General features: G+C 35.5%; 5 protein-coding genes and 1 non-coding gene across 16 annotated transcripts; 5 read left to right on the top strand and 1 right to left on the bottom strand.

The window, feature by feature from the left end:
* The first annotated feature begins 8,340 nt into the window (after window positions 1-8,340).
* Window positions 8,341-15,988, top strand: LOC113714543 (PH, RCC1 and FYVE domains-containing protein 1-like). The gene is made up of 9 exons (XM_027238436.2): window positions 8,341-8,968; window positions 10,177-10,263; window positions 10,629-10,718; window positions 10,875-10,961; window positions 11,054-11,173; window positions 12,152-14,251; window positions 14,379-14,525; window positions 14,656-15,197; window positions 15,603-15,988. The coding sequence occupies exons 1-9, from the start codon at window positions 8,921-8,923 to the stop codon at window positions 15,760-15,762; spliced, it is 3,381 nt and encodes a 1,126-aa protein (XP_027094237.1). The 5' UTR covers window positions 8,341-8,920; the 3' UTR covers window positions 15,763-15,988.
* Window positions 15,989-27,089: 11,101 nt separating this feature from the next.
* Window positions 27,090-30,346, top strand: LOC113713539 (exonuclease DPD1, chloroplastic/mitochondrial). Its single transcript, XM_027237295.2, has 5 exons — window positions 27,090-27,199; window positions 27,314-27,392; window positions 27,964-28,607; window positions 29,717-29,922; window positions 30,032-30,346. The coding sequence occupies exons 3-5, from the start codon at window positions 28,030-28,032 to the stop codon at window positions 30,253-30,255; spliced, it is 1,008 nt and encodes a 335-aa protein (XP_027093096.1). The 5' UTR covers window positions 27,090-27,199; window positions 27,314-27,392; window positions 27,964-28,029; the 3' UTR covers window positions 30,256-30,346.
* A 1,614-nt stretch (window positions 30,347-31,960) lies between these two features.
* On the bottom strand, window positions 31,961-32,034 carry TRNAT-AGU (transfer RNA threonine (anticodon AGU)). Its single transcript has one exon. It is a non-coding gene; the product is annotated as a tRNA-Thr (tRNA).
* Window positions 32,035-41,320: 9,286 nt separating this feature from the next.
* Window positions 41,321-42,931, top strand: LOC113713699 (U-box domain-containing protein 28-like). Its single transcript, XM_027237483.2, has one exon. The coding sequence runs from the start codon at window positions 41,367-41,369 to the stop codon at window positions 42,675-42,677; it is 1,311 nt and encodes a 436-aa protein (XP_027093284.2). The 5' UTR covers window positions 41,321-41,366; the 3' UTR covers window positions 42,678-42,931.
* A 3,915-nt stretch (window positions 42,932-46,846) lies between these two features.
* LOC113714792 (protein MITOFERRINLIKE 1, chloroplastic-like) lies at window positions 46,847-51,115 on the top strand. Of its 11 annotated transcripts, none has more exons than XR_011822275.1 (3): window positions 46,854-48,266; window positions 48,850-48,963; window positions 50,549-51,115. XR_011822275.1 is itself a non-coding variant. In XM_072068363.1 (2 exons), exon 1 carries the CDS (start codon window positions 46,968-46,970, stop codon window positions 48,231-48,233), a length of 1,266 nt encoding a protein of 421 aa, XP_071924464.1. In that variant the 5' UTR covers window positions 46,847-46,967; the 3' UTR covers window positions 48,234-48,266; window positions 49,168-49,456. The 11 variants fall into 11 exon arrangements, 7 of the variants coding, with proteins under 7 accessions (XP_071924464.1, XP_027094668.1, XP_027094666.1 ...); XR_011822276.1 differs by having other exon boundaries at window positions 50,497-51,115; XR_011822278.1 differs by lacking the exon at window positions 50,549-51,115 and adding an exon at window positions 49,743-50,466.
* A 1,129-nt stretch (window positions 51,116-52,244) lies between these two features.
* LOC113714221 (L-type lectin-domain containing receptor kinase S.6-like) lies at window positions 52,245-54,438 on the top strand. Its single transcript, XM_027238012.2, has one exon. It carries the CDS (start codon window positions 52,245-52,247, stop codon window positions 54,363-54,365), a length of 2,121 nt encoding a protein of 706 aa, XP_027093813.1. The 3' UTR covers window positions 54,366-54,438.
* The last annotated feature ends 245 nt before the right edge of the window (window positions 54,439-54,683 follow it).

The raw sequence follows: 54,683 nt of genomic DNA, 5'->3' as shown, positions 1-54,683 counted from the left end.
AAAAACTAGTCTTTCAAATATTATAAAAATTTTTTAAAAAGTACTTTAAAAGGTACTCTAAAAAAGTAGTCTAAATTTTTTTTAATATTTAAAAAAATCCCAAAAAAATATATTTTAAAAACTCTACTACTCTTAAATATTCCAAAATATTTTCTAAAAACTCTGCTACAATAAAATTTTTCAAAAACCCCCCCAAAATCTTGGACTAGGAGTTTTTCAGCTTGACATTTATTTGAATATATTATGCTGCTTAACTAACTAGGATAATTTAAAAGGTGTCATTGCAAACTTTGCTCGTTCACAAACTTGGGACCAGTAAGATCTTAATCTTATGTTAAGAAAGGTTTGACAATTTGAAGTTTTGAGCAAGATTATAGTACATTAACAAAAATATAATTTCATAACTTGTGCACTATAACTCCCTCTTGGTATCAGTGCTCTTGGGTCATCTTGGGACCTATAAATTGTTTCTTTTGCGTATATGTTTAGTGTTCCTCTTGATTGAGATTCATGAGCTGTGTTGATTTCCATTAACTTCAATTCCTACACATTCTTTTCAAAATTCTGTGAAAAGATTAATCGTGTGCTTGGTTAGTTGCTTTTAGCAAGTGCATAATTAGTAGACTTTACCAGCTTCTCAGGAGGGTAAAATGACAAAAAGCTTCCCTGAATTATGTGCAGATGGCCTTAAAAGCACTAGCAAAGTAGCAATCCAATGAGACCATATGCTGAAAATCCGCCAAGGAAGCAAAAAGTTAAAACACATTCGAACACCATGTTGGCATGCAGGTATTGTGTCTGAAAGGGCTCGTGCATGGCGTTGTCTGATAAAGTTTTACAGCTGTAGAAATTAAGCGAAGATTAACTATTTTTTGGTTAAATTAATGGAAAAGGGATTGGCAGCTTCTTTTTTTTTTTTTTTTTTTTTTGGCTGTTTGGCCCGTGGGTGTTGATTTGTTTGATTTTCACAAGTTCTAATTATTTGATATAAAAAAAAAAAAAAAAGTTGTGAATGTCTGCCCTTTTGGTTTAAAATGGATGTGAATGAATTGATCCTTTCTCCACTTAAAATAGGGCAACATGTGAAACCATGTCTCCAGATTGGTCCTAAAACGTTAATTTCAACTGTAAATTGGAAGAAACCAAAGCCATGTAAAAATGCATTAAACAGCTTTTTTATTTTACTTTTCATATTTGCAAGATTTGGATAACTCAAACTAGTCCACCTCTTGAGTTTCAATTAATAAAGAAACAAGTTTTGCAGCCAAATACCAGATTGTGTAGTCGAAGTATATTACCAATATCATATTATAGTTGATCAATAACAAAAGAAATTAATGAAACAAGAAGAAGAAAAACTTGATTTGTATAAACTAATTGAAGAAGAGAAAATACTAGATAGATTTAAGCCCTTGCATGTGTTCCAAGGATACACAAGAAACACTCTGTCATCAATTTTGAACAAAACAGATTGCATTAAGTATTTTTAACACCACCTTAATTATGACTATCAACTTAATTAGAGAGACAAAGTATTCATTTAAGCCCTTATGGTCCCTGCAGGTTCTATAAGTGACTAAAAGTACTAGGGAACAATGTGATTAATCTCAAATGAAATATTTAATTGAACTTTTAAAGCATATAGATAAGAAGATAAATGCGCATTTAGCAGTAATTAATAGTTAGATGAATCTGAAAAGGACGGTTTCATGTAGAAGTGTCATTCAGATTGGTTCAAGCTTTGATTAGCAAGTACGTACTCCCATTAAAATAAACTTGTCCTTAGATGAAATTTATAGCAATGACTATACAAAACAGGAAGTTTGTTCCTTGAATAGGTATTTCGAAAAACAATATCATCTGCCTTTATAAAATGAAAAAAGGAAAAAAAAAAAAAAAGAAGAATAGGAGAAGGAACAAACTTAGTTGTAGCTAAGGGTACAATTCACATGCAAAAATTCTCTACTTTTTTTTTTGTCACAATTTCACTCTCTTTCAATTGAAGTATATCGTATGAAAATTGTATTTTGATTTAGAAGGTCAGCATATTAACTTTCGATATAATAATATAACCTTAGCCAATGGTGTGGAATACCATCTTCGGAAGTAAATTTAGAATGATTTTATTTTACGCCATCACATGATAGGAAACCGTGCTAATTTTTATCATTTTATTATTTAAAATGTTTTTTGGAAATATGTTATTTGAAAATATCTATTTATGCTTTTAATGAACACATTTCTAATCTTTTTTTTTGTTCTTTTTTATTATCTTTTTTACTTCACACGTATTACATCAGAAAATATAACACAACAAGTAACAAAAAGAATTTTTCGATCCAAACAAAGGCCTCCCATGATGTGGAAATCACTTAGGCTTCATTTTGATAGAGGGATTTGACGAAAAATTTAAAGTTCACCTAGATCGCTCTAGTTGTTTGGATTATTTAAGAAGTCTTTGAATTTATAATTCATCAATTATCAAAATATATTTTAAATACTATAATAATTTGTGATTTATAAATCCAAATACCCTCGAAATAAGCTAAATAATTAAAGTGATTTGAGAGGATTTCAAATCCTCCGTCAAATCCCTCAAACCAAATGAAGCCTTTTTATAGAACAAAAAAAAAACCTGCTTAAATTAGTGAGACATTTTGATTGAGAAATAAATAAAAAATCGAGATAGTACTACTAGTATTCAAAAGGAGAAGTCAAAGTCTAATTTAAGGAGAGGAAGAGTGTCCAGCAATTGGGCGGCCAGGATAGTCCAGCATTTGATTTGATCGAGTTTGGTCATCTTCTTTCATTTCAGGCAACAAGATTGGCCCCACTTCAAGTAATTTCGTGGGACCTGCTGCACCATCAAGCAGACAACGTTTGCTCACCTACCAAATCCCAGATGTCTCGTGTCTCAATAAAATTCTCTCATTTCTAGAAGAAAAACAGTGGTGTAATTTGTATTTCTCAATACCACCCAAATTAATTATTACCCAAAATTCTCAACCTTAAAATCTGTAACCCTTTTTTTTTTCCTAAATTTCTGAGAAATCTACATTAGAATCCGGAACTCAAATCTAACGTATCTGACTCTGATCTTGTGTTTAGGGATTTTGTAGGTCAGCTGACTCATATGCCATCAAAGTCCTCAAGTAGTCTTCAGTGGAAAATGGGAATTCTAAATCGTAGATTTCTATCATGTAATTTTCACGTTTTTTGTGAATATATTTTTTAATTATTTTTTTAATCTTATATACATAAAATTACTACAATACATTTTTTTTTATAAAACTCTAAAAAAAGAATAGCAATCTAAACAGAATAATTCTAATCACTTTAAAAGCATTTCCTTCATCAAGCTAAGCTATAAGTATTCTTATACTAAACTCAAAACTAATAAAGAAATTGGCTACAAAATCGGGCGAATTGCCAGCAGCATAGTTATTAAAACCAACCCGGACATCAACCCAGCAAGAGGATCGGGTTAACGGTCAGTGGTTCAACCGGTAGATCACTGGTTGAACCGTTGGATCATAATATATAATAAAAATATATATAATATAATTAAATAAACATGTAAATTATAATATAAGTACAGAAAAAAAGCATTTTTTGGGTCATTTGAAATCTTTCTACCATCTAGATCTTCGTATCCTAATAGATCTTTTTTTCCTTTAGCTCCTATTTTCAGTTATCGAATTCAACCTGCCTAGGCTACTAAGAGGTTCAATTTACTTTTTTGAATAAGCTAATAAACACAGATTCACAGTGCAACTATAATTCGTGCTTCTATTATAAGTTTCCACTCAAATACATTCCAGTCTGAAAATCTTCAAACGAGATCTCTCCATTGGACGTTTTCTAAGATTCATAACTAAATTTAACTGTGAAAATCTAAGTTGATTGAACCATAACTTTAGAAGTCAAGCAAACACAAAGGATGGCTCTATATTTCTACCTCCCTTAGCTATCATGAGCTTGAGCTCCAGAACCTGACCAACAAAACAAGCAACTCAACAAATTCTAGAGTGCATCTCCTCTTAAAAAGCTAAAAGTGCCAAGATTCAATTAGTGCATGCATGAGTATTACACAAGGTGCCATCATATGTACAAAAGTTCCAATATTTGATGCACTTGCAATAGCTTGTCAACTTTTACAAGTTACTGGGAAATCAAAGTTTGATGTTTATGGTTTATTTAATATTTTTATATATTTTTTCCATAGATAAACAATTAGTTTCTTCAACATCAGCTCTAAAGTTGGAATTCAAGAGACTGACCTTTAACGAGTAGCGTTATATATACATATATATATATATATATATTATATATATATATATATATAACTAGATGCACATAACTCCTAACTTGGAGAGAAACACATTAGCACTTGGTGCTGTGGTGTGTGTAGATTCGTGAGCAGAAAGCTGGACTGCTGGAGCCGGGATATTACTTACCTTCAAGGCTTCACTGGCTTACAAAGCTTCAAGCCTTCAATGGCAGTTTCGGTGGCAGCGGCAGCTTCTTGGAAGAATTCTGGTTGCGGCTGCGGCAATTTCGAACTTCGAACTTCCAAGGTGCCGTGGTGTGTGCCCAGCTACAACGCTTCACTGGCTTATTGGCAAGGCGACAAGAAAGCTTCAAGCATTCAATGGCAGCTTCGGTGGTAGCGGCTTCCTGAAAGAATTCTGGCAGCGGCTGCGGCAATTTCGAATTTCCAATTGCTTGCCTCAGACTCTAAGAACAACTAGCAAAGCAAAGGAAAGAAAAATTGAAAGTCGAATCCCTGAAAAATTGAAAGCCAAAAATTTGAAAAATTGCTTGCCGAATCCCTGCTTGCCTCAAGAAGTTCTCAATTCGTTCTCACTTCTCAGAGGAACAAAGAAGAAAAGAATTCCTAAATGCCTAAATCCCCAAATGGCCGAATCCCTCTTCAATTTTTCTGATTTTCTCTTCTAATTGGCTAAAAATGTAGCTAAAAGACGATAATGCCATGTAGTATGAATGGTCAAAATAAAAGAATTGGGTAAAACGGTAACTTCAAAAAAATTACCAAAACCCACCGGGTTTATCAATAATCGCCGGTTCTAATGGTTCCTTGGTTAAACCGTCCGAGTCAAGCGGGTTTTTTGCAACTCCGATCTAACTAGTAACCCGGCCTGATTTTATGGCCGGGCCACCGGTTTGATCGGTCTGACCGCCGGACCGAACTGGATTTAATAACTATGGACAGCAGAAGTTCTTTTGTTTTATTTTCTTTTTTTTTTATATAAGATTTAGAATCTTTCCCAAAAAATGAAAAACAAAAACTAGAAGGGCATTAAGTTATAAAGAAGTTTTGGGATGTGAATAACTTTTAATAAGGACACCAAAAGTGATAGATGTGCTCATACGACAGAAGATATGCCTCAATTACCATAAAAATTGGAAGGAAAAAAAAAACCAACAATGCCATTTTGAAGAGATAAATATATCTTGCTTGTGAACAACCACATCATGATAAATGTTACTATAATCATCAAGTCAAACTCATTCACATCAAACATTTAATATTCAAATTAGAAATCAGGGCCTAGCCTTTCACTTTTAAGGCAAAGCTTTTCCAGCCAAATGTAGTGGTAAATCCTAAAGTACTGCTCATTGAATTGATCGAGTGACATGCTATCGGCAGCTTGTGCTGTATGTCTTGATTTAATAGCTAATACACCGTACCAAAAAAAGAAAATAAAAATGAAAAGCACAACTTGTTAATGAAGCGACACAACTTGTCAACAATACGGAGGCAGGGTGGTTGTGCCGTAAATGAAGGAATGAGTGTAAGCGGAAGATTTTGAATTTAAATCACTTATACTTAAACAAAAAACATGTCAATAATATTGACTAACACTTTAAATACTTGATATGGAGTATAACGATAGGTTTGGTGTAAAATTTTTTGTGACTTCTTGAATGTTCGCTTTTATCCTGATAATATATTCAATTTTATCTTTCTAATATAATTATATAATCACTCATAAGCCCCTATTGCATATATGATAGGTAACCACTCATAAGCAATATAACCACTAAATTAATGTAAAAACAAAAAAAACCTATGCAAGAAACTATTGAAGATCAAAGTTTTCTCATGAAAATTCTACACTAAATTCTTTTATATAAATATTGATTTATTCCAAAATCACACACACATCGAGTTTGTCCTCGGCACTAATTTATATACTCAAGCGTTAGCTCCATATTAGAGAGAGTTTGAAATTTCTTCATTAAAACAAAAACAAAGTATAAAGAGAGTTTGAAATTTTCTTTGTTACAAGAAATCACACTTTTTTATGGGACTCACACATAAAATTTCTTGTGATTACTCAAAAACAGTAGTGTGTCCTCGCCACTAGTTTATATAACACAAGCTTTAGCTCTATAATAGAGAGTTTGAAATTTCTTTATTCAAAAAGAAAAAAGAAAAAAGGGACTTTGAAACTTTCCTTATTACAAGATTTCACACTTTGTATTGGAACTCACACATAAAATTTCTCGTGATTACTCAGATGTGTTATCACAAATTGTCATATGTAACTAATTTATGTTTTACATGATGTGATAATCACCAAAAATTCAACTACCCTCACTTAACAATAAGATAGGCAAACACAAGTTGATTTAGAATTGATCACTTTTTTTCACAAAAAAATCATGTGTTTTGAGTCGAACCTACCTAAACATTTTTTTTATTCGAAACAAAAAGGGAAAAAGAGACAAAAATTATTTGTGAGACAATTTTGCCTACCATTGCCTTTTGAGGTAGAACCAAAATGTGCCTCCCATGAGGCATCATGTATGTCACATAGGATAACAGGAACATGTCATATCTACAGTCCACGTACTCCGAAAAGTACCAGATCCTAACCACATCATCATCCCCAAAGCGATGACGGACTTGACGTCACTTTACGGAATTGGCTGGCATAGGCCTACGACTACGAGGCAATATTCCCAAAAGAGCAAGGCTAGTTTCGACATTTCACATGGAGCTGATTTTAACGACTTTGACTGGATTTATGATTTACTACCATGTCGTATCCAGTCCAAAGCCAAGTATGTCGGGTGATTACTTCTAGAAAATTACGTAAAAAAAGATGCAAGGTCTAGTGTTTAGTTAGGGGTTGATTTGTATTTTCCCAATTTTCAACTTTTGGCCCCTAACTTTACCTCATATTGTCATATGATCCTTGCAAAAATCATTATTGTATAAATTAAGTAGGGGTTAAACACAAACTCAACCATAAGTTGATGCCATAAATTAAGTAGAGATGATTTAATGAATTGTAGATTTCATACCGAATCACAAAAAACTTGTACTAGTTCATTTTGCTTTGGAAAAAGTTATACCAACTTCCAACTAACTTTAAGTTATTATTTTGTATAATATGAAATGTCTTAACTTTTTTTTTTTTTCATATTGAACGATGAAATACATATTTTGGTATCATCGAAATATTTTTCTTGCTGGATTATTAGAGGTAAATACAAAGTGACAAACTTAATGTTCATAAAACCATCTTAGTCTTATTATAGCTTTATTTCATTAAACAACGAAATACAATAATGCTAGTTGGAAACTTCCACCCTACACATCTACTTGCATACTCTATCTAACTTTACAAACAAAATTCAAATATGACAAACAAAATTTGTTTGGACAGAGAATTATTAGCCAAAATTTATTTGCTTACATCATCATTACAATTTCCAACACACATTTTTATCTTCCCAATTACCTTTTTATCTCACATACATCACATCACAAAAAGTGCTACAGTAAAAATATTTCAAATAATTTACAATCCAAACAGAGCCGATCAAATACTTCACAAAATACTCCTTTACATCACATATGAAGTAGCTTATATCCTTAGTAGTAAAGCCAACAATTTTGCTTTACTCATACTCGTACGCAAAACTAAAATGAGAAATTACGTGGAGATAAACACAAAAATTCAGTTACTTAGAAAGAGACTCAATAGACCATCACCATAAATCAATCTCTTGGACAGTTTGCTCTGTAATTTTCTGCTGGAAAAATCCAATTCCATTTCCCAAATAAACTCAAACAGGATTAGTATAAATGTAAAGTTCAAGGACCATAGATTGTAAAATCACCAAAAAATACTACTATTATTTAATCTAATAATAATAATAAAAAAAAGAAGGCAAACATTGGAAAATGTCTTGTGATCACATAATAGCTGTGGACTAGTACTAGTCCTTGCAACTTTGTTGCCTTTTCTGCTCATTCATCTTTGACCCAACTTTGTTCATAGTACCCATAATCCTTCCCCCCAAAAAAAAAAAAAAAAAAAAAGACACCGTCTTTTTTTTTTTTTTTTATACTACCCTCTCTGTTCAATCGCCATTCTCTCTCTTTTTTATCTCCCCAATTTTTGTTTTTATTCAAAAAATTCCCATTTCTCTGTTTTCCATTCGTCCGCCGTGGTCGGAGGTATTCATAGCCTCCCCTCCGAGAGAAAAGGCTCCAGTGTTTTCTCACTGTTTGTTTCAGTCCACGCGCCACCTCGAAAAGAACGGAAAGAAAAAATAGAAGACAGAGGATAGAATCAAGTTAGACTGTGGAAGGACTTTCCTTGACTAGCGAGATTTTGGTGATTTTTGTGAAAAATTGAATTTTGGCGGAGTTATTCAGATCTGTGAAGTTAAGGGGTTTGTTTTTTCAGGTTTCTGAGTTGAGTTTTTTGGAGGTGATTTTGGGGGGTTTGGATGAGGTGTTGATGGTAGTGTACGGAGGGGAGAGTGAAAACGACGTCGTCGCGGTGGTGGGAGTTGATGATGAGCAGAGGAGTTACTGGGGGGTGGTGGTGCGGTGTTGTGGGAGCTGGTGCTGGCGGCGGTGATCCTCTCACATGGAATGGCAGATCTTGTTAGCTACGGGAATGCAGACCGTGATATTGAGCAGGTTATTATATTCAACAGTTTCTTTCTCTCCCCTTTTTTTGTTTGAATTTGTTCTTTTTATTTTTGGATAATGTGTCCTTTTTTTAGATTGAATTTCGGAGTGAAAAAAATGGGATCTTTATCTTCTAAGTTTTTGATAAAGGATTCAAAATCAGTACTGGATATTGCAATATATTTTTTGAAAATATTCACATGCTAAGATTTATATACCACTTGGTTTTCCCTTTGATTTTTGCCAAACTGGAAAAAAAATTGTGTGTCCTCCTCCTTTTTGTGAGTTTTTGGAAAAAGATGAGATTTTTATGATTTTTAGTGCTACTTTTTGTAATAGTTAATGTAGTTTTTCTATTTTTGGATTTTTAGAATGACATAAATAATGTAGAAATAAGTTTGGGATATGTCATGGTTCTATTCAGGTTGGTGATCACTTAAACTTTTCTTTTTTGGAGTTTGGGGGGGTAGGCGGTATTGCAGAAGTATTGGTGTATTGGATACTGTAATCTTTTAGGAAATATCAAAAGTTGTATGCTGGAATTTTATCAATGATTTTTTTTTTTATTTTTGGGTAGCTGAGTATTGGAGTTTAGATATTGTGGAGAAGAAATTCGGGTTCTTTTTGTCTAATGAATTTGTCATCTACAGAATGTCCCTACTAATGTTCAATAGATTATTACGACTCACTACAATGGCCAATTGGTTTATTCACATATTTTTGTTTTCTGAATCATGGCTTTTCTTTCTTTTATTTGGACTGGTTGTTTGGGAAATGTTACAGTGGTAAGCCGAGAAAAAGGTTTAGCTTGGAAGAAGCCACTCTTACATTTGTTTTCAATAAAATGCAAGCTTTTGGATATGTAAGGCTTTTATCTGCCGACTTTGGAGTTATTTGCTGTTCTGGGATATATTAGAGGGATAAGGAGAATAGATTAAGATATGCGCTTCAATCATTTGTTGACAGTATGCCTTCTTAGCTTTGATTTTTCTCTCTCTTCATCTGCACAAATGCCATCCTTCGTATTGTTTCATACATAAGTCTGTAAATATAGTTCATTTTATTTCTTTTACAAGTCTTTGGGTGAACTTTGAGGTATTGACATATACGTTCAATGGATTAATTTTTATTTTCAGTCTCTACAATATCCACTTGAAAATTTTGCCTCTGTCCGGTTGCATTTGTTTATTCAGAATTGATTCTTTTGATTTCTGCAGGCATTGATTGCTCTGAAGAAGGGTGCTCAACTACTTAAATATGGTCGTAAAGGGAAGCCTAAGTTTTGTCCATTTAGACTTTCTGCTGTAAGTCAATTTTCCACCTTCTATTTGAATGGACATGGAATAGTCCCTTTCTGTTTCTAGCATAGAGTCTCATTGTGATGTATAAAGCATGAATTTGATTTACAGCTAAAATTTATCATGTGTCGAGCACTGAGCCAAGAAAATTAGCTTGTTATTTGGCAGAATTCACCATGGCCTTTGTTATTTTACCTTAGTGAATGGAAATTGGTGTGTTGGATAAGTTAAATTAGATTTTGGTTTCTGATTGGCTAATGTAACATCGCAGTGATTGTCTGTTTTCCTACTCATTCGTATCTAGAATTTTGAATCTTTTGGCTTATTCAATATCTTAGCATGGTAGTAATATCATGAGATGTACCTTACAGGATGAATCTTCTTTAATCTGGATTTCTAGCCGCGGCGAAAGAATTTTAAAGCTAGCTTCAGTTTCACGAATTATTCCTGGGCAAAGAACTGTGAGATTCTAAATCATGCTATTTTATATTAATTATTTTGCTTTTTCGTGATACAAGTGTTCTTTTCAAGTTATTTCTACCTACATTTTTTTTAAGGGTTCATCATGTCGTGTATTAGACAGTCATTCTAATTTAATGTTTTGAATGTACTGCCAGGCTGTTTTCCAGCGTTATCTTCGTCCTGAAAAGGATTACTTGTCCTTTTCTCTTATATATAACAACGGGAAAAGATCCCTTGACCTGGTTAGTGTTTAAGATTTGGGTTTCCTAAAGAAAATTATATAGCAATTTGTGCTGGTTTTTGTTAAGTTATAAAGTACCCAATATTTGTTCAGATTTGCAAAGACAAAGTTGAGGCTGAGGTGTGGATTGGTGGCCTAAGATCACTGATATCTAGCGGGCAAGGTGGTCGGTCAAAAATTGATGGATGGAGTGATGGAAGCTTCTATTTTGATGTAATTTTACCTTCATAGCAATCTTTTGCTTTTTAACATGCGTTGTTGCCATGTTGTTCTGTATCGTGGATCTTAGTGAGCCTGATAGCAATAATGTTTGATGCTTGTTTACACACACAGACTAAAGAAGTTTGAGTATATTTGTCTGTTCATCAATTGTTGGATTCATATATATACACATTTGATGGTTTGTGCAGTACCCAGTATAAACTGTTTCTTTGATGATATCTCATTTCACCTCAGGGTTATCTTGTAACCAAACACTTCAGGAGTCTTAAATAAGGATTTATCTAATACATTAGCACAAATGGGTTCTAACATTTGAACCTTTGATTTTCTGATGTTATGTGTGGTTCATGAAAGTTGGATGGTACAGTCTTATGTGATCTTCGGTGACTTGAGGTTGATGAGTTAGGATTTCTTGATTGACAGAATGAGAGTGAAAAGTAGTTGTTTTGGTTTTAGGCTGGAATTGGGGAAGGGAGGAAAGAGAGATGAGGATTGTTGTTTTTATTGTTTTGTGAAAATAATCAACATTTCAGCAATCCAGGACCAAAAATGATATAATATGTTGTCTGCAGGTCATTAATGTTATGGTATCAAATGAAGCATCTAATAGTTGAACTCATTTGTTGGTATGTAGATTGGAGAAATTTTCGCAATACATGATTAAATTAGAATAATCATTAAAAATCATCAATTTAAATGTACTGCAAATTGATAGGGTATGTTTGAATTGATTGTAAAAGGTGATAATAAGATAAGCTTTTAACTGAAAAGCAAGGAAATCGAGCGGGGGAGGGGGAGGGGGAAGCTGTTTCCGTTATCTTTCTTTGGATAGACATAGAAGAAAAAAAGGTGGTGGAATAGGAACAAAAGAATCACTGAAACATTTGCATGACAAGAAATTGCATTTTGTTGTTGTATATAAATTTTGTCAAAGCAGTACCCTGTGACTTTTCCTTTATTTGAATTCAGGAGAACAGAGACCTGATATCAAATAGCCCAAGTGACAGTTCTGCTAGTGCTACGCAAGAAATTAGCTCTTCAGATTTTTCTGTCAGTTCTCACACGGTTCCTTCTCCAAAAAGATATCAGCCTGATAGTTCAGTGCATTTTGAGCAAGCACATGTAGCTTTGGATCAAATGAATATGCAAGTTAAAGGATCTGGTTCAGATGCTTTTCGGGTTAGTGTTTCTAGTGCCCCTAGCACCTCAAGTCATGGTTCTGCACCAGATGATTGTGATGCAGTGGGGGATGTATATATTTGGGGTGAGGTAATATGTGATAATGTTGTCAAGATTGGGCCTGAAAAAAATGCTAGTTCTGTGACGACTAGAGCTGATGTGCTTCTTCCTCGGCCATTGGAGTCAAATGTAGTTTTAGATGTGCATCATATTGCCTGTGGGGTCAGACATGCTGCTTTAGTCACCAGGCAGGGAGAAGTTTTTACATGGGGTGAAGAATCCGGTGGACGCCTTGGCCACGGAGTTGGAAAAGATGTTATCCAACCTCAGTTAGTTGAATCTTTGTCTTTTTGCAGTGTTGATTTTGTTTCTTGTGGTGAGTTTCACTCATGTGCTGTGACATTGGCTGGAGAGCTTTACACATGGGGAGATGGCACGCATAATGCTGGGCTTCTTGGTCATGGATCTGATGTCAGTCACTGGATACCGAAGAGAATTTCTGGTCCTCTGGAGGGACTTCAGGTTGCAATGGTAACTTGTGGTCCATGGCATACTGCCCTGATTACATCGACCGGACAGCTCTTTACTTTTGGTGATGGAACTTTTGGGGTTTTAGGCCATGGGGATAGGGAAAATGTTACATTTCCTAGAGAAGTTGAATCTCTGTCAGGATTGAGGACTATTGCTGTTGCATGTGGGGTGTGGCATACTGCAGCTGTGGTAGAGGTCATTGCAACACAATCCAGTGCTAGTGTCTCATCTGGAAAATTGTTTACTTGGGGTGATGGAGATAAAAATCGCCTCGGACATGGTGATAAAGAACCTCGACTAAAGCCAACTTGCGTGCCTGCACTTATAGACTATAATTTTCACAAAATTGCTTGTGGGCATAGTTTAACTGTTGGCTTAACTACATCAGGACATGTTTTCACCATGGGAAGTACTGTGTATGGTCAGCTTGGGAATCCTCAGTCTGATGGGAAGCTACCCTGCTCAGTAGAAGATAAGCTTGGGGAAGTTGTTGAAGAAATTGCTTGTGGTGCTTATCATGTAGCAGCACTTACATCAAAAAATGAGGTTTATACCTGGGGTAAAGGAGCTAATGGGAGGTTAGGCCATGGGGATGTAGAAGACCGGAAAACACCAACCCTTGTTGAAGCTTTAAAGGATAGAAACGTTAGGTATATTGCCTGTGGTTCAAACTACACGGCTGCTATATGTATTCACAGGTTGGTGTCTGGTGCTGAACAGTCCCAGTGTGCAGCTTGTAGGCAGGCTTTTGGTTTTACAAGGAAAAGACATAACTGCTATAATTGCGGGCTTGTGCATTGCCATGCTTGTAGTTCTCGAAAAGCGCTGAGGGCTGCTTTGGCCTCAAATCCGAGTAAACCATATCGTGTCTGTGATTCCTGCTTTGCCAAGTTGAGTAAGGTGGTGGAGACTAGTGGTAACAACCGGAGGAATGCTGTTCCCCGACTTTCTGGTGAAAACAAGGACAAATTGGATAAGTCTGAATTGCGCTTGGCAAAGTCAGCACTCCCATCAAATATTGACTTAATTAAGCAATTGGATAGCAAAGCAGCAAAACAAGGAAAGAAAGCAGATACTTTTCTGGTGGGCCGGTCATCTCAAGCACCTTCTTTGCTACAGTTAAAAGATGTTGTTTTGGCTACAGCTGTTGACCTGCGCCGAACTGTTCCAAAGCCGGTGCTTGCACCATCTAGTGTCAGTTCTAGATCTGTGTCCCCTTTCTCTAGAAAACCTAGTCCGCCGCGATCTGCAACACCAGTTCCAACAACATCAGGGCTTTCTTTCTCCAAGAGCATTGCTGATAGTTTGAAGAAAACTAATGAACTTCTTAATCAAGAAGTACATCAGTTGCGTGCACAGGTACATCCTGAACCATTCACGTGTTCGAAATTTGTTTATCTATTTATTTATGGTTTTTTTTTTTTTTTTGGGATTGCCTTATGATTCTTCGTCAACTCCCTCATCTCTTGGTTGTGGACTCGTCCAGGTTGAGAGTCTAAGACATCAATGTGAAGTTAAAGAAGTGGAGCTCCAGAAATCAACAAAAAAAGTTCAGGAAACCATGGCACTGGCTGCAGAAGAAGCTGCTAAATGTAGAGCTGCGAAGGAAGTGATCAAGTCACTAACAGCACAGGTTAGGCTGAATTTTCCTATATTATCTGGAAAAACAAGAAGAAAAGTATTCTAATTTATCTCTCTTGTTCTGTTAGTCTTTGTAGTTGCTAATAGGGTGCTTTACTTTATTCTACCTGAATCTTTTTCAGCTCAAGGATATGGCTGAAAGATTGCCACCAGGTGTTTATGATACTGAAAACATCAGGCTACCTTACCTACCTAATGGTTTGGAGCCAAATGGCATACAATATCCAAATTCAAATGGAGAACATCATTCCAGATCCGATTCTAACAGCTCTTATCTGGCCTCTCAAATCAGTGGTGACTCCACAATTAATGGCGTGCAAGGTATTAGTGAATTGCCCAGGGATTCATGTGGAAGCTACGAAACCAATCAAAGCAATCAAGCTCAGGGACTTTTAACCCCATATGGGAGGGATCGTCTCTCGGATCTTAGAGTTCCTAACGGGAATCAAGATTGTCAGGCACGCAACAGTGGCGCTTCTGAAGCTGGAAATAAAGGTGGGCCTTTCCAAGATGGAGAAAATGGCTCAAAGTCAAGAATTGCTGTAGTTCCTGGTAATGTCAATCAAGTTGAGGCTGAGTGGATTGAACAATATGAGCCTGGTGTGTATATAACACTGGTAGCCCTTCGAGATGGTACCAGAGACCTGAAACGAGTGCGCTTCAGGTATCTAATATTACCTCTTTTTTAAGTGATATTAATTGATGCACGTCTTATGTAGCTTGGTATTAACTGCTCTGTGGTTTTTGCGTTGAATGATTACCTGGTTACTTACTACTAATCAGTGTAACAACATTAATTACTCTTTATAATGTAAAAGACGTTGCTTTCTTCTTATGAAGTCATCACAAACTTTCTTAGTGCATTTCTTTAAAAGGTAATTCTTGTGATTCATGTCTTTGTTTGAGAGCTTTGCTTGTCTATCAGTCAAATTCCAGTTTTAGGATTTGTTTTGATCTAGGTTATTTTCTGGAATTGATTTTTACCTTCAAGAAGATACTTTCCAGTAAGAGCATGTAGTGATAAAATTTGTTATTAACTTAGCATTTGACATCTGAATTACATCTGCAGTCGAAGGAGATTCGGAGAACATCAAGCAGAGACTTGGTGGTCAGAGAACCGTGAAAAAGTTTATGAGAGGTATAACGTGCGCGGATCCGACAAGGCATCAGTTTCTGGCCAGACTGCCCGCAGGTCAGAAGGAAATGTTTCACCATCTTCACAAATTTAGCAGGCAATGCAAATTCTCCATCTCTACTTTTTTGTTAGCTGTGATGCTGGTGGTTCCAAGGCTCAGCCACACCGGTGGGAGGAAGCCAAACCTCTTCTCTAACCCTCCTCCAATCTATTTTTCTTCTTTTATTATTTATTTCTTGTTTCATTTTTTCTTGGGACTCAACCCTCATACACTTACTGTTGTATTTTGTAGTGTATATAAGAGTCCTCCAATTTTTGTAGTTGTGCAGAGAATTTCTGTGCCTGCTCTTCCTTTCAATCTTCTTTAGCTTTAGTTGATGTAGCCAATATAGCCTGCCATTCTGGCAGAATCAATCTCTCTTGTACCTCAAGTCTGGGGGCTGCACCAAAATGGCCTCAGAAGTCCAAAGTTTCAACTGAAAAACAAATGTTGCCCTCATCCTTTCCCATGCCAACTTGATAAGGACAATTTTATATAAGCAGTTACTACCCATTTTTGAGTCCTCTGAGCATTAGTCAAAACAAACTAAAAGATGAAAAGACTCTTGATATTTTGTGCAAATTATTTTCCCAGTTGTTTCAAAGAACTCCACTAGTCTGCAACTCAACTTTCAATCTAGTTCACCTTCTCCCCCTAATTCTTCGCTGCATCATTGGATCATGCCTCAGAAAGAGCTACAACCATTGGATTCCTAAAGAAACAGAAATCATTGAAAGGAGTCAAAAGAAGAATGAAGTTTTATTCCCATCTGGCGCAGGGTTGGAATCTACTTTTGTGGTTGTTGTCACTTGTCAGACCAAGAACTTACTAATATTGGTCTCTTAACAATTATATTGGCAAGATTTGTTCCATGTTGGATATTTTTTTAATGGATTATTTTTGTGTAGTTTTTTTTTTCCCAAAAATGAAAATTTTGAACTATAAAATGTTTCTTAGTAAATGTTACTACTTCACACAGAAAAATTTACTGGTTTTGACTTATTCCACAGTGACCCCTTAAATCCCAATTGAGTGATTGAACTGTCATATGTCTTACTTAACAACTATACATCTTCAACTAGAATTCGTGTTTTGTCAAATTAAGGTACTCAGTTTGGTAGGGAAGGAGTAATTGATGCCATGGAGAGGGTGCTTTGTGTCTATTAGGAAATCATTTCAGAAGAGGGTGGAGATGTGTCAATTTGTTAGGGTGGGAAAAGATAATCTGATTTTATGTAACAAATTTTATTTTATTCTTTTGCCCTTTTTTCTGTCAAAATTGAAGATATTATGAAATAAATTTATAATTGTGATGGGGAAAAAAAAAAAAGTCTGTTGAAACTTTTGGAATCACTTTCTTGGTGCATGGCTCAAATTCTGAGGACTAAAACTAGAATTTCCCCTGCATAATTTTGAGTACTCAAAGAACTCAGGACTGCATTCCACTGCAAATAGAATAGAGCCAAAACATATACTAATTTCTTTATTTCTCTGTTGCATTATTATATAGTAGAGAAGCAAATGCTGCGAACCAGCAGGTGAAGGAGCAGACATTGGTTCGTTATTCCGTTGACTGCAAAGATTGTGTTGTGTTAATTCAAGTCAGCTACAGTTGTTATGACTGTGACTGAGGATTTAACTGCATTAGCTACCTCCATTATTTTCTTCTTCTTTTTTAAGGATATTTAAATGGGATAAAATGATATTCCCTTCCACATGGACATCAATCATGTCTTTTTAGTTGACCAACTATCTTAATAATACTACCAATTACAATAACAACACAAATAGTCCTCTGGCCATCTAAATTTCTTGTCGCAATTCATGATCTACATAGTGCCATAATGTCAATGAAGATCCTCAGGAAAACCCTCAATTTCCTCTGGAGAATGTACTGTAGTCTACAATAATGCTAATATTCTACCCCCCCTCCCCCCCCCCCCCCCCCCCCCCCAAAAAAAAAAAGAATAGGAAAATCCTTAGTTCATCTTGAGAAACTTTACTCTGCATTAGATATCCAATTAATCTTCAAAACCACACTAGATTCAATGCTTGTTTGCAGTAGTCTTTCTTGATTACATAATGGACGGTTTCATCATAATGCAATCTAATGTGTTTGACGTTTATGGATTCACTTCTTCATAACACTGAATAAATGTGTATTTATGTTATTCGTTGAACAGTTTGGATCAGCTGTTTTTGGAGGTATTTTTAAAAAACTTTATTGTAGCGCTATCTATGAAAAACTTTTTACTGTAGATGATTAGGTGTTTTTGGGAGTATTATTAAGGGCGTTTTTAGGGATGCTTATGAGAATATATTTTGAGGTACTTATAGAATTTAGGGCTTTCGTGAAATGTTTTTTTAAAAAAAAAATTAAAAAACCTAACCTACGCACCACCCTTCCCCTCCTTCCTCCTCCGTCCTCCACCACCATCACTGCACCTCCACTTTCCCCTCTCTCCTCTCTCTTTATCCCTCTTCCTCCTGCTCCCTCCTTCCTTGCAACCCCCTCTCCTCCCCTTCCCCCTTCTAGTTACAGCCCTCTCCACCTTTTGTCTTATTTGATGTTTCTCATTCTTTTCTTTGGTCCATTTAGTGATTTCTTTTAAACATCCTAAAAGGTTCCACCTAAGCACGTTTCAAACGTCTACCTATTGATGCCAATATGTCATTTCGAGAAAGCAAACAGTCCAATTTCTTACCATCTGATGGAAGCATAGGACAAGCTTATTTTTTTTTTTTTTCAAAATGTCTTCCCTTTTTATTTACGGACAGAGGTAAATAATTATATGGAGCCTCCCTCGTGGCCTCTTTAGTTTTTCCTTCTTACTTAGCTTGGGAGATGGCAGAGATAGGGATGGGGATTGTTCTTTGGTGGAATTTTGGAGAAAGAGGTGTTGGTGGTGGTGGGTGGTGAATGGTGGCAGTAGGTGAAAAAAAAAAGGAAGAAAAATGGGATAATAATTGGTAATTTTTTACATATTTTTTCTATTTTCGTAAGATGTATTTAAAATTGTACATGTTTTTTAAGTTGTTTTTGGAGTGTTAATGTCAACTCCAAAAAAAAAAAAAAAAAAAAGATGCTAATCCAAATAGAGCCAAGTTTGTCTCACAAGTGCCTGCTAATCACTCCTTAAGGTAGGTTCAAAATTTTTGGAGTGAAGCTAAATGGATAAACTATATAAATGTAATGGAATCGATCATAAGCGTAGTGTGTACAATGTCATACTAATTTCCACTCTCCTCTGAAAACCCAATTCACGATATTTACTTTTTTTGTCGACACAGGGGTGTCCGGGTCAATCCTTACGGGGCCCGACTAATCTCCTGCGATCCGGGTCCGGCGTCCCAACCCAGCCCGAACACGTTAAGTGCGCGGAAGAATCCAGCAGAGCGGAGACTCGAACTTGTGACCTCAAGGTTCACTAATGAGAGGCGCTACCGCTGGACCATTCACGCAGGGCCTGCAAATGCAATTGTCACCTTTAAATTATTTGATTTCCCTGTAGTTGTTTTGGCAGTTTAGCCTGGAGATGGACAGAAGGCAAGAGTTGAATGGGTTGACCTCCTCCTCCTTGATGACTTTGTCTTTATTAAAGGTAATCGATAATTAAATATAACATGGGGACTTCAAACCCACCTACTAATTAAGTGGCACATATGTCGTCAGAAGTCAGAACTGTGAGAAAAATTTCTCATATAAAATTGGATACCTTGCAAGATGCCTATGGACAGACCTCCTTGTTTGATATAACGAACTTTGACATTACATTTTGGGACTTTTCAAAAACTATCTCACATGGTTGATGTCGCAAGCAAGAAAGACATGGTATGGTAGAAGACTTTGGCAATTGCTATTTGATTTCAAGGGTTTGGGCGGCTTTGAAACTCAGCAACTTTTACAAGACTTTATGCTTCTTAACCCAACCCTTGAGCAATTTCAACCAATAGTTCAGATTGGTTTGAGAGGGACGAAAGATCAAAGAAGATTTCAGAAAGTAGCTAGAAGTCTTGCAATGAAATAGCATGCACTAAAGGTTTGACTAATTAATTCTTCTTAGATTGGTGGATTATGTATGATAATATGTATTCAGAACAATTTATTCTCAACTAAATCCGCTAATTAAATATTTTGTTCCTTGCATGATCGATCTGCAATTAGGTGGTAGAATTTACTACTGTTTATACAAGGAAGATGAAATTCAGGTATTGATATTTGTAGAAAAAAATAGAATGAAATAGGAAAAGTATACGAATGCAAGTTAGAGCAAAAATTGTTAGCGTGCGTACGTGCTGACATAATAGGTTAACTATGATTTAAGTATACTAATGAGTTTCAGCTGGACTAGCTGCTTAGAAAAACCCTTTAAACAATAAGGAAAACCAAAAAAATTGAAATTAAACGAAGTTTCCAACATAATAACTTTCCCATGTTCACACCATATATATCCTTAGGACCCTATCCAACAATATTGACTGACCATTATGAAAATTCAAATGTTTAACTTTCTCCAAAATGCTTCCAAATTGCCGTTCGCTGTCATAGTCTTGTCATTGCACTTTGATGAAAAGAAGCCACTAAATGTATGCAGCATAAAATACAAAAAGATTTGGCAACTTTCTTTTTTGAAAAAAAAGAAAAGAAAAGAAAAGAAAGTGTACTAACTAACATAACAATTTTCATAACTAGCTAGTTCCTTGATGTCTATTCTCTTCTTCTTCATCTTGGTTGACAAGTTCCTTGATGTCTCTATAGTTATGTATAAGATTTCTTATTCGCGTTGAAAACAAATTTCTTTAATATGAATTCGAGCCGAAAAGTGTACAAAGTAACAACAAGAAAACCTAATAATAATAATAATGCTAACAAGAAAACTAAAACATTTAAGTGCGCCCTAATTAATATATGCATTTCTCAGATAATTATGCAAAATTATTATGGGGTTAATTACTAAAAGAACGTACTAAAGCCATATTTCGTTCATCTCCTATGTCTTTATTATTTCACTTCCTATGTCTTTTCTTTTACTTATGTTGAAGAATTCTGAGGGAACTTATTCTTTACCAAAATTTTATTCTTTACCGTACGTAAACAATAGAGTTCTCATCAGACCCCAAAAAAGAAAAGGAAACAGTCTACACGAAACAAAATGTCAGAAGTTTCAAGATTCATACCATTGGTGTGCTGGTGTCTGAACAAATTAAAAGCCAAATTTCTAGCGCCAAGATCACTTGACGCATGACGCCTTCTTCAGAATTTTTACACATTTCACTGCCAAAACTAATGAATATTCCCTAGTGTTCGATATAACATGATTTACTATCAATTGCCTGAAGGAAAGAATTTTTATATGGCTAAGTATAAAAGTGCAAGAACATTATACCTCAAGAAATAGCAAATATGCATTGACGGATAACTTGAGGGTAGCAGGATTTGTAACTCATCCCTCACATTATACTGAAGTGAAACCCAAAATAATCACTGGGATTCTGTAAATATACATGTTAGGCACATATTCTTCTTTGTTTATCTCGTTAAGACAAGGAAAGAAAAAATTAATAAAACAAAAACAAGAAAAAAAAAAAGGTTATATTCATTGTCACTACGTCGTCCTTCTATACAGAATATGTATGAATATCAAACTCCTTGATACTAGCAAAACGTCAGCGCTAACTTTTTTCTTGAGTTGGCTGAGAATTTCCATAGCAAAATAGCAATATATGTTGTGCAAAACAATGCAAGAAAGAATTAATACTCACATTTACAAATACTACTATCCGTCACCTCAATCCAGAATCCAATTGCTATCTTGGTGATATGACTAAAACAAGAAAAAAGAAACACTACCACTTTTGGCGTGAGCCTGTAAGTTCAGGCCTTGATCATCAGTGAAATCTTTGAGAGTCATCCGCCCCTATGCCGTTGTGCCTTTGAGAAGGACCTGAAGGTGGAATGGGAACCCCTTTTGGCAAATATCCGTAGAAATTTGTAGGAGAATAATTACGGGATGCTATTGATGGCTGCACCCTGAAGAACTGTGTATGTCTTGCTCCCTGAACATGATGATCAACAAGTGAAACAATGGACAGAATCATCAGAACTGATAAAAGCCTTAGAACTTTCCTGCCCATTAAGCACGTTAGGGCCAGTCGTATGGGTAGTTTGCGTGTGTGTGTGAGAGAGAGAGAGAGAGTTCTGGCCTTGGTTTATTTATGAAGGAGGTTTGGGCAGGAGAAGGGAAACAGAGTTTCTTTTGGAGGGGGATTGGGTCGCAGAGTTGAAAAACTTGAAATAGAGGATGATATGGTCGGTCTTGAAAGCTTTGTAATCTTTTCCCCTAATAAATGTGAGTTGGGCAGCTTCTTTTTTTCTTCTTGTAACAAGAGGGTCCCCTCTCCAATTAGAGGGGATGAATGGGCGCAGGCAGGCATGCCAAGGGGAAAGTGGGGGCTGGCTAGGGTTATGGGTTGTGGGACAAAGAGCCTCTAGTATTAGGATTTAGGAGTAAGCAATCCTGATAAGCCATATTACAGAGTATAAACGTTCAAGATTTCCACTGTTTTTTAGAAAGTGAAAAACATGCTATGTGTAAAATAACACGATATAAGTGTACATTTAACTTTTAACCCAAAACCGTTTGAAGTTAGTGCCAACTTAATTATTGAATTTTGAACGTGAATTGCATCTAATTAATAATAATTCTAATTAGTCTCAAACCATGAATTGTATCCAATAATAATTCTAATATTTGTCTCTAAATCAGGAAGATGGTTCTTGGCGTAGGCAGTTGTCATGCTTGGTCAAGCGCTGCCCCTGCGGCAAGAAAATTACAAACAAGATATTGTGTGTGTCTTGCGTTGAGATGACTTGTATCTGAAGTATATGTTGGAGAAAACAAACAAAGCGGATAGGTAGAAACATGGGGCCATTAAATGCAGGGTCCTGTATATGTTTTTAGCATTCTAACCATAAAATTTTCATACCATGCCATCACACCAAGATGTGTTTGTAAAGAGAAACCAAATATGTTCATGCACTATTATAGTCCTATAGCCATCTTATTTTCAACTTCAGGGGTAGTTTTCCAATGAGAACCTGTGCTTATGGTTGCTATATAAAAACTCATGACACAAAGAAAAGTTGAAGCAAAGACCAGAAAGAGGAATGCCCAAAATGGTGGAGATGTGAGGGAGGAAAAAATGTATCCATGTCGCGTTGTTAGGTGAGCAGGTGGACCCAATGAAAATAAATGGCCGCCTGGTGGTAGAATTGTTTAGGCTTGAACCCTTATCCACAGGGAATATTGTCTCTGCATAGGAGCTCTTAGCTGGGAAAATTCCCACAAATTTTATTACTGTGTTTCCACTACATGTTTACTCTATGACAGCTTTAGAAGTACTTTCCTTCTTACTTAGGCTTGATATGAATGACTGCCCAAGAATACTAAGACCTCAAAGGTTCCCCCCCCCCCACAATGTTTCCCAAGATTGATTTTTGGTGAGGTTTTGAACGACTTGGGTGAATTTTATGGTTGAGGAGTTAGAGATTAGCTCCCAAGAGGACAGTTTTACATGGCTAAGATACATTAATAATACTGCACCATTAGGTAATTGGTTAGGTAAATCACTGTACAAATTGGTACGTGACTAGGTACTAAAGTAAAATTCCCAAAAGCATGTTGAAATTACTAGTACTGTTTTTCTCCACAAGTCAATGGCGTATCAGAGTAAGATTGGCTCTAATGGAGCAATATTTTTAATATTCCATCACTCATTTCACTGCCACTGTGCTTCTCCCATCATCACTGTATTTCACTGCTTTTTGGTGCTTTCTTGTGATTTTTTTTTTTTTTTGTCTTTTTACTGAGGATATTTAAGGGAGGAAAGAAGCTATTACAGTAATGTGTTTGGAGTACAAGCATCCATAAAATTTCCACGAAGCCTATGGAATTGTTCACATTTTCGCATCGTCATACTTGAAGAAATTGTAATGTACAAGAGATTTAGTACCAGTAAGGTCCTCGCATATTTGAAGCTGCAAGGCTTCCCCCCCCCCCCCGGGGCCGTCTCTTAAAGGAGCCCTTTGAAATTAGCCTTTATTTTTTATATCTCAATGTTGAAGGAGTATCCATTCTCCTTTGTACTTCTTACATATATACTAAAATACGTGAACTCTGCACAGTCGTAAAGCAACGTTATCTTAACAGTAGGGCTGTAATCGAATCGAGTTGCTTTCGAGTACCTCAAGCTCAACTTGAGTAACAAATGGAGGTACTTGAACTCGACCTCGAGTTTGTTGAGTACCTTTTTTTTTTTTTTTTTTTTCTAACCTTGAACTCGAGCTCAAAATCGAATTCAATCAAGCATGCTTGATTAAATATGAAAAAAAAATCTAATCACAATTTTTCAATAATCCACATGCAATTATAAAATCCAAAACACTTAAATTAGTATTAAAATGATAAATAAAAAAAATTAGCCATGCCTAGATGAAAGTATGATTCAATTCCACCAATAAAAAAAATTGGAAACTAGAAACTAAAAATTTCGTAAATATAAAACTAAAAGTAAAAAATAAATAATATAAAAATTAAAATAATGAAAAAAAAACTCAATTAGTTCAATTAGGCTTCCTAGCATAATATTTTAAAGCTCGAACTCAACTCAATTTGCTACTCGAGCTCAAGTTTAAACTCGATAAAATCGAGCCTGAGTTGAATTTTTCTCGAATCCAGCATCGAACTACTTATAAGTAGCTTGAATCACTTATGCCCCTACTTGAGGGTGAGCAATTGTGCCCCTCAACTTTGCAAAAATGGAGAACATGTTTCAAAGTTTTATAAGTATTAAAGTATTTCTGACAATCACTCCTCTCAACTTCGGAAAATATTTTCTTATCCTTTGACGTTACCCTCTTATACCTTGAGAAGTCTTCATCTCTTATTAAAATTGTTATAACTTCTTTTGAACGTTTCTCCTATGTAAAATTGTTTCGGGGCTACTGTAATACAAAAGTGATCACTATCTAAAAATGCAATAACATTAGGAAATTTAAAGCCAAAAAAAAAAAAAAACATAATCCACATTTAATTTATCCTCTTATAATTTTAAAGGTACAGATTTGATCCTGCAATGCAGTGAATGTGGCATGAATTTAGGACAATAAGGTATTTTGCAAATGTTCCCTAACAAATTGTCTTCCAAGGTATTGGCAGCTTCCTCTAATGAACAGCCTTAAATTGTGTTCTTAATTAATTATTTGAAGTTCATGGTTTGGTGATTTGGGCGAGCTTTCTTACCCTCCCTGATCTTAAACGCAAGCCCAAAAGACATTTGTATGCGCCACAATGTTGGTTTTTTTGGTGTTGTTTCCCAGTTTTTGTTGGTAAGTTGTTTGGGATCCTAAGCCCGACGTTCGTAGATTACAAATCCAACAATGAATTTTGGGTTTCACATCGCATGTAATTTAGGTTGCGGATGCTAATCCAAGAAAGATTAGAGAGCCTTAATTATGGATGGCTATTGTCCACCCTAACCAATCAACAAAACCACTCATATTTTTATTTTATTTTTATCTTTTGGTCTACTATGCACTAAATCTACACCTTTTTTTTTTTTCTTTTTCATTTAATCTTCTGTACGCCGGCCGACTGTCTTTACACTTTTGAATAGATGATAAAATAATTATAATTTGAATTTGATATTCAAATTTTACAATATGTGAAAATAGATCCAATTTTTCTAGCGTATATATTGTCAATATATAGAAAGATCAACTCTCTTCCTTTCTTTCTTTCTGGGTATAAAAGAGAGAATTATATCAGCTAGTTAACGTTGGATTCAACCAGGGAAATTTTAATTCCTCCAATATCATCATAAGTTCATAATCTACACGAATTGTTTTGCTTTTGTTTGCATCAGAATGTCATGAAAGTTACTGATTCGGAGTTGCAGAATATTCTTGGAATTTCATGATTGCTGTGAATTGGTGATGGCATTGCCGCCAGCAGATCTATGCAATTGCTCCCATGATAGTATTTTACTGTTTGATTGATTCCAAAAAAAAAAAAAAAGGGCCACCTCATATGATCCGTTTGATGCATTTTACGTAATAAGCAAAGAAACTGCTGCAAACATATCTCCCCACGCCAAGAAAGGAATTCTCATTATACTACTGTTGTAAGGCTGTGTTTGGTATGAAAGCTTTAAAAAAAGAAAAATCACCACCATCAAAGAAGGAAGAAAAAGGGTGGGGAGATATTAACTCGAAACAATAATGTGATTTTTATGGATAGATGATGCAGAAAACGGAGTTTGTATTCATTCCTAGTGGTGCTTGATGCTAGCAAATATTAAGTGGCCTAGAAATTGAATTCGAGCATAGTGTTCGGTAAATATTCAAGAATTTTTATCATTTGTGTCTAGTTACTTGCACAAATAAGTTTGTTACTGTACTTTTTTAAAAGGGTTTTTTTAATAAGTACTTGTTAACACACTTACATTTTACCTAAAACATCAATGCATACACACACACAGTGACAATCATGATCTTCTCTTACATTTATATATATCCTTCGTAATTAATCTTAACTTTCTAAAAATTAAATACCTGAAATATCTTTTAACGAGTGCCTAAACGGACACCCAGCAAACAGACTTATTGCATACTAGAAGAACAAATAAGTTTGTTAATGTACTTTTTAAAATTGAATTATGAAATTTACAAGTTATAGCTTGTGGTATAGAATGTTTTTTTTTTTTTTTTGTGTAACAAATTGTCTTATATTTGATAAGTGCAATCCTACTGCATTCTAAAAAGATATTAAGCCTCCCTAAAATTCTAAAAGTTAAATTCTATAATTTTTTAATGTGCCTATATAAACTTTGCGCAAAACAAAAAATTTCTCATCCACTAATAACCTAGAATTATGGCATCAAGTCCTGATCTTGATAATTGATTTTATTGGATGACAATTATGAGTGTTAAATAGAGTTATTCATGCCCTGTAAATATGTACTTATACCAAAAATATTGAAAAGATTCATTATTTGAAAATTTCTCATGTCCTTCATTCTCCCTAAATTGCCAAACCAAACCACATATATGATCTTTTATTTATTTTTTTAACTATGATGTTTTATTTCTCTCCAATCCTCTTTTTTCCCTCCAACACTACTTTTGACTCTATCCTCTTCTGGCCACCCCCCCCCCCCCCCCAAAAAAAACAAAAGAAGAAGGGATCTACCCTCCTTGGTCACTTTCTCCCGGCTATCCAAACAGGCCACTACAATTGGTAAATTAGCTAACGTCAAAGAAGTGAAAAGAACCAAAAAGAGAAGTTTAAGAACATGGATCACTTTTACTATTTGTGAAAAGGCCCGAAATAAATGGATCCGGGCCACAAGATCCGCAGTTCGTGGGGTGGGCAGTTTGGGTTCCAATTTCAACTGAACACTCCACGTCTCCCTTTTTCTCAAATTCTTCAAGGTTTCCACCTCCATTTCTCCCCCTCAGAGATCTCCACTCCATCCATATTTCCCTTCATTTTCTCCTCCTTTCCTCCCTCTAACCTACTAATTATTTATATCTTATCTGTAGCAGTGATCAACAAACCATATTACTACTCCTGAAGTGGGTCACTCATGAGTGAACGCTTCTTTGCAAGTGGAACACTTCCCAGGCAAGTCCATGATTTTTCTGAATTGGGTTTTCGATTTCTGAAAATGGGTCGGGCGCAAAATCTCATCTTGGACTCAATATTACCGTTTTTCTTTGAATATGTATTGGTTTCGGTTCGGGTTTCTGGGGATGCGCTTGCACTGTATGTTCATTTGCAGAATGATTACCAAATGTTTGTATGATTGTTCATGCGAAATTTCTGGTGAAGTCTGCAACTTTATATTCACTTATTGGGAACTTGAATATATGTTGAGACACAGGGAGTGCAAGGGTAACGAAATACTAATGAATATTATTAATGTACTCCAAGATCCTTTATATGGCCTATATTTTGTTCTATACAATCTTGTTTCCATGTTAGCAATTTATTGAATTTTTCTCCTACTGTTGATCCATTAATTTAAGTGATGACTTAAGAAACAACATGAAATGATCATTGCTGGTGCTGTTGTGCCTTTTCTGCTTCTTGTAATCATCTGATAGAAGATTTTGTATGTTTGTAGACTCACTATTGAGTTCTGCTTGTACTGATATATGCAGCAAGTTAATACAAGTTGTCACTTCATTTGCAGGTTAAATCAATTCATTTATTTCCAGTGTTTTTTCCGATATCATCGTGTGGTGATTCTTGAGTTCAGATGAGAAAAGTTGCAATGTGCTTCTCACTGTTACAATTTCCAAGATACAGGATTCATGCTTTGGCTAATTCTTGGTGGGAAACTTTTCCCATCCTTAATAGAAGGGCGGGAATCACTTCTAGCTTCAAGGTTCTTGGTTCTGGTAATTATGGGCCTGAGGGAAGACAGTATAGGAGGTATAGCAGACAGATAATAACCATGAAAACAGAAGGAAGAAAAAAGGATAGTTTAAGTAGCAAAGGAAATATAAAAGATGAGATATTGGAGGAAGCTTTAAGCACTAATTTGAATACCCATAAATCTAGTGTGACTGACGTAGAGAGGACCCAAGTTCTCGATATTCGACAAATGATTGCTGAAAACAAAGAACTGGCCAAACTTGTATCGTTTATTGTTTTTGATATTGAGACTACTGGGTTTAGCAGAACGGAGGACCGGATTATTGAGATAGCTCTCCAGGATCTTGCAGGAGGTAAAAACAGCATCTTCCAGACTCTAGTGAATCCCAAATGCTATGTTCCAAACTCGCATGTACATGGTATTTCAACCCATATGGTTAATAAACCTGATGTTCCAAGGTATTCCGTTCTAAATTATTATTCATTTTCTTGTCATATTGCTTACATTCAGCTTATATTGTGCACTGGTCTAACATTTTTGTCCTGTCAATTGAACCTACTAATGATTTTTTGCCATTCATGTCAATCATAATTCTGAACATTCTGGAAATTTGGTAATCTCCTGAAAATAGAGTTTATGTTATCTGCTACTCAAGTTTTGATGTGATCATGAGAATCCAGTTAAAGAAGTTACTTTTACATGTAAGTCCTGTTTGAGAATTCTAGACAAGACTCCCATGAAAAACATCGGAATAGCCCCAATGCTGAGGTTTCCTGATGGAAGCTCCTTCCCCCCTCCCCCCCCCCCCCCCCCCCCCCCAATGAGTAATGTTACTCCTTCTATGTGCTCTTCACAAGCGTGGTAGTTGTCTTGGTGGATTCAATGCATGTTGCCTTGTTTCCAAAACAGCTTGCATTTTGACCGTTTATGGGGGCATGGCTTATTGCTAGAATAAGACTGGATCTCTTATGTTTCTCCAAAACCATGGCATACTCTTTTATTTCTGGAACAACCGTGAATGATTATCATCCAAGTCTTGTTAGCGAAATACTGTTTCTTTGTTTATTTTTATTTTCTAAAAAAAAAAATGAGGAGTGCGTCTGTGTGTGGTGGTCACCGGTACTGACAAAGAAAATGACTCTATTAAGCCAATGAGCATTGTAAGGAGGTTTACTAATCACCTTCCTGCAACTTTTGGCTTCAGAAGCACTTGTGCCACATTAAAAATTTGGTGCTTTTGAGATAACTTTCAATGTGAAAAACATTAAACAAAGGTTTGCCTATGTATGGGTAGCTCAAAACTAAGATTAGGGTAGCAAAATGTTCAGAAATTTAAACCTCTTATGAACATCAAGAGTAGTTATAGTAGATATACTCTAAAAAATCATAATCAAACACTTTTCTTTTTTGAAAGCACTTCACAAGGATTTTGAAACAAATACTACTGATTGGATAGCTTTTGCATTGGAAGGTTTAAAATAGCATGAAAAATGTCAGTAGAAAGTCTATGGATTTTTCTTTAATTGGAGATATTTTTCTTTGTCCTGATCTGGTTAACCTTTTGCAGGATGGAGGAGCTGATTCCCATTTTACTGCAGTACATTAAAAGCCGCCAGAAACCTGGTGGTTTTGTGGTTTTAATAGCTCATAATGCTCGTAATTTTGACGTTCCCTTCCTTGCTGAAGAGTTTAGTAGGTGCTCTTACAAGATTCCGCCAGATTGGCTCTTTGTTGACACCCTTCCCCTAGCGAGGGAAGCTATGAAGTCCAAAGGTTTCACCCTCTTCCTCCTACCTGCCACTCATGCCCAGATTCTCGAGTAAAGTTTTCTGTTTGCATTGCATAATTGATGAGTTGACTTGGTTTTGATGTGGCCAAACAGGATTTAAAGGAGCTTTAAAGCTATCATTGCAAGCCCTTGGGGAGACTTTCAAAATCCCTTTAAAGGGCTCTGCTCATAGAGCTCTTGCAGATGTTCAAATGCTGTCCCTGATTTTCCAAAAGATCACCTTTGAATTGAAATTGTCGGGTTCTAGCATTATTGAGAAATATTCCTTTAGTGACTTAGAATTGAGAAACTCAAAAAAGAAGAAAAGTTCTAGCTAGACTAATACAGTTCTTCTGCACCTGTAATTGTAATTGTTGTAACATTTCTTACTCATTCTTTCTTAATGAAAAATTTTAGCCATTTTTATTACATTGCTCTGTTAATTCTTCATATTTTTGGTGTCAGTCTGTAATATTTACATTTTCAACTCGACCATTTCTGTGGAGTGGGGATGCCTGCTTGTTTGTCCTTGGACGCTTTTCATCTTGGCAGATTCAGTGCTCTTGCAACCTTGGTGCAGTTTCATATCACCACCACTGTTTGGGGAAAAAATCCTTTGTCGGTGGATGGCAAACTAGTTTACTTAGTAGAGAAACGTTTGGGTTTGTTCAATGATTGTTCAGACCAACTCTAAAATCTTAATCCACATCATCTCTCCAGTCGGATCTGTTGCAGAGTGTGACTTTTCGATGAACTCTAAAAGGTCTGCTGCTGGTTTATTTGAGCTAATGCTGATGGAGTGTGACTTTCATTCCATCTAATGCGTTTAATATTCTTTTTCTTTTTCAAAGAGTGGTGTAGAGGGTTGAAATGGTGAACCATGAAGAGAGCCGTTAATAGTTTTGAAGTATAGGTGGCAAACAAATCTATTTAACTAAATTTACCCATATCCGTCCATGAATAAGTGGATATGAGTATCTTAAGTTTTTGTATATGGGTATAAAAGGATTATTCAATAATATTTATTTATTAAATGGGTATTATTAGGTAATTCATCAAATTCAATTAATCCATTTAAATTTGTTTTCCCTCTCCAAGCATCCTCTCTTCCCTTACTCATATTTTTTTTTTAGATTTTTCATTTTGTTATGATATTAACTACTTTTATTTCATTATTATTATTATTATTATTATTATTTGTTGATTTTATCTTATTATTTTATTTTCTCGTAGTTTGTTAACTTGCTCATTTTTCAGTATTATCAATTTATTAGAAGTTTTAGTCTCTTTTCCTACTTTTTCAAAATGAAATTTTAAATTTGCACAAGGAAAAAAAATACTAGAAGTTCAAAGTTTTTGGATTAAGTTTTTATGTTAACTTTCATAGTACTTAGTTCAAATTTTTATATTCTTATTGTTCAATTTTTAAATAGTATGTAATTTTGCGACATAGAATACGAATGGAAAAAAATTTGATAATTAGACTTATTGAACGTAATAAGTAAATATTTAAAACTAATGATGGGTGCAAAGGGTGGTATAAATTGATAACTTAGTTAGCAAAAATGAATTTAAATGAATTTACAGAAAGTTAAAATAAATGGGTAATTGGGTTACCCAACTCATTTTTTGACTTACCCATTTATACTCATCTAATTAAATGGGTATAAATGAATTGACTTACTTATACCCATTATCTATTTTAACCAACCTAAACCCGTCCAAATCATTCATTTTGACACCTCAATTTTGAAGTCCTTATTTCCATCCAAAGAAATTAAAAGAAAAAAAAAAAAAAAGAAGAAACGGTTTAAGAAAAAGAACCATGAAGGGACGCAAAGACAGAAAATGCTTTATTTTTTGGTGCGCTTCTTAACTTTGATGCATGGGAACAAAGTATTTCACATGAAAAGAAGCAACAATTTATTGACGTTGGTGTTATTGGGCGAAAAAAATATTCAACTAAGAGGTGGCGTAGGGGCATACTAAGGCTAAGCTTGGTAAAAATTGGGGGCGAGAACAAGCAACAAAGCTTTGAACGGATGCTTTCGTTGAGAGTCGAACTCAAGACCTCCCGCTTACTAAACGGGTGCTCTAACCAACTGAGCTACGAAAGCTATTGGAAAAGTTAAAATAAAGAAACATATATAGAAAAATTATACAGATTTGCAGCCATCGACACCCCCACCACGGCCTTTTAATTACGTATGAAAATATGTGGAAGATGTATTAATGAAAATTTAAAGGGATAAATTGAGAGTTGTAACTAAAGAGGTATTATTAGGTATTAACCAAAATTTTGAGGCAAATTGGCCATAGAGTGGAGAATTTCAAACCTGTCACTCACTATGCCTCTCTAGTTTAGATACTCCTTTCTGGCTAACCTCTTATATAGCCTAGTTCATTATTTTTCTCTTTAAAATAGGTGTTGTTATTTGGATTTTTTTTTAAAAGCTATTATTATTAAGCATAAATTTTAGAAAAAGAAGCTGTTATTTATAATTGTAAGTAAAATAATTCAGAAACTTCACGTACGCACAAAAGCGTATTGTATTGCCCACCAAGGGAGACGAGCCAGTGCAGTTGGGATCTGGTACGATTCAGTTCAATTATTGTACTTTTTACATTATATTATTGTATTTGAGATAAAAAGTGACATAGATGAATAAAATATTTAGCATATATTTAGTACAACATTATACTCCCTCCTCCGTTCCACTTTGATAGTCCTGATTTTTTTTTCATACAATTTAATAAAAAGGAGTTAACTTTGTTGAAACAATCAATTTAGGTAACTATTTTCCTAAAATACTCTCACATTAATTAGAGTATAACTTTATGGGAACTTGAATTGATGGTAAAAAAAGAATCTACTCTCATTAAATAGGGTAGGTTTATAGTAACAACAACTTACATTGAATAAGGGTATTTTAGGAAAATTAAAATACAACTACATTCTTCAATTGGAAAGTGGACTATAATTTGGGACAGACGAAAAAGGAAAACTGGATTATCAAAGTGGGACGGAGGGAGTAATATATTTGTACAGTAAAAATTTAACATGTATAATAACTGAACGGAATTTATTGTAGTGAGCCCTTATCCAGAAAAAGGAATTTATTGTAGCGAGTCTTTGTCCGAATTTATGGCTCAAAGCAGAATATCCACTTTGACATGATTTTTAATATAAAAAAAGTTTTGTATAAATCCACACGTCAATGAGAAATTGCTCAATTGGTAGCACATTTCGGTTAGGCCATCATAGTTGCGAAGGATTGGCAAAAATACACCGAAAGAAGCTTCTGATCTCATGCCAATCAATCAAAAAAATATATACAAAAGGGCTAATTTAATTTCAAATTTGATAATTGCAACCTACAATAACTGAAATGTATCATCTCTCTCTCTCTCTCTCTCTCTCTCTCTCACACACACACACACACACACACATATATATATACTCCCTCCGTTCCACTTTGATAGTTCTGTTTCTTTTTTCACACAGTTTAAGAAAAAGTAGTTAATTTTATTAGAAAAATAAATTTAGATTACTATTTTTCTAAAATATCCTCACATCAGATATGGTACAACTTTATGGGAACTTGAATTGATGGTAAAAAAAGAATTAACTCTCATTTAATGAGGGTATGTTTATAGTAACGACTACTTACATTGAATAAGGGTATTTTAGAAAAATTAAAATACAACAACATTTTTTAATTGGAAAGTGGACTACAATTTGAGACAGATGAAAAAGAAATACAGGACTATCAAAATGGGACAGAGGGAGTATATATATACACACACCTCTACCTCTAGTAGTATTTGCCAGCACTTTTTGACCATTAGACACCGAATGGGAAACCAAAATCAAGATAATTACTACTTCAATTGTCTCCAAGTTGCTTACAGTAGAGAACTCTGCCATACACATCCAGACAATCAAAATTTTTTTAATTATGAAATTATATGTAACCCACCCACGATCATGGAATTAATACACCTAATTATAACTCGTTCAAATTACAACTGTCATCCTTAGGTCTTTTTTTTAAAAAAAAAATAAAGTTACAAGCGATTAATTATTGGTGCGTGGATGAATGACAACCGCAACATACTTAGTGGAGATTTTGGAGAACAAATTCACAATTTTGGAGATTTTGGACTATTAGACCAAAAACTTCATCAACATATTGTAGGTTGCTTAGAATATGATTGGTGATTTAGGAGTTACTAAGTTCATACAGTAAAACCTCTATAAATTAATAACCTTAGAATCATATAAATTTTATTAATTTAAAGATGTGTTAATTTATCGATAAATTATTAATTATTAATTTATCAGGTGCACTTACAATTCAAAGAAACACTTATTTAATTAACTAAAGTTTTATTTTATTTTATAAAAATATAAATTATTCTATTAATAAAAGGAAACTGAAAGTTTAAGGAACATAAACCAATTCATATCTACTTAATTTGCAAGTATAATTTAAATTCTATTAATGTCTACAAGAAGTAATTCTTATTAGCATATCACTGAAAATTCTGTTAATGATGAAGTTGAGGATGAGATAGTAGCTTTAGATCCTGTTATGCGAAAAGAAGCACTCTAAGCATCAATAATTCTTCATAATTTCTTATTGCAATGTGAGACTAGAACTTTTAGATGCAACAAGAAAAATTAGGGATAAGATTCAAGTATATTTAAATTTTAAGAAAAACAAACAGCAATATACTCATATTTTTGAAAAATATGATATGCAATTTTAGTGAATTATTAATTTATGATATGAACGGGATCAAAGAATTATGTAAATTTTCTTAAAAAATTTCCACCTTATTATTTTATCCAAATTATTCATTTATTGGGATCGAAAAAATCATTATTTAATAGAAGTTATTAATTTATGGAGTATTAATTTAGAGAGGTTTTACCATACTAAATTCTTGTTCTTCTTTAACATTTTTGGCCAAATGATGGTTAATTATGATTTACGTCATAACCTCCAAGCGTAAAGCTCGGGATTGACCATTGATCGGCATCTTGGAATTCAAGAGCACAATTAATCCGGTCCAAATCCCCTCGCTCGCCTCTCATTCAAAACACGTTGTAGACTTTGTTACCAAACTAGAATTCCAACCAAATTCCAAAATTCAGCTGCACTAATTGCAAGATTGATTGCTTCTTTCCTGGCTCAGCTCATCTACATATATCCGAATAAATGGAACATATATCCTCTCATGGTAAAGAGAAGAATATAAGTAATTAAACCAACAAACTCCCTCCGGAAAAAGGATTGATCTCTATCAAATATGTCTTTGCTGAGTTATGTTAAAATCTTCTCTACAAGTTAACTGAATCAGAAGATAAACTGCTTTTGAAGTTGTAAATAATGGATGAAGAAAGATTTGATTATAAAAGCAATCGTTCAATAGTGATTTCTTTTTTTTTTTTTTTTTGTCAACGTAGGGGTGTTCGGGCTTTTGGCTCGATTAATCCCCTGCGCTTGTGCACCCTACCCCCCAAGAATACACAATACGGCAAAAGGAGTCGAATCGAACCACACGGTGTCAGGATCTAACTAGGCAACCCTAGCACCAGCCGAGCCAACTCCGAGGGGCAATCGTTCAATAGTGATTGCACATCAAATCTATTCACTGGTATTGCAAAAATGGGTTTACCAATATACAGTAGAAGTGGCAAAAACCAGAGCTTGACATTTTGACTCATTTAATTTGCGACAGAGAAATCTTTGAAGGTAGAATGCTGAGAGAAATAAATCCATCAATATTTCATGCAACCTTACACAAGTTCTTATCCTGTATGCATACCAATCACTACTATTAATAGGAAAAGAAAAAAAAGATATATTGAACAAGAAATGAAATCATCATCAATTCTTTAATCATTTCTATCCCATTAGTCAATGAAATTTGTATCAGTGCAAGAAGTAAAAAGACATTAACGTCTCTTGACCGCATGGTCAAGAGTCTATAACACAATATTCAAACCGTGTGGCAAGTGTTTCCATCTTCTTTACTAATGCCAACCTAATACATATACACATTTTACACACCACAGCATTGCTATAAGCTTCCTTTTTTTTACACACAGTCACGCACTAAAAAAGACACACACACGTACACACACGAGACAAAGAATTAATGACATATATGTTTTTCCTTTTTCCAATCAAAAAAAGTCTTGATTGTTGACAAATGCCACTAGAATATGGCTAGAGGACAACCCACATCCCTGAAAACATTGCTAATAATTTTCTTGATTTGGTTTAGAAGAAATCTAAAACTCTGGTCATTGTCCTGTCCGTCTTTGTCATTGCACCATTTTCTCTGGAATCCCAAGTTTGAAAATTGAAATAACTTTGGATGAAATTTAGGGATTACGTACAATACAGGAATTTGGCACCATTGACTATTTGGTTCTTTAAGAACTACCCCATGGTTATCTATTAGTATGTTCCATGACATAGCTTTAATTTTTCAATTACTCGTTTATTTGCTATTTGGTTTCTCATCATTGTACCTGCGAATGATATCTTAATTGCCATTAAATTGCCACAAGAGTATGCATTATTTTTTCTGAATTTCTGAATTTGGACAATTTATTCATATGGTAGAATAATAGGAGTATTCTTATACTAGAAAGAATACATGAATTTGAATATATAACCTTACATATAGTTATAGATTGTAAACTCCAATACAATCAAGTATATGTACTCTTGGTATCTTCATAACTTCCCTTCAAATCTTGTTTGACCACTAAAACTTGAGGGCACAAAAATATTATTGTCTTTCTATCCACTCATCAAGAAAGACTCAGTTGGACATCAAGATTAGCTATATAAGAAAACTTTTATGTGCACATCTATTTTTTGAACTGTGCTCCATAGTGATTGATCAGTTGTTTTCAATTCAAAATGAGTTTGAAGTGTTAGGCAGGGAATAAGTGAGTGGAAGATGAAACAACCTTCCTCTTGACACAATAAAACCCTTCTTTTTACCTACCAAAAGGCTACTTGCTTTAAACATATGGTAGTGAAAAGAGAATGAACAAAATAATACCTACATATTCCCTGGAATTGAAGTAGTTTTATATGAAGTCATCTATAGTTCCAATGACTAAACAGTTAAGTAATCTAATATTACCCACCAAAATTAACTTTTTCCCTAACCAAATTTGTCTTATAATGTACTCCCTCCGTCCCACTTTGATAGTCCTGTATTTCTTTTTCATCTGTCCCAAATTGTAGTCCACTTTCCAATTGAAAAATATAGTTGTATTTTAATTTTTCTAAAATACCCTTATTCAATGTAAGTAGTTGTTACTATAAACTTACCCCATTTAATGAGAGTTGATTCTTTTTTTACCATCAATTCAAGTTCCCATAATGTTGTACTATATTTAATGTGATGGTATTTTAGGAAAATAGCAATCTAAATTTATTTTTCCAACAAAGTTAACTATTTTTTTTTAAACTGTGTAAAAAAAGAAACAGAACTATCAAAGTGGAACGGAAGGAGTACTTTATTAAGTTCTATGGTAGTATTGGCAAGGATAATTACAATATAATTAATGTAGTGTGGTTGATGTGTGAATCCACCCAGGGTAGACAGGTGCGCCAGGTTGAAACTTTTCAAGCATCCTTGCATTTGACAATAAAATCTATCAATTCATGATAAGAGTTGCATACTTAGAAACCATGGGGTTCAAGACCTGATATATTGTCAAATCCAACTAGTCGAATCACTATAGACAACTACAAATTTTAGCTCAAGATATGGAGCAATCAAATGTATATTTGTACACGATATTATGAATATCATTATTGGTTGTTTTCATAGTCTCGGTGCCCTTTTTTTTTGGGGGGGGGGGGGGGGTGGGGTTATTCTTATTTGTACACTTTCAATCAAAAGACTATACAAAGGTTTCCAGCGAGGATACCACCGCCCACATGCATTGACAATTTGCATCATTAGAATATTCAAAACTACCACAGCAAAATGGTGGATATTTGACGAAACCGTTTAGGGTTTTTTTTTTTTTTTTTTGTTTTTGGGTAGATATGAGACCACTAATAAGAGGCATGGATAATTAATTAAGGGCCAAGTTATTTAAGAAAGATCTCAGTCAAAAGATGGTGGAGTTTTTTAAGATTTTACAAAGCAGAAGTATCATTCATACGTGTAATTTCTGAATGCATCATCAATTAAGGGCCTACTCAATTTAATAAAGATATTTCCTTGAAAGCTTAAAATTGCTTACGAGGCCTCAAGTATAGCAATATTGCCCTAACACTTCCCCCCCAATTAGGTGTATATAACTTAAGTAAACTATTTCCCCTTCTTGTACCCAAAAAACTCTCTCTTGAAAGAATTACAATGTGTGTGTGTGTGTATATATGTATGTATGTATTTTTAGACTCACACTTGGGTATGTATGTATGATTTAAATTGTGTCACACCATCTCACCAAGTGGTATGGCACAGCGTGAGCCATTAGAATTTTTAAGACCTGGATGGGTCTACCCAAGTCTAGGTGCTTTTATACTATGTCCTTATAGCAATATAATAATTTGTTGATATAAACAAGAAAAATGGAAAAATAAGAATTCTTTAAGGAAAATAGGATTAATTACGGAAAATAGGATGATTAATATATCTTTAAGGAACAAATAGTGATTATCAATTTATATCACTTCACAAAAGAGAGTAGGAAATCCTTAATCCAGATGGAGATTTCCTTCGTAAAACCGAGTCCCCATCTTGACAATCGGTCACAATAACAGCATTGATTTGATGCTTTACAAAGTTCATATTGTTGGCAATTTTTGGAATTTAACAAGACAAGTTGTGCTTGATTCATCTAGTTTAACAAGACAAGCATTAGCAATTGGTTATTTTATTCCCTCCTTAAAATATTGATTATGACCATAATTAAGTAAATGATATCGATGGCTATTGGGTAATTAATACTATGGTGCGTAAATAGATTAGAAAAACTAAAAAGAATTGACCATTTTCGTGCAGATGATGGGAAGAGACATGCATGTAGCTAGATATACTCATGCAAGTAACTTTTTGCTGTGGGAGTTTCTATGCGATTAATTCAAAAACCCAAAAAAAAAAAAAACTGCAATTTTAACTATATTAGCATCATATGTTTGGCTATTATTAGATATATGAGCCAGATGAGATTAGAAAGAAAATAAATGACAATTAATATTTGCAATACTTTGCGAAAAAGTGCAATTTGCGTCCAACCAAATAGACTATTACCCATAAATAGCAGATTACATCAATCATGTAACATAAACCCATAAACCAGTCATAAAATATACGTACTGCTTTTTTATGGGTTCTCAATCACTGGATTTAATTAGTACGTTATATGCAGTAGTACTTTTTTACCCCCTCCATATGGGGCTTGGTGAGGAGAAAATTGTGTTTATACAAATTCCATATTCCAAAGGACACTATGGAAACTACTAGTTTTGAGAGACCAAATTTCTCATCTTCTTACCCATTTTGGTGATCCGAATGAACTCATTCAAACTTTTTTCGACATAAAAGAAGAAGAAGAAGAAAATATTCTTGTCCTTTCTTTTACGTCTTCAATTGAACTAGGAAGCATGTGGCAGTAGCCGCTGCATTAGTTTCCCATGACCATTTCAGACAGAAAGTTGAAATAGGAGTTTTAAGCAAGAAAATGAAAAAAGAATTACTACATCCGGATTATAGAGATGAAAAGGAAAGTCATACAGGGCTGGAATTTGGTGAAGTTTTTGGCTGATTATTTCAGGTATTAAGCATATATAAACAAACTCAAACTTCAGAGAAAAGGATGACTGACAAAAATGTGCATATCCCCAATTTTCCAACCCTCCATTTCAAGAAAAACTACTGATTCCAGCTTAGAAAGTTCTTGACTTCGCAAAAACTGTTACTGATTAATCCCTCTTATATCCGCAGGCCTAAAACCATACAATACTTTCAGTATATAATGTGATCACAGTGAAGAGGGAAACAAAATTCTTCTTACTAATTACTCCATGATTCATCACGCATTTGAAAATTAAGTTCTTTTCATTTTGGTCAGGATCAATGTACCCAGATAGTACTATAAAATTCTTAATAGTTTAAACAACTGTCTCTAAACTCGGTTTCTTAATAATCCGTGCTGTCTGAGCACAAACACACATGTACATGCTTTACAAATTAAAACCATTAGCCAAAACTCGAGCTACGATCTAAAACACGTCAAAGTTTTTAACTTAAGATTAACTTAAGAGCCCATCAGACAAATAATAATGTTCGTCTAGTCTTCACAGTTGGTTTCATGCAGGATGATATTTATGTTAGTAATGAATGACAAAAAACACAATTCATCACTGTTCTGAAAATCTCTCGTAACACAAGTTAACCTATAATAAGACGTCTGATTCTAATAAAATACGATAATATTGGCGCTCTAAAAAGGCTTAGATCCTTTTATTTCATCACTCCTTTTTAAAACAAAAGTTCGGGTGTTCGAGATATTTTTAAAAAATGCTACTGAGAGTGTTTGGATACCCCAATTATCCCAAATAATATTTCGCTTGCATCATAAACACATTTTCCAACCTACCTTTTTATATTCCCAATCACCTTTTTATCTCACATACATCACATCACAAAAAGTGCTACAGTAATTATTCCAAATAATATTTCAAATAATACACTATCCAAACAAACTATTATTTGCCTATCTACTATTTCGTTTGACTTGAACCCTCGAGTCTTGATCTATTTGGTTTTTTTTTTTTTTTTTTTATCAACACAGGAGTATTCCAACTTACGCTGCCCTGCGGCTGGATTCCCCCCCCCCCCTCCCCGGGGCGGGGGCCAAGGAGAGTCTTGATCTTTTGTTGATTACAACTCCTTTGTAGTTAATTTAATGGTTCAATCTCTAGAGACCAATTTGTTTACCTCAATCATAGTTGGTCCATCACCTCTTCTAAGTTCTAAGAGGAAAAAATATATTTGATGCATCACCTAATACAACACGGAATACAGGACCCCAAGATCCAAAAACAAATCCCGTTTGACTTGGATACCCCAACACACATGCCACAACAATTCATGCATATACTACTAAATTCCATAATCCCAATTTTCCAACACATACCCAACTAATATTTCAACGCGTAGGACCCACGCTCCTGTATGGAAAAAAAAAATCAATTTTTAAATCCTAATTCAATTCGAAATTTTCACACTTGGACGGTAGTCGTACTCGTGTACTTTAAAACTAGTCCCAAACTTTGACCAAAACGACGTCACCCCTTTTCCTCTCTTCCGCCTCCTTTCATATATATACATATAAGCCCCCCATTTTTCTACTCTGCTAAAGATATCTTTCAGCTGAAGAAACAAGAGAGAAAAAATGGTGGGCGACAAGACTACAACAACTACTGCTATAGGTAGAAGTACTAATGCTGCTTTTAAAAGAGATGAGTTGTACCTTAATCTTACGGTACCGAACTTATTCCGGTGCCCGATTTCAATGGACGTGATGAAGTCTCCGGTGAGTCTCTGTACCGGCGTCACATACGACCGGACATCCATTCAGGCCTGGCTTTCTCAAGGCCACAATACTTGTCCGGCGACCATGCAGGTTCTTCCGTCCACCGACTTCACTCCAAACCTCACTCTCCGCCGCCTCATTCATCTCTACGTCCACCACACCACCTCCTCGCCACCGGAGCTCAGTCCGAACTCTTCACTGTCGTCGTCTTTGCGAAACTCTCTCATCTCTCAATCGGAAGCGCTCGAGCTCATCAAAAACCTCTCCTCCGGAGACACAGCCTCGTCGGCGACAAAGCTCATCGAATTTGTTAGGTTTTCTGAGGAAAACCGGAGGTTTGTTGCGAATTCAGCCGTCGGAGTGTCCAATTTGGTAGAAATTCTGAGAACTTCCGAAGAAACTCAGGTTTCAGACCAGATTCTTTTGGTGTTGGAGATTATTTCACCGGAAAATGGAGTGAAAGAATTACTGAACGAAAAGATTTTGAAAAGCGATTTCGATTACTTGTCCAAATTCTTCTGGTTTTTTCGGAAAGGTAGCTTGAGCTCGAGGATTGCATCCGCTAAGATTCTCGAATCAATCGCTTCTGACGCCGATTCTCAAAGGAAAATCGCCGAAAAACAAGGATTATTATTCGAATTATACAAATTAAGCAACGAAGAAACCGATAGCAGCGCCGTCGAAGCAAGTTTATCAGCTCTGATCGCAGTATCAACCTCGAAAACGGCGAAAAAGGAGCTGGTCCGGTTCGGAATCGTTAAAACCGTGGGGGAGATTCTATCCGGTTCAGAAGCGGCTCGACCGGTTATAGAAAAGGCCGCGGAGGTATTGGCATCAGTTGCCACGTGTACGGACGGGAGAGCTGCGATTAGTGAAGACGAGGGGTGCATTATGGGAGTGGTTAAGAGATTAATGAAGTGTTCGGGTGTGGCGACGGAGCATGGGATTGTGGTGCTCTGGAGCTTGTGCTGCTTGGCTCGAGATCGGACGGCTCAGGAGGCTGTGTTGAAAGTCAACGGCGTGACCAAAGTGCTGTTGGTGATGCAGAGTGATTGTAGCGCCGGCGTGAGGGAAATGTGTGGTGACTTGGTCAAGGTTTTGAGGGTGAAGAATTCCAAGTCGTGTTTGGCTAGTTATGAAACTAGGACCACACATATCATGCCTTATTGATTGAAATTGAATGCTGTTGAATAGCGACTAGTGTTAGTACGTATTTGATTGACTAAAATGGTTAACCATGACAAAAACCAACTTGTTTACTCATTTGTTTCTCTTAGTGGAGAATTGGCATACTTGTAGTTGAAAAGGTGGACTACCATACCACCAACTTGTAATTTGTAAATGGGAAGTTTTTGCTTTGACTTGGAAATTACAGTGCAAGAAGAATCATCAATACACAAAATCTCCTCGATTGATACTCTCAACTTTGTGCTATATGTACTTTTTTTTTTTAAATTTTTTAATTTTTTCTAGCAAAGGAATGATGGGATTCAAGGAGATAAAAAAGAACGGAAGATTAAAATTCAAAACCTCGAACCTGCTATATGTACATTTGTCTTCTCTTTTTTAAGATTTTCTTGTGTAGAGGGTTCTTTTTGTTATCTACAAAATGCTTTAGCATTGTTGTTTATGAACGGGCTCCTAATCAAAAGTTCTGCTTTGTTCTGGATGATTGCACATGTGATTGGTGGTATATTGGCATCTCAAACATTGTCAAGAATGTAGTAAGTGAAAATAATTGTGGTCATCCCTTTAGAAAGCTTCAATTTGATCAACAGCCAGTACATGTTTTAAATTCCATTGATCACATGCATACGTGGTGTGAAAATGAGTGTGAAAGAGTTCTTTAATTTCGTTAGAAAATTGCGAATTCAGGGTTAGTCAATCATATGCCGTAAGCCAGGAAATTATATGCTTTCTTTAGATAGATCCAAAAAAAAAAATTATTAACAAGTCATCTTCCAAAGAAAGCGACGTTAAAAGACTTCTAAATGCGTGTGCGTCTATATATATTTTCTTTTTTTTTTTTTTTTTGGGAATACTTAACAACTCCCATACCATTTTAGGTGAACTAGAAAATTTTGGGTAGAGATCTTTTTAAGGGAAAGAGAAAAGAAAATTTCAGTTAAACTAGAGAAATGCATGATACACATTTTGGTTTGAATACAAAAGTTGAATCTCTTTCTCCCAAAAAAAATAGTATTGCTATAGATGAAGTCTACAGTTTCACATAAGAATCTTTTTCTTTTTTTTAAGTGTAAGCAAAAGTATCAAAATGGGTGATTTGGGCGGGTTGAAATGAGTAATAGGTATAAGTGAGTCAAAAAAATGAGTTGGGTAACCCAATTACTCATTTGTAACCAATTTATTTTAACTTTTTGTAAACTCATTGACATTCAATTTTGCAAACTGAATTATCAATTTATACCACCATTTGCATCCATCATCAGTTTTAAATATTTATTTATAATATTCAATAAGCCTAATTACCAACTTTTTCACGTCCGTGCTCTATATTGTAAAATTACATGCTATTTAATAATTGAACAATAAGAATATAAAAATTTGAACTAAGTACTATGAAAATTAACATAAAAACTTCATCCAAAAACTTTCAATCCTTAGCATTTTTTCCATGTGTGAATTTAAAATTTCATTTTGAAAAGATAGGAAGGGAGGCTAAAACTTATCATACATTGGTAATGCTAAAAAATGAGCTAGTTAACAAATTACAAGGAAAAAAATGATAAAATAAAGCAACAAATATTAATAATAATAAATTAAACAAAAATAGTTAACATCATAACAAAATGAAGAATATGAAAAAAAAAATAAGTAGGATATCTATATGCGTAAAAAATCCATCAAATATTTGTTAAGGCTGAAAAATAAAACATTCTACTATATACAATGTTTTAGCAATATTAATACATGAAAGTCTCCAACAATGAGTTCAATAATCAAACGCAGGTCTCAAATTCTAAATGGGTTAGGGAAGAGTGGAGGCTTGGGAAAAACAATTTTAAATGGGGTTAATTGGGTTTGGTAAGTTATCTAATTATATCCATTTATTAAGTGGATATTATTGGGTAACTAATTTATACCCATATATAAAAACTTAAGATACTCGTATCCAGTTATTCATGAGCGAGTATGGGTAAATTTAGTTAAATGAATTTCTTTGCTACCTATAAGTGTAAGTAGGAGTTCGAACTCGAAATCTTTCATTTACACTCCCTCCTCTTGTACCATCTAACACATCTCTCCCATTACAAGAGAAATTATTTGATGCTTGTAAAGTCTAATGGCTTGAAATTTATGTTGCTAGCTTATTCTTGCTACTATCAATTGCTGTATTGTTACTACTACGGTAGTTGCTTAGGATTTTGAATCTTGTAATTATGATATTCATTTTCAATTTTTGACTAGGTTTACTGGTAGACAAAAGATGTTAGCGAACGTCAAGTTTTCCCAAATAGAAAATGGGCTTTACTTTTCTCGGTCTTAGGGAGGGGGCATTGGATGGATGTTAGACAATAGGCAGATGAACTAGCTTATGGCTTTAACCTGGGTCAATAGCCTGTCAAATACTAGATTGGGCCTCTTTGTTTATGTACAAAAAGAACAAGAATGAAGCTAGTTTTGTTATTGAACGTGACAAGATTGGGCTAAGTCTTCCTTCTGAACAGGCAACAATGTGATCCAATTAGGGCGTTTCAAACGAAAAACAGAGACAAAAATGAACTCTAGAAGAAATTTACAAGGCATCCAATAAACTGAGAGTAGAAAATGCTGAAACACGTAGAACTTTGGGCTGGTGGCCACCACCTAGCTTTGTGGGGTGGACCTTGCCTCCCACAAAAATGTCACATTTAAGCGGTTTGTTTCAAAAAAATTCAGACAGGTGTGTTGTGCACCCGTTTGATCCGATAGTGGTTTAGTTTCCTCCGGATTATCTCTGGGTCTCCTTAGGTCCGCCCCCTCCCCCTTAGTGTAGCATAGATTAGATTATACAACTGCTGTCGTCTTCGAAAAAAAAATGTAGAACTTAATCAGGAGGGTGATTATGATAAGAAATTCTTATTAACTTTTATTAAGTAGAAAGGATTATTAGTAAAGCACCAGATGTCTACCGGAGCAACTTCCTCCGCCTTCTATGTTTGATTGAGCAAAAATTCAAGCTATGAAAAGAAAAAATCTTCTTCAATTGGATTATCAGTTTTAGAGAAACTATACACAAAACACATATATCATTTTTTTTTTCTTAAAAGGGAAACTCCTGAGCAATCATCACTAAGCCTTATTATGTCTGTTGGTCAATTAACCGATTGAGAATTTAGAGACGCAGGATAGATGAGAACTATGATTAACAAACTACAATTCCATTTCAGCGCCTTGGCTCCTAGCATCGACTTATTGCTCAAATTTAGCAATGTTTGAGTAGTTTAAAAAAAAAAAAAAAAACTGGGGAGCCTCTAAACTATCACATCGTTGACTTTTGATCCATGATCTAAAATTTGTCTCTGATTGATTCTTGAACAATCAAAGGTTTCTAGTTTAAGAACTTCTAACCATTTTAGATATAAGTTCACATGGAATCGAAGGACATTTTTGCCAATCATAATAAAAAAAGAAAACCCTTCAATTTTTTTTAATCTCACCATCAATTTGTCCACAAATCCCTGAAAAATAGTTGGTTCTCTGAGAGAAAGAGATGATTATGTTCTTGTAATTTTGCTCCCAATGCTTTTGATTACGGGTGGACAAAAATGCCTTTCAATTCCATATGGACTTGCGTCTAAAATGGCCAGAAGTTCTTAAATTATGCACTTTTACTTGTTCAAAATTCAGTCGGAGATAAAATTTAGATCATGAGCAAAAAGTGGACAACAGTGATGGTTTAGGGCTTCTAGATTTTTTAGTGTTTTACATCATATAGGTTAGCAAATTCACACAAAAATCTTAACAAACATCAGCAATTTTCTTTTTATACATTGAAAAAATGTGCAATGAAGAACAAAGAAGGATTTTTTCCTCTTCATCCAAGAATGCGATGCAAAAGTTTTGCATATATTTCTCTTCTAATGAAATCACATTAACATATCAATTACTGCATTTCACACCATAATAAACTGCCTTTAACCTAATTTCTTGGCCAAACTCATTCTAATCTCTATGTTGCTTTTCCTTGTTACTATGTTGCCCTCAATTCAACAAAAAAACACACCCATAGATCATGTCTCGTTTAAAGATGGTTTTTGGATTTTATTCTAAAATTTTCTAAATTGAGTGATTGGAAGAGATGCAAAAAGATGCTTCAAGATTGCTTTACCTAGTACCTACTTGGCTGCTTCTACACCTGGCTTTCCGACACAGTATCCAAACGCCTCCCAAGTATTCTCCATCACCTCATTATGACCTGAATGAAACAACTCTGGTAGCAGCGACCAATCCCCACAAATGGAAATTAGCACCAGCAAACCCCTCGGCTTTCTCTCATCAAATTCACAAACTTCATCAACTTTCCAAGATTTCAATACCCTCTTCAACAATCTTAACACCACCCTCTTATCCACCAGCACCTCATCCCTCCGTCGCCTCACAAATACCCCATGTAAAGCAGAGAAAATAAAAAATGGTCAAAATTTCAGCCCAAAAAGGATTCTTCAATTTTCATCGACTTCAATCTCCATTCAACCTGAAATCAAAAACCCAGAAAACCCCACTTCTCGAATTTGGCTAAAACCAGCCTCAAGAGGCTCTCCCCAAGTCTATGCCCTGTTCAAGAATCTCTCTGTTTTGGAAAAAGCCCTCATGGGTGCTGCTGGTGGAGGCATTGCTGGTGCATTCACTTATGTCTGCCTCCATCCTCTTGACACAATCAAGACTAAGCTCCAGACAAAGGGGGCATCAGAAATTTATAGTGGTACAGTTGATGCCATTGTTAAGACCTTCAAAACCAGGGGAATTTTGGGGTTCTATAGTGGAGTTTCTGCGGTGATTGTTGGTTCTACGGCTTCTTCTGCTGTGTATTTTGGGACATGTGAGTTTGGAAAGTCAGTTTTGTCGGAAATCCCTCAATATCCAGCTGTTTTGATACCCCCTACTGCTGGGGCTATGGGGAATATTGTTTCATCAGCTATAATGGTACCTAAGGAATTAATTACTCAGAGGATGCAAGCTGGTGCAAAGGGGAGGTCTTGGGAGGTTTTATTGAAAATTTTGAAAAAAGATGGAATTTTGGGATTGTATGCTGGATATAGTGCTACATTGCTGAGAAATTTGCCTGCTGGGGTGTTGAGTTATTCATCGTTTGAGTATCTTAAAGCTGCGGTATTGAATAGTACTCATCAGGTTCATTTGGAGCCATTTCAGAGTGTCTGTTGTGGTGCATTGGCTGGAGCCATATCAGCTTCACTGACAACTCCTTTGGATGTGGTTAAGACAAGATTGATGACTCAGGTTCATGGGGAGGCTGTGAATAAGGTTGCAGCTGTAATGTATAGTGGTGTCTCAGCTACTGTTAAACAGATTTTGAAGGAAGAAGGCTGGATAGGGTTTACACGAGGAATGGGGCCTAGAGTTGTTCATAGTGCCTGTTTTTCTGCAATTGGTTACTTTGCCTTTGAGACAGCTAGGCTCACAATTTTGCATCAGTATTTGAAGCAGAAGGAGCTTCAGAACATGGCTCTTGATTCTTCATCCACGGTCAATCAGAGTGAATAAAGTGGCAACGAGGTGCTTTGCAAGTGCATCTGGGTAATTCCTCCTTTTCATTTCCAATTATATTAATTTACGCATCCTTTCTTCTGGTTCTTCACTGCTTATGCTTGATTTTTTAAGAACGCTTGACCTCTTCAGAGATGCTGCTTTATGGTATCTGTTTCTTTGTATTTTTTTGAATCTCATGTAGTCTACAGATCATTATATCTTGTCGAAAATTCTATACTTTACAAAGAATACCTGAATCAAACCTTATAAAGTCCTTCTGCTCTAATAAAACTTCTGTTAACGTACCTAATTTGGAGTGATTTCTATACTATTCTTCTTTCTGTGTAAAATTTTGGTTTGTTAGTATTTGGGGCATAAGTAAACCTTCGTCAGTAGCTAAGGGAGCAAGTTGTCAGTTAAACTGTAGTATGCGTCCATCTAATTTGGTGTCTGATTATAGGAACTAATCGAAACCCTATTCTGTCAGCAGGTCGGATCAATGACAGAAGATGCATTTGTAGAAACTTACTTAGACTGGCCATTTGTAGGAACTATTGAGTTTATGATTTTGCTTCACTTTAAGATCTGAAAATTCCTTGTCACTTTGTCACTGCGCTTTTGCCTTGAGCAGGTTATGGTGATATGCAAGGCTCAGGAAGGCCAAAAGCTAAGACGAAAAGTAGTGTTAGGCGGTCTTTTATTGTTTTTGGTGGGTAAAAGAAGTTCATTAATTGAAAAACCAAAGGTCAGTTACAATCATTCAAGGAAATTTATCTCATTGTGCTCCATCTATACAAAATGTGTTAACTACAGGTTGAGGAATACAAGAAAAAAGGGAAAAAAAAATCCAATTCCTATGCCACTCCCATATTAGCTAACCAGTCCACCATTCTGTTTGATTCCATGTAAACATGCTTAAGCTTGACTTGGGTTATCTGCTGGATTAAAGGTCTGCAATGAGGAGCAATTAAAGAAAGGAAATGTCAATCAGTATGGTTACTAAGCAATATATCAACAACTTACTTGGAGTTAGATTCTGTAATGATGTGAGTGAACTTGAATCAGCAACAACAAGGAGATTGTAACATCCTGCATCAGTTTTATCTCTTAATCATGTTATGACTGCTTTGACCTATAAAAGGTCCAATGTCTGTACTATTATTCTGACATTGCCGGGTGTTGGAGCTTTCACACTTTTCTTTTGAACTGAGCCAATAATGAAGAGATATTTATGCCCATTGCCTATAGATTCAACTGCATTGAGAATTGTTAACTGGCAAAAAATTGAGCTAAAGAGTTTTTCTGAGCATTGTAGTCTTTGTGAGTTAATTTAAGTGAAAAAAATTAAAGTTGGTTAATCTTACTTATTTTCTTATTTTTATTTATTATGATGACTAATGCCTGGAAAGTGTGCATATTTTCAAAAGTTGAATTTGATTCTGTTGTTTTTATTTTCTCAAATTGCATTTTAGAACATACAGTATGAGTTTGAAACAATTATGAGCTCGAATTTGACTTATTCAGGTTCATGAACCTTATCATGCTAAGGTTGTTATAAGCAAATCAAAGGGCTGAGCATGAATATGATTGATAGTGGGAACTGAGAACATGAATGAGCTGACCATGAAAGCCTTTTAAAACAGATAAGTGAACAATCAATAGAATTGAGCAAGGTTGTTGTGCCAAGCTGTCTTTTTAAGCCCAGTAGGTTTATTTGTGAGATTGTTCTGCCATGTGAGACCACTGTAGAAGGGTGAAATTCCACTGTTGAAAAAACAGAGGAATATTTGTATTGCTTGGAGGAAACAAAGTGGAGAGTGATGGATAATGGCTCCCTATAAAAGTCTCATGGTTTACAAGAATGTGGGTTGCACGGAAAGTATGGGGGTGACCATACAGAACTATTAATTTGTCTAGCATCTGATTGGACCCATGTGTGTTTTTGGTTCAAGGTTGCTCAATCAATTACAGTCCATCTTATATTTGAACATCTTCAAGAAGCACTTAAATGGCTGTGTTCTTATTATATCTTATGTCTCAGCTTGGTCATGGAGAGTATCTTGGTGAAACAGTTTCCAATAATAAATGCACTTTTCCACATGCTCTAAACCTTTGCCTGTAATCTTGTTTAAGATCTTCTGATGTTAATGCTTTTCATCATTATTTCTGCATTTTATGTTACAATTGCGGTTTTGATGGTACTTCATGATCTTCATGCTTGGCATTTTTTGGTCTGCACCTATCAAAATGGTCTTATACCCCTGTAATGATATTGCAGTAATTCGACACATCTACACGTTTTTCATTTTTTGATGAGTTGTTAGTCATAGGCAGTGTAACATTTGACGGATCAACAGCAAGAAGGGCAACATGTGTGATGTGGTGGTAGAGACAAAAATTGAGGTGGAGCTACCCACTGTAGCGATCTTAAATGGCTGCCTCAAGATGGGACTTGGCTGAGTTGCAGTTTGATACAAATTCTTGTTATCCCAGTTGTTTCCTCCAATATAAAACTCCAGCTACCTCTGTTGAACTCAAATGCTGAAGTTCTTGGATTCATTTGGTTGCTTTTCTTGGATGATGATGAAGTTCCGCTGAAAGTCTTTTGACACCTGAAAATGTTCTTAAACTAAGCTTTTGTTTGTCATAAGCATTTCAAACAATTTGTTGTATCCATCACAATTCCCCATATGACCCTTAATTTACAGCAGCTCGTACAAACTGAACGCCTACTAGAGAGACAGGAAGACGGAATTCTAATTGTTCTTGAGTTAATGATTATGTCTTCTATCAGGGAAAAAAAAATGTGTTCGTCCTCGCATCCTTTATGTATGGAAAAATCTGTAATAATCTTGTCCTTGGATTGGATTTCCTTCAAGCAATGTGGTTTCTGCTCACACCTACTGCCTACTTCTTGACGTACTTAGTAAGCATGAAGTTGTGCACCCTGCACAGAACCAGAGAATCACCCCTGAACAGGGTAAATTCTATGTCTGTAGTTTTGTACGTGGCTTGTTTCATCATTGCTCATTCGCTAAGAGAACCATTGAAAGGGGTTCTTTTTATTGCTTTTCATGTGGTTATTACTGCAAAAAAACAGCAAATCCATTGAAGGGGAAACCTTCTTGGTGCTGAGCAAACCTGTTACATTTACCTAAGAAAAAGTCTAAACGAAGCATACGATTCTTTCAGATTTTAATTGAATTAATCTTTTGTTATCGCCAACATAAGTTGACTCAATTGATAAGGACGGGTTACTTCTTTACAAGAAGTGAGAGCTTTACAAGAAGTGAGAGCTGTATTGATAGGCGATTTGTAAGAATCTCCATAGGTGACCCATAGTTCTAGAAGCATATTCTAATTATAAATTTCAATAAAAAAGTAAAGTCCAATTTAAGTAGAAAACTCTTTTTATTACTGGTGATTGGAGTCAAACCTACTAACTTTTTTTTTACCTTAAAAAAAAAATAGACAGCACTAACGAAGCACCCCCTAAAACAAATAAAAAATGGAAAATTTTTTTCTTAACCCAGAAAAATGAGGCCTGTTAATAGCAATAGAAGGTTGCTACTACTAGGTGAAACCAGGCAGATGGACAAAAACGAAAAAAGAAAAACGACACAGAAAAAGCCCACAAGACAAGCCCAAGTCCCTCTGACACCAAATCTTTGCGCTCCCTAACATTCCGGTTACTCCAAAGCCTACAACTGATTTCCCCGCCATATTTTTCCACTCCACGTTTCAATTTGCAAGATTCAACCCCTTCTCCCCTCCTCCCCTCCTCCCCTCCTCATTTTTCTTCGTTTTTTCTGCAGTTATCAACGGGGTTTTTCACTTTCTTGATTCTTGGCAACGTTCTCCAAAATCCCTGGTTGTAAATTGGAGAAAAATCACCCAATCTGTCATTTCTCATGAGCTCCCAAGATCAAAATCAACCCATGAAAATCCTTGAGAAAACTTCCTCCGAGAACTCTCAACTTTCCATTTCTTGATCAAAGTTTGAATCTTGAGCTCCAAATTCCCAGAATGCGTTCATCTTCAACCATACTCATCCGGGCTTATCTTCTTTTTCTCTATGCCTACACTTCATCATCTTTGTCTTCCTCAGCTCCACTTTATTTTCCTGCAAACAATGTCACCCTTTTTGGGGATGCATCCGTTGAGAACGATTCAATCAGACTAACTCAAGATCACGAATGCACTTTGCCATCACAATCCACCCTAGAATCAGCTTCTTCCACCTCTCTTTCAGGCATTGGCAGAGCCTTTTACATCAACCCAATTCGGTTTCTTGATTCTTCATCCAAAGGCACTGCTGCTTCATTCTCTTGCAGCTTTTCATTCAACATTTCCCCCACCCCTTCTTGCCCTTTTGGAGATGGACTTGCATTTCTGGTCACTTCCAATATGGATTCTTTAAGCATTACCGACGGTTGGATGGGCCTCCCGGAAGAAGTTTCCAACATTCAAGATTCATTCATTGCTGTAGAATTTGACACGAGTTATAATCCCTTTTTTGATGATATCAATGGGAACCATGTTGGCGTTGATGTGAGACAAATTAAATCTTTGGCTTCTGTTGACGTCGTCTCAAGAGGGATTGATCTTAAAGCTGGAAAGGAGATGACTGCTTGGATTGAGTATCGAAATTCGGAGAAGATGATCAGGGTATGGGTGGGATATTCTCAGGTTAGGCCACTTAGTCCTATTCTTGTTGCTCAGGCTGATTTTACTGGCGATTTTAAAGAATTTATGCATGTGGGATTTACTGCTTCTAATGGTGGAGGATCAGCTATTCATAGTATTAGTCGTTGGCGATTTAAGACTTTCTGGTTTCAATCTTCAACATTGTCTATGGATACAGTTGAAGAAGGGGATTGTCTGGCGTGCTTTCCAGGGGATCTTGACCTAAATTTTGATCGTTCAAGAAAATGGAAATTTGGATTGATTCTTGTCATAGGAGGTTCAGCTGTAATCACAGTAATTCTAGTTGCAGTTGCTCTGTTTGTTATTTTATGTTGCATAAAGAGGAATAGAAGCAAAGCCAAGAGAGAGCGGCACATTGAATATCATGTTGGCAGATTTCAGAGCTATAAAGTACCAAAATACTTGTCACTGAGAGAGATAAAGGAAGCTACAAAGGGGTTCAACGAGGACAGAATTATTGGTGAAGGTGCCTCAGCAGTTGTATATGAAGGACAAATTCCTTCCTGTGGAAATGTAGCAATTAAGAGATTTACTCATGGAAAAAGCATAGGCCCTTCACACAATTCATTTGATGAGGCCTGGCGTATTCCTTTTGACAATGAATTTGCTACAATGATTGGCTGCTTGAGACACAAGAACTTAGTTCAGCTCAAGGGATGGTGCTGCGAGAGGAATGAGTTAGTCCTGGCTTATGAGTACATGCCTAATGGAAGTCTGGATAAGATCCTGCATGGCCGGAGCAGTGTTACAAAGTTCCTCACATGGGAGCGAAGATCAAACATAGTACTTGGTGTGGCCTCTGCTCTGGTATATCTGCATGAAGAGTGCATTAATCAGATAATCCACAGGGATGTTAAGGCCTGTAATATAATGCTTGATGCTGAGTTCAATGCCAAGCTTGGAGATTTTGGTTTAGCAGCGGTGTATCAACGCAGTCTCGAAATGCGAGATGCTACTGTACCAGCTGGAACAATGGGATATCTTGCTCCCGAGTATGTCTTTTCCGGAGTTCCAACAGTGAAAAGTGATGTCTACAGCTTTGGTGTCGTGGTACTGGAAGTCGCATCAGGTAGGAGGCCAGTCGAGGACAACAGAATTGTGATTACTGATTGGGTTTGGGAATTGTGGGGGAAAGGAAAATTAATTGAGGCTGCTGATCCTAAACTGAAGAGGTGCTTTAACAGGAAAGTAATGGGAAGGATGCTCATGGTTGGACTTTGCTGCACGCACCCTGATCATCAGAAGAGGCCTACCATGAGGGAAGCTGCAAGGATGCTTCAAGGGGAAGCTCCAATCCCTTCTTTGCCACCAAGGAAACCAACAGTTAGGATTCAATCTGTTCTTCCAGGGGGAATACTTGAAGACATAATGAGCATTGGTGAAGAAGCAGATGACAACACACCATGGTCCACCCCTAGAACTCAATTCAGCAGGAACTAGCGCCAAAAGCATTCCTTCAAATGCTCGAGAGATGTACAGATATTTCGCAAGCAGATATGCTCTACACATTGCTTCTACTTTCACGCGTAAAATCTGAAGTCAGAAAATTTAGTTTTATGTTGTGTTTGGTACATTGAGATTACTCACTTACCTTCACTTCCCTGTTGAATAGAACCTTTGAGATTTTCTATCTCCTCTGGGCATCTTCTAGTTTAGTCAAGTATGTCAATTTTTGTACTTCGTCACAAACACTTGAATAGGCTTTTGGTCAGACTTTCAACAGTCTGGTTCCAGAACTTCTTATGTCAGTAAGTTGTT

Source organism: Coffea arabica, chromosome 10c (assembly GCF_036785885.1).
Source record: "Coffea arabica cultivar ET-39 chromosome 10c, Coffea Arabica ET-39 HiFi, whole genome shotgun sequence".
Lineage (NCBI taxonomy): Eukaryota > Viridiplantae > Streptophyta > Magnoliopsida > Gentianales > Rubiaceae > Coffea > Coffea arabica.
This window is presented reverse-complemented; position numbering and strand designations above follow the sequence as displayed.

Bases quoted from the DNA above. Each gene is read 5' to 3' on its own strand.
- LOC113714543 (XM_027238436.2), top strand. From the start codon at position 8,921: ATGGCAGATCTTGTTAGCTACGGGAATGCAGACCGTGATATTGAGCAG. The intron at 10,719-10,874 runs GTGAGATTCTAA...ATGTACTGCCAG, and splicing joins TTATTCCTGGGCAAAGAACT to GCTGTTTTCCAGCGTTATCT. The intron at 15,198-15,602 runs GTATCTAATATT...TTACATCTGCAG, and splicing joins CTGAAACGAGTGCGCTTCAG to TCGAAGGAGATTCGGAGAAC.
- LOC113713539 (XM_027237295.2), top strand. From the start codon at position 28,030: ATGAGAAAAGTTGCAATGTGCTTCTCACTGTTACAATTTCCAAGATAC. The intron at 28,608-29,716 runs GTATTCCGTTCT...AACCTTTTGCAG, and splicing joins AATAAACCTGATGTTCCAAG to GATGGAGGAGCTGATTCCCA. The intron at 29,923-30,031 runs GTTTCACCCTCT...GTGGCCAAACAG, and splicing joins GGAAGCTATGAAGTCCAAAG to GATTTAAAGGAGCTTTAAAG.
- LOC113713699 (XM_027237483.2), top strand. From the start codon at position 41,367: ATGGTGGGCGACAAGACTACAACAACTACTGCTATAGGTAGAAGTACT.
- LOC113714792 (XM_027238867.2), top strand. From the start codon at position 46,968: ATGGAAATTAGCACCAGCAAACCCCTCGGCTTTCTCTCATCAAATTCA.
- LOC113714221 (XM_027238012.2), top strand. From the start codon at position 52,245: ATGCGTTCATCTTCAACCATACTCATCCGGGCTTATCTTCTTTTTCTC.